Source organism: Adiantum capillus-veneris, chromosome 16 (genome assembly GCF_014529385.1).
Source record: "Adiantum capillus-veneris isolate H3 chromosome 16, ASM1452938v2, whole genome shotgun sequence".
In the NCBI taxonomy this organism is placed as follows: domain Eukaryota; kingdom Viridiplantae; phylum Streptophyta; class Polypodiopsida; order Polypodiales; family Pteridaceae; genus Adiantum; species Adiantum capillus-veneris.
This window is the reverse complement of record NC_140946.1, coordinates 105402603-105474691: the sequence shown is the minus strand read 5'-3', so window position 1 is coordinate 105474691 and position 72089 is coordinate 105402603. Positions and strand designations below refer to the sequence as shown.

The 72089-nt window shown below is 42.8% G+C and overlaps 1 protein-coding gene across 5 annotated transcripts; it reads left to right on the top strand.

The window, feature by feature from the left end:
- The first annotated feature begins 24861 nt into the window (after positions 1–24861).
- On the top strand, positions 24862–61032 carry LOC147439585 (calcineurin B-like protein 3). 5 transcript variants are annotated; one of them, XM_086485405.1, is made up of 9 exons: positions 24862–25160; positions 26442–26593; positions 26692–26774; positions 28067–28126; positions 28731–28839; positions 56446–56498; positions 56590–56670; positions 60207–60319; positions 60444–61032. In XM_086485405.1, the coding sequence occupies exons 2-9, from the start codon at positions 26470–26472 to the stop codon at positions 60499–60501; spliced, it is 681 nt and encodes a 226-aa protein (XP_086341531.1). In that variant the 5' UTR covers positions 24862–25160; positions 26442–26469; the 3' UTR covers positions 60502–61032. The 5 variants fall into 5 exon arrangements, with proteins under 5 accessions (XP_086341531.1, XP_086341534.1, XP_086341533.1 ...); XM_086485408.1 differs by lacking the exon at positions 24862–25160 and adding an exon at positions 25306–25531; XM_086485407.1 differs by lacking the exon at positions 24862–25160 and adding an exon at positions 25306–25588.
- The last annotated feature ends 11057 nt before the right edge of the window (positions 61033–72089 follow it).

The window sequence follows — 72089 nt, the reverse complement described above, 5'->3', positions numbered from 1 at the left end:
GATGGAGTGGTGGTATTGGTGGTGCTCCTAGCCCTGGCATGGCTTGATATCCACTTTGTTCGTGTATTGTTCTGGTGTTGGATATTGTTCCAGCCATGCTTGAAATGATATCGATGTGGCGTGTTGGTCTTGAGGGTTGGGCAGTGGCTGTCTATTCATATGCAAAATGGTGTTGTAATCATCTGTTGAGAAGGATTTGTGGATTTGTTAGGGGTATGTGTGGGCTTTTGTTTCTCTTTAGAAGCTTGTGCTAACAATTTTGGTGTTATTACTCTTCCTACATCCCCTAGGTGGATTGGCTCATATTCTCGTCCGTACTTATCGACAAAAATGATATAGGTTCATGTTGTAGAGTCATATGAAAACAAGTACAAGACTTTGCCTTTGCTTAATTCATTCTCATGGGTTCCATGCAGCGATAGTGAGAGATGACTCTTCCATCCCCATGCTTGTAAATCCCAATATTTTCATGAATTGTAGCCACTCTTGCCACTCTCTTGTCATGAATGTAAAAGGCTCCAGGAAGGTTAAGTTTAGGATGTAGTTCTTGGGTCTCCATAAACATCTTCCCTTTTGCTACGTTATGTCCATACCGATCGTAGTTTTCTGGGTCTTTGACAATGAGGTAGTGGTCGCCCTCTTCATCACGGAATCTATCACCATCGTGGTTTACTAGGATTACTTCTAATCCTCATCCCTCTATGTATCCAAGGAAGCTTTCTCGTGAGAGAGAATGAGAGAACAACAGAAAGAGAGTCCCTCCACGCTTCACGCTACATCTGTCCTTCCTCCATGATTGTCCCTGAGCTCTGATACCAATTTGAGAGACTAGGGAGACTAGCACATGCAACTCACCACCCCATCATGCCCTTGGCCTACTAAATATAGGCCCCTTGTACAACATGTGTGCCTTGGCCCTAGGCCCTAGCGCGCCTTACCCTAGGTCTAACACCAAAATTCAAAAAGTCTAAAAACTAGGCCAACACCATTATCTCCGAGATATTGTGGGCCTTCTAAGATACTCAAAGTGAGTCAAAGATATGGCTTACACTATCTTTACTTGTGCACTCTCATATTCATCTTGTTTTTCATGTAAGTCATTTATGTAATGCTTGCATAGGGACAATAATTTTATTGACCAATAGATTTTGGTTGATTTCATTAAACCTCCAACCTAGCCGCATGAATCCGAGTGCATTTAGATTATCATGATTTACATATTCATCATCATGTGTGTTGTCAAGCATTAGTCAAGTGGAAAGATCAACTTGAAGAAGATGCCACTTGGGAAAATATTACCGTTCTTAAGAATAATTTTTTCACTTTTGTTTTTGGGAACAAAAACGCTTCTCTAAGGGCGGAGTAATGTAAAGCCAAGAGCCAACATGAAACCGGGCTCAATGGTTGCCTATAAAAGAGGCATAAGGTCAGGTGGAAAGCAAGGTTTCATAGCCCTAAGCCTTAGAATGACATTCACATATAAAACAAGTAAATAAAAAGAGACAACCCATGGAATTAAAGAGGGAGATTTTGTGATGCTACACATTAAAAAGAGACATCTTCACAACATAGAGACTAGTCATGTTGTCAAGCTAGCACCACAATATTATGGTCCTTTTAAATCACTAAATGTATTGGTGCTAATTCCTTTTGATTAAGTCTCCGTGAATCTTGAAAATTTACAACTCATTTCACCTAAGTCTTCTTCATCGTTTCAAAGGTTCTCTACCATCATTCGTGATCATTGATGATCCGCCCCTTTTAGAAGAAGATTTTAAACTCCTTGTACCTAAGACCATCATAGACTATCAAGACACTTTGACACGCAATGGTGTGTTGAATCGCAAGTATTTGCTTCAGTAGAATCGTGGCCTTGAAAGTGCTAAGTGGATTCCAGAGAGGTTTTTTAGCTCTCATCCTAATCTCTTGGAAACATATCTAACTTCTAGAAGCTAAAATTTTTATTCTTTACCTAAGTTTTGCCTTTTTCCAATTCATTTAGTGATAATTTGATGCTAAGGTTTTCTCTTGGATTTTTAGTCTGTAGTATTTCATACATGAGGTTCATCCTTTGACAGTTATTCAATGCATCATTGACTGAGCTTTTACCCTTTTAACAAACTATTCTCCTACTCTTCTTGTCTTTGTTATTTTGATATGTGGATTGCACTTACCTTTTTGGTTTCCTCTTTTTAAGATATTACAATGAGAAGTGAAAACCTCCCTTAGAGTACTATACTTGATTCAATATTACCGTGTGGAGATCTACCTCGTCTCCCCACAAATTTTGAAGATTCTTAGTTTTCTCTTCTTTTTTTTGCAATTAAGGGCAGTTGCTTCCCTATCGAGGAGGAATGTTATCACTATTACTAATTTTGGACATTTTATCAAATTTTCTTATGTTTTCTCTCAAAAATGATTCAAAAAGAAGCAAAAAGAGAATTCCCTATGGGGGAGGGTTGTTATCACTATTACTACTTTTGGACATTTTATCATTTTACTTATGTTTTATTCTCAAAAACCATTCAAAAGAAGCAATTCAAATAGAACTCTCCTTTACCTACCGTTCTAAGATTTTAATTGAAAAGAAACCACTTCTATTTTGGGTGCATGCCTACAAATGATAAAGAGGAAAAGAGAATCTTGAAATCGAGTCATCGTACGCACCACCCTTATTCAGCAAGAATCATCTTCTTAGCCCTCCATGAAAAAGACAAGTGCTTTGGGAGTGTCCGATTTAGCGTTTCAAAGCCAACCAAGCTATCAAAATATCCCTTAGAGCCAAGCTACAGGAGGTACATTTTTCTTGAAATTAGGGTTGCAGAGAAACGCACACAGCTTGGAGAAGACGAAGGAAGCTCAAGGCACACAATAGAGAGTTTGTTACTTAGTATGCAATGGAAAGATAGATAGCCCTAGAGTGATGGGCGTATATACAATGCTCAAGGGAAAAAACCTCCTAAATAGGGAAAAAATGCCCCGACGGTCCTAGTGTATTCACACACATCCCTACCACATGTATATGGTAACAAGTCCCCCCTGGAGTGATGCGGTAAACGAGAGCTAGCACATGAATAAAGGGAAGTGCCATGCCCTGAGGACATGATCAGTCCACAAAGGGGAGTAATCCCAAAGCTTTGCGGAAAGCTTCAAGCTTCTCACGAGACAATGCCTTTGTGAAAAGATCTGCAAGGTTGTCCTGTGTTGGCACATAAGCCAAGCTTATCTCTCCTACTGAGAGCCTTTCCCTGACATAGTGGTAATGCACCTCAATGTGCTTTGTGCGAGCATGAAAAACTGGGTTCCTCGCAACTGCCAATGCGCTCTGGCTGTCAGTGTAGATAGTGTTGGCAGTGTCCTGTCCAACACCCAAATCAGCCCCATAAGGCGTCTGAGCCATACACACTCAACCGTAGGTGTGAAGACTGCCCTGTACTCAGCCTCACAACTCAAATGGCCACAGTAGGTTGCTTCTTGCTCAACCATGATATACATGAATTGCCAAGCATGAAACAAAAACCACTTGTGCACACTCGCGTGTCAAAACAACTAGCCCAATCTGAGTCCGAAAAAGCATTGTAAGTCTGGCGGGAATGATCCCCCTTGGGATAAAACAAGCCAAGATGTAAAGTGCCACTAAGGTAGCGGAAAATCCTCTTGACAACGTGCCAATGCTTAGACCCTGGTCTATGCATAAATCTGCTGACCTGTGAGAGTGCAAACTGAATATCTGACCTCGTGTTGCATACATAAATGAGGCAGCCAACAACAGTTTGGTAAAGAGTGACATCAACAGGATCGCCAGCATCATGTAGACTCAATTTCAAACCTGTTTCCATGGGAGTGGCAATAGGTTTGCAATCCTCAAGTCCAAACTTACATAGCAATGTCTCTATGTAACTTTTCTGATACAAGGCAATACCACCATCACACTGCTTAAACTGTATACCCAACTAATGATGCAACAACCCCAAATCTTTCATCTTGAAAGTGGCATTCAAATCAGCCTTAAATTCAGCAATATGTCTCTTATTTGGTCCAGTGATCAGCAAATCATTGACATAAAGAACCACAATGAGAAGTACATCACCCTCACGCTTTACATACAATGTGCTTTCTGTTGGACTGTTACGAAAGCCTCGTTTAACCAAATGAGTGTCAGCTTTCTCATACCAAGCACGAGGAGATTGCTTCAACCCATACAAATCCTTCTTACATCTGCACGCTTTGTCCTCTTGTCCTTTTATGACAAAACCGTGAGGATGCGTTACACAAACTTCCTCAAATCTGTCACCATTCAAGAAAGCAATAACAATGTTTGATTGATGTACATCCCAACCAAAATGAGCTGCCAATGCACATAGAAACCTATGCCCTTTTGTTGTGCATAACCCTTTGCAACAAGTTCAGCCTTATGGCGATCGATCTCACCATCCGGCTTGCGTTTCAACTTGAAAACCCACTTCGTACCAATGGCCTTTTTGCCATGAGGCAAATCACATAAAGTCCATGTGTCATGTTCTATAAGTGCATCATATTCTGATTGCATGGCAGCCATCCAATTTTTTGAATTCTGTGCTTCATCAAAAGACAGAGGCTCCTCAACATAATGTAAGCTAGACACAGCCAAAGCATAACAATCTGATGTATAAGATGCATGGCGAGAGCCTGAACGAGTACGACTAGACAAAGGTGCATCCAATTTACTGTCACGCAAAGTGTGCACCAGCCATTTTGGCATACCTCTAGCCTACTCATTTTCAGCCCTTTCCTCATCAAGTACATCATGTACATCTGCATCAGTAATAGGCTGATCTAAAACATTTTTAGAAACCCCCATAGGTTGTACATTTGCCTCATTGGAACTTACATTCGTATTTCCACCAATGAAAAGAGGCAACAAAGTGCCATAAATGTCCTGTGAGCTTAAATTACTGTCTCTAGTACATGTTAGCAAGGCTGAATAGAATCTTCCACACAACACTACATCCCGTGAAACCACAATACGTTTTGTTTGCGGATGATACAACCTGTAACCTTTGCTTTCAGCACTATAACCAACAAAAATACATTTGACAGCCTTATCATCCAATTTCCTGCGTTGTGTTTGTGGCACCAAAGCATATGCCAAACAGCCAAAAACACGCATGTACTCAATAGAAGGCTTTCTATCATGCCATGCTGCATATGGAGTAATAGACTACCAAGCTTTCGTAGGACACCTGTTTAGTACATAAGTGGCACACATGATGGCCTCAAGCCAAAAACAATGTGGCAAAGCTTGACTTTTGACCATACATCGTGCCATTTCCGTTAGTGACCTATTTTTCCTCTCAGCAACACCATTTTGTTGATGTGTATAAGGCACTGTACATTGGTGTTTTATCCCACGACTAGCCAGAAATGCATTGAATTCATGAGACATATACTCCCCCCCTTGATCGGAACGGAGGGTGCCTATAGTACATTTCGAGACATTTTCAGCCATAGCCAGAAATTGTTTGAAGCACATAAAAACTTCGAACTCCTCTTTGAGCGGAAATACCCATGCATGCCTGGAGTAATCATCAATGAAAGTCACGAAGTAAAGGTAATTGGCGGACGGAGTTTGCATGGGCCCACAAACATCACTATGCACAAGCTGCAACTTGCATGTGGCCCGAACTGAACCATCCCTTTGGAAACTTAGAACGCTGCATCTTACCCACTATACAGCCTTCACAAACATGTTTGACAGGTGCTTCAAGAGGCAGCAAAGAAGCAACCATATTAGATTTCTGCAAACGCAGCAAACTGACAAAATTCAAATGACCAAAACGTGCATGCCAAAGTTTTGCATGAAATAGCCGTTGAATCTACAACAGCATTTGTAAAATTTTGTCCACACTTGTCATACAAAGTGAGCTTATACAACCCACGACACAAAAGGCCAGATGCAACAATTTCATCACCAAAACTAAGATCATGAACTGTACATATGTCATCCACAAATTTGACTACAAGTCCAAGTCTAGCAAGTGCGGATACAGACAAGAGATTCTTCTTGATCCCAGGTACATAAAGTGCATCAACAAGTGTGAAGGAACTACCATTAGCAGCAGTAAGCACAATCTTTCCAACTCCCTAAACTGGATAAGAGGCATTGTTGGCACAAGTGACAGAATTCCCATAAGGGACAGATTCGAGAGAGGTGAACAATTCGCGATGTGAGGTAATGTGCTTTGTAGCACCACTATCGAAATACCATACATGTGAATCTGCAGCAACTGACAAGCATGCACCATGGACTGCAGGATTGTAAGTGCACTCTGCGCAAAAAGCCCATTCTGCAATGACATCAGCATCATGGTCTCCTTTCATAGAAGACTCAACAATGGCTGCATTTGTAGTGGAACCAGCATTTGCAGTGGAACCACCCTCTTTCTTCTTAGCCTCTCTGGCCTTCAGCTTAGGACACGACTTGATCAAGTGATCATTAGCTTTACAATAATGGCAACGCATCTTCTTTTTGTCCTTATCACCACAATTTCCAGACGAATTGCTGCCAGCAGAAGCATTAGGAACAGAAGTTTTCCCACTCGCAGCAGAACCATAAGAAGTGGCCGCATTGCTGTTACCACCCTTTCTTTGAGAAGCAATAAAAGCCTGTTCAATTGCATGCTACCTAGTTCTGTTTTTTCTGGAAAGTGGCTCTTGCAACAGCAATGTGCATAATGCATCAAACTTGACAACTTCAGGGTTTCCTTGGGTCATCAATCTCCAAGTACTAGCAAAAGTCTGGTAGGAATCTGGTAAGGCATCAAGAACAATCTGCACAAGGGAACTGTCTGAAATGACTTCACCTGCAGAAATAAGTTGCTCATTGATATCCTTGACACTAGCAAGGAAAGTTTCCATATCATCTTCCTCATGCATAATCTTTGACTCCAACTCTTTACGTAGCAAAGGAATTTTAGCCTCATTGCGACTTGCATAAAGACCAGCCAAAATATCCCAAGCCTGTTTTGCAGATTTTGCTGAACGAATGTGAGGAACAATGGTGCGCTTCACAGACAACGCAATCAATGCATGAGCCTGCGCATCCTTTACATCCCAACGAGCTTGTTCTATCGTAGGCAAAACAACTCTAATAGCAGCAATCCTTGCAGCAAGACCTGCAACATCCTCAACATAGCCTACATCCTCAGAACCAGGACGTACATCAATGCCCTGCACAATGTTCTAGACGCCCTTTGACACAAGAACATGTTGCATCATATAAGCCCACATAGGGTAATTGTCCCCATCCAACCTGTCCTTAGCAGCAAACATCTTAAACACATCTGTGTTGTTGTTGTCAGCCATGGTAAATGTTGCACCTGATGTGAAAACTGCCCAAAAATAGGAGAAACGGAGCGGGAACAACACGTGCTATATAGCACAAACCGTAGAAGACTATAAGGCACCTGTTATGCAGAAAATGGCACTGACAAAAATTCTGCACAAAATGACGAAATAGCCTGTGCAGTATTGCCTGTTGTGGAAACGGAGGCCGAAATGAGCCCGAATCAAAAATTTGAGCAAACTAAACTCTACGAGCCCACTCGAAATTTTTGTTGACCTACAAACGCTTGCCAAAGCTCACTGAAATCGGAGAAAGTGAGCAGGCGTGTGCTAGAGTAGCTAGCGACTAAGCCCGGGAGGACGCAACCTCCTCTAATACCAATTGTTGGACTTAGGGTTGCAGAGAAACGCACACATCTTGGAGAAGACGAAGGAAGATCAAGGCACACAATAGAGAGTTTGTTACTTAGTATGCAATGGAAAGATAGATAGCCCGAGAGTGATGGGCGTATATACAATGCTCGGGGGGAAAAACCTCCTAAAGAGGGAAAAAATGCCCCGGCGGTCCTAGTGTGTTCACACACATCACTACCACATGTATATGGTAACAATTTTTGTCCTCTTTTATGCTAATTTTTTCTCTTAATCATGGCATACACTCTATTGATTACAAAGCTCGTGCTCTCGTTGGTACCTAGTATGGTGTCTTGTATTTTGATTCTTGTTTATATTATTCTCTTTAAATGTTGTGATTATTCAATCAATTGTTTTGATAAATTTATTTTGATTTAATGAATTGAAGTTGTGTTGAAAGTATTGGGAAAATATTACAAAGCCAACAGTGGTATTAGAGCTTTGAAAGTGCTCCAATGTGTAGAAGCAAAGAAGAGTGATTCCTGTGGCAAATCAAATAAATTTGGGCATGGATACTCCCAAGAAGATCGATTCTGGAAGACAACAAGATGAGTGAAATAAAGGTAAGACTTGTCAGTGTCTTTAGCTAGTCCAAAATGGAGCCTTACAACCAATCATCATAGAGTTGGAGGGTTTACAGTCAACTGTAAGTTGCAGAGAGAAGGTGAGAACTCTCCACCAAGATAATTGTATGAGAAGGACAAGGACTTTAACCTGAGGAAAGGCAAAGGGTACTCCAAGATGCTTATAAGAGTTGTGAATAGATTAAAGTCAAGCATGAGAATCATTAAAGAGGAGCAATCTAGGAAGTTGGCAATGTCCCACTTAGTCAATTGGAGAAAAGGATGAGCTTACCCAAGTATGAAAACTTACCACACAAATCTAGAAAAGTTCATGTAAATGAATTTTGATTTTGGGGTGCTCATCCTCCTTTACGTGCATGCCATTGACCTACTTTTTGGGGGGACATTATCTCATGAATGGATATGAAGGGCTACTTGATCTGCACTTGAAAATGCATGCATGAGGGTGTAGTGCTAAGGGTGCATCTGCTGAGCATGTAGGTATTGGGTTCAGAGATACTCCCATCAAGCCTATTCTTGTTTAGTTTAGTGTACAATTGGCTATGGAGGTTGGTATCCCATCTCTTACGTGGTTTTTAAAAAGTGCTCGAATTTGCAAGCTAGTTTGCTTGCTCCTATAGATTGTCAGAGGGATTGTGCCTTGATCAAGACTTGTTGGAGAGTTGTAACAGGATTAGATCAAAAAGAAAGGAGATCTTGGTATGGATTGAACACAAGAGTTAATTTTGAAGGAGGGCCAATGTCATAATAACTAATTTCTAATTCTCCTAAATGATTTTCTCATGTTAAACTAATCATTTAATATGGGGAAGTACTAGGGGAGAAAAAGCTAGAATATTGGTTAGTTAGGCTGGCAGACTGGTCACAGTACGGATCCAAAGGGGGGCCATCTGCAAAAGAGCAATGTGCATTAATGGGCTTCAAAGACCCTAAGGTTCAATCCATTAAGACTTCCAAATTGGTAAGGTTCCAAAATTAAATAAAATCTTCAATGGTCAAACCTTAGGGAAAATTGGATGCTTGTGGGAAGACTCAAAAGTCTTCCCACATCCCTATCCAGGAGGGGACGAGCCATTTTTGTAGGGGATGAGAGAGAAACACAAACACACTCTTTCAAGCTCCCTTTACACAAAGGGCATAGTGGACACATGTCAGCTTCCTAGCCCAGTTGCCCCCAAGGTGCATTCAAATCCTATTGGATGGTCATAGAGGTGGACCAATGAGAAGTAGGCTAGAGTAAATTTAGTTTAATTCATTTAAAAAAACACTTGATAAAAGAACCAATAGAAATTAAGCTCTCTAGAACGCTATTGGACAGTCTCCCAAGGGGTCCAATGAGCATTCATCAGCCCAATGGATTGCCCGATTCCTATTGGCCAGAAGACTAAGAGGTCCAATGAGAGTTTAATTGCATTATTTAAATAAAGCTCTCAAAAAAAGGGGAAAGGGAGACACATGTCACAAGGCTATCACTTATGCTTCTTAATTGTCATTGGCTAAGCTTTGTAGGGACCAATAGGATGCCAGCATGAGCAAATAGCAAGAGGGGTCGACCAAGAGAGAGGGGAGGCTGATTTTTGCAAGGATTATCACACAGCACACTCACACAAGCTCATGTGTAAAATAAAGAAGACTATGTCCTTCTCAAGCTTTAATGGAAAGCTCATCATCTACTCCAAGCTTGTGAGAAGGGAGGCCTACATCAACAACTCTTGGCTTTGTGATGCAAATCCAACCAAGAGCCAAGCTCCAATGCATGCTCATCTCCTCTACCATGCTAACTACTAAGCTATGCTAAGCTATTAAGAGCGATTATGTGAGGAGATATACTTCTTTCTCAGAATAATACTCCTTCTTCCTCTCAATCTACTCTCATACACCGCTAGCTCTCACCATCTTCAAAGGTGTGTGAGGTCTTGGTTTTGAGACCGTGAGGGAATTGATGTTGTGTTTTCAAGTGTAAGCTTGGTGCTTGGAGCTTCCATCTTCATTGCACCAGCAAATTAATGAAGGAACACAAAGTATTGTATTGTAAAATGTCTCCCTTGATGGGGGAAACCTATAATACAAAGCCTTTTGGAGGGGGGGCCGGATCCATGTAAATCCGGTCCTCAATTGTTGTCAAAAGCTTAATTTCTCTCTCTTTTTGAAGTATTGTTCATGCCTATCTAACTAGGTATTATGCTTTTGTTGCTCTCTCTCCATCCAAGCACTCTTGCTATGCTCATTAGGAATCTATCCTTAATGAAATGCTCACTATGTCTATGTTATTTTCCGCTACACACAAGTTACTAGACCGTTAAATGTTACATTGGTATCAGAACACAAGGTTTCTCTTTTCTTGCTCAAGAAGAGAGGTCCTCAAGCTGAGCAGATAACGGGGCATCACCTTCGAGAGCTATGGTCTTAATAGTGGAGTCCTATGGGGCTTGCCTACGGCTTAACCACTATTGAGCTATTAGAAGCTTGACCGGAGCCAGTACTGTTTTGGTGGTGAAAGACCCTCTCTTCTATTCCTTGCAATTAATGATATTCGAGCCACGGGTACAGGAGCTTGAGTGCTTTTCTAAAGGGGTTAAGAGGAGTAGCAACTAGGGCTTGAGGTGCCAAAGTACACTTAGACATTTTACACCTAAAAGTTGTTAGAATGGCTGACAATAGTAAAGAGAGTGAAATTAATGTTGATAGCTTTGATTTTGTTAATGAACAGGCTACTAATGATGCCCCTATGCTTGTTAATTACCTTGTTACTAGGCTTCAACAAGCCATGGGCAATCCATCCCTCCAAAGTGAAGTGCAACGACAACTACGTGCTCATTGGATTCTCCAAACTCCCCACCAAGAAGAGAGAGTACCTAGGAAGCCTCCTTGTGAGACTTCCAAAAGAGGCCTCTCTCCGATACGGGAAGAAAAAGGGGATCCGTATGAAGGGCTCAAAAATCTACTACTTGACGACGCATCTCCTTCCCAAAGGAGAACTCAAGTTTCAATGGTAGAGCCCCCACCAAAAGAACAAGAAAGAAGTGAGTCTCCTGCCATCTCGACGGAGATGGCTCCACGAAGACGGCGGGCAAAACGCTTTCCAACACCCCTAAACGAAGAAGACCATCACACACTTCTCTACACCATAATTCAAAGAGGGATGACAAAAAAACAAGAGAAGAAAAAGGCGAGAAAGAGGTCACCCTCTTCTCCATCTTCTTCATCATCTTCCTCTTATGAAGAAAGTGATGGTGCAGACAAGGAGGAACAAGGGAAGAAAAGGCGAGAAAGAGGTCACCCTCTTCTCCATCCTCCTCATACTCTTCCTCTTCTGAAGAAAGTGATGGTGCAGCTTTTGAACCACCTAAAAGAAGAGGCCATAGGAAATCCTATGCCACATGGAAGAGGTCGTCCAAGCTCAAAAAGTTCAAAGAGGGAGGAAAGAACATCTCTTTCCTTACCTACGATGGCACCTCTGGTGCTACAGACAAAGTCTTGGCCTTCATCCAACAATTCGATGCGGCGTTTGGAGATGAGGGCTTCACGGAGTCCTCTAAGCTACACCATGTAGCTATGCATTTTCAAAAGTCCGTCAAGCAATGGTGGTCTAGCCTACGAGCAAACGGTGAAGCTCCACGAACATGGAAAGCTTTAAGAGCTTCCATCATGAAGCAGTTTTTGGCTATCGATGCCAAAGACAAAGTACTTATCGAATGGCGAAGCTTGAAGCTCTCTCCCTACGAATCTATTCACAAATATGTAGACAAGTTTTGGGATTTATATCTCAAAGCCACTGTCTTCAAAAAGATGGATTTTGGGGAGAAAAAACAACAATTTTGTGCGGAGTATTTCAAATCCCAAAGGCCACGCACCATATTTGCAGTCATACACCATACCACGGTGGCTTCACGAATCAATTTCCAACAAGGGGCTAAGAGAAATCCTAAGTCCACGGAAAACAAGGACCATAATGAGCCTAAGGGGAAGGACAATGTCCAAAAGTCTCCTAAAGGCAACGCCAACAACAACAAAGCTAAGGACAAGGGAGTTTATAAAGGCAAAAAAATAAACTCTCTCTGAAGAGCTAGACCGTTATCGTAAAGATAACCGTTGTTTCAAGTGCGGGGAGCAAGGGCATGCCTATCGTGCATGTCCCCACAAGAATACATGAAATGAGCCTCCTAGAGCTACCTTGGTCGAAATCCAAGAAGAGGAAGCTCACCACAAAAGGATCTCCTCTATGCCATGCTTGGGGAAAGGTAAGAGAACATGATGCTTTCATTCTCTTTGACCCTGGTTCTACTCACAATTTCATTCCACAGAATTGGCCACCAAGCTAGGCATCCAAGCCTATGAGATGGGAGATGTCCTACCCGCCAATGGTGCTTTCAAGGGGCAAAAAGCCTCAGTCACTCCCTTAATTGGGAAATTGAGGCTCCATATCCAAAGCTATGTGGACAAGGAGGACTTCTTTATCTCTCCTCTCAAGCACGAGGATGTAATCCCAGGGGCACCATGGTTTGATCGCATGGCTGCCAATGTTAAATTCCCTAAAAGGCAAATCTACTTTAGGTTCAAGGAAAAATATATGTATATGGATGGTAAGGAGTTGGGTAACACCATACACATTGTACATACGCAAGCTTTCAATAAGTCAATAAAGAGCTCTATTTTCGTGTACATGATTTTTGTTAAAGATTCTCAAAATGAACCTAATGCTTTAGCAAAAGAAAATATAAATAATCACAAGGAATTAGAGTTATCCAATTTTCTCAAGGGTTTTCAAATGTTTTTATTGACGACATCCCTTGTGAACTACCTCCTAAATGAGGCAATCATGACCATGCAATTGAACTTCTTCCAGGAAGTTCACCGCCTGATAAACCTCCTTATAGAGTTTCCCAAGCTCAACAAGAGGAGATTATGCGGCAAGTGCACGAGTTAGTTGAGAAGGGCATGGTTAGGCCTAGCTCATCTCCATTTTGTTCACCCGTGTTATTAGTGCAAAAGAAAGACGGCACATATCGTATGTGTTTCGACTATAAAGCACTAAATAGGATCACTATCAAGAATAGGTTTCTCGTTCCACGGGTAGAAGACCTATTTGATAAACTACAAGGGTCGACCTAAATCAGTAGGATTGACCTAAACAGTGGCTACCAGCAAATAAGGATAGTTGATGAAGACTTTGTAAAGACCGCGTTTCGCACTACGTTTGGTCTTTACGAATACATTGTCATGCCTTTTGGCTTGATCAATGCACCGGCCACATTTAACCGCTTGATGGAGAAGCTATTTAGGCCTCACCGAACCTTTACTAGAGTGTTCTTTGATGATGTAATCATCTACTCTAATTCACTAGACAAACACAAGCAACACCTCCAGGTAATATTTCAAGTCTTACGAGAGAATAAACTTTTTATCAATCGAAAGAAAATTGAGTTTTTCTTACAAGAGATTCAGTATTTAGGTCACATTATCTCTCAAGATGGCATCCAAATGGATCCATCAAAGCTAGAGGTAACAAAAGGATGGCCTAATCCAAGGAATCTACATGAACTAAGAAGCTTTATAGGTATGTGTGCATACTATAGACGCTTCATAGAAAAGTTCTCACAAATCGTGGGACCATTACATGACCTAACAAAGAAAAACATAAGGTATACATAGTCTGCCAAGGAGAACAATGCTTTTGAAAAGCTTACAAAAAAGCTTATCTCTCAGCCTGTGCTTACACTACCGGATCTCTCTAAGCCATTTGAGGTCCAATGCGACGCTTGTGGTGATTGCCTTGGAGTTGTTTTACTCCAAGAAGGGCACGTCATAGCCTACAAAAGTCGAAGGCTCGACCCTGTTGAGCAAGCTCTAGGCATATATGAAAAGGAACTCCTCGCAGTTCTACATGCCTTAGACTCGTGGAAGCACTATTTATTGGGGACTCCTTTCATTCTGCAGACAGATCACCAAAGCCTTAAGTACTTCATGACGTGGACCAAGCTCTCTGACAAACAAATGAGGCGGGCAAATTTCCTTTCGTAATTTCATTTTCACATTGCTGGCAAGCATAATCAAGTAGCCGATGCACTCTCAAGACGGCCAAAAGTGAATGCGGTTTCCATAGTAACTCACAATGATCTATCTTCTATGATAGATGAGTACGCTATTGATCCCGATTTTAGAGATGTGATTTCAGCCCTTGCACTAGGGAAGAAAGATGAACCATTTACTTTACAAAATGGTTATCTTCTCAATGGCAATAGACTATGCATTACTAACTCACTACGTGAGAAAGTAATGTATGAATCTCATGCTCCTCCTTATGGGGGGCATAGAGGGATTCAGTCTACCCTAAAAGGGATAGAAACATATTTCTATTGGCCTGCCATGAAAGCAAACATGCAAGAGTATGTTTATAAATGTGTGGTATGCCAAAAGATGAAGTTTGATAGAGGGAAGCAACCTAGATTGCTTCAACCTTTTCCAATCCCTAATTCACCATGGGAGAGCATATACATGGATTTTATCTTTGGATTGCCTAAGTCTATCCATGGGAATACGAGTATATGGACGATAGTAGACAGGTTCACCAAACAAGCTCATTTTATATCTGTCAAAAATACTATCAAAGCCCATCAAATGGCAACCCTCTTCATATCACACATCTATAAGTACCATGGCTTGCCAATGTCTATAGTGTCGGATAGAGATCCTAGAATGACCATTAATTTCTGGAAGGGTCTCTTTGAGAATTTAGGGACAAGGCTAAACTTCTCTTCGGCCTATCACCTGCAACGGATGGCCAAAGTGAAATAGCTAACCTAACAATCCTTGATCTACTAAAGCCTATGTAACGGAAGTAGATCAAAGGTCCCAATGGGAGAAGTACTTACCGTTAGTGGAGTATGCCTACAATAACACTATACATACCTCCACCAAAAAAGCACCTTTTGAGGTAATCGAGGGAAGACCTAAAAGTCCCCTGCTACTTAAAGTACACGGGAAGATCTTCACTGCAGATGAGTATACCCGAGACCTACAAGAATTTCTCCAAAAGATTAAAGATTCTATCTCTATCGAACAACAAAGGCAAAAGACTGTTGCTGATAAGCACAGAAGAGCTCAAGCCTTTAAACGAAATAATTGGGTAAATTTCCCAAGGCTCGATTAAGCCACACAACAGGCAACAATCCTACGGGACACCAAAAGTACTATGTTAAATTAGCAAAAAGGTACTATGGTCCCTTCCCGTTCTTAGACCAATCAATGAGATGGCCTATCAACTCAAGTTGCCCAGTCATTGTCTCATACACAATGCTTTCCATGTGAGCCTACTAAAGCCTTACAAAGGAGAGCCACCTCAAGAACCAACTACTGAAGACCCACTGGAGATCGAGGACTAAGAAGACGTGTTGCAGATCAAGTCCATTCTCCGACATGAAGACAAGGTATTGAGAGGCGCTAAGATTATCCGATGGTATCTTATTAAGTTTAAGAACTATCCTTTTGAAGATGCTAGATGGATGCAAGGCATACAATTAAAGGATAACCTAAACCTTGTCAATGCTTACAATGCTTCCCTAAAGTAAGCAAATGTAAAAATGTTTAAATGAACAAAGTTTTTGTCTTATAAGACTCTCTTTTTCTTTATTGTGCACAAATGTTAAGAAGTATGCATGCTTAGGATCATGTTTGCAGAGATGACGTCTCCCAAACACCAAGTAGAGCTTGTCACTCTACTATGGAAGATTGATACGGACTAATGTATAGACATACTTGTAGCAGCTAACGCTCTCAAGCACCAAATAGACTAGTCATCCATTCTAGGACGATGTCGTAGGGTAAAATAGAGATCCTCTACCCGATAGCATATGGACTAATGACTAGGCTTTATCTTCTCTACCTCATAGTCGGGGACGACTATGATTTCAAAAGCGAGGTAATGTCATGATAACTAATATCTAATTCTCCTAAATGATTTTCTCATGTTAAACTGATCATTTGATATGGGGAAGTACCAGGGGAGAAAAAGCTAGAATATTGGTTAGGCTGATAGACCAGTCACAATAGGGATCCAAAGGAGGGAAAATAGGGATCCAAAGGGGGGCCATCTGCAAAAGAGCAATGTGCATAAATGGGCTTCAAAGACCCTAAGGTTCAGTCCATTAAGACTTCCAAAATGCTAAGGTTCCAAAATTAAATGAAATCTTCACTGGTCAAACCTTAGGGAAAATTGGATGCTTGTGGGAAGACTCAAAAGTCTTCCCACATCCCTATCCAGGAGGGGGGGAATAGTGAACACATGTTAGCTTCCTAGCCTAGTTGTCCCCAAGGTGCATTCAAATCCTATTGGATGGCCATAGAGGTAATGAGAATTAGTCTAGAGTAAATTTAGTTTAATTCATTTAAAAACACTTGATAAAAGAACGAATAGAAATTAAGCTCTCTAGAAGACTATTGGACAGTCTCTGAAGGGGTCCAATGAGCATTCAAAACAGCCCAATGGCTTGCCTAATTCCTATTGGCCAGAGGTCCAATGAGAGTTTAATTGCATTATTTTAAATACCTAAAGCTCTCAAAAAAAGGGAAAAGGGGGACACATGTCACAAGGCTATCACTTATGCTTCTTAATTGTCATTGGCTAAGCTTTGCAGGGGCCAATAGGATGCTAGCATGAGCAAATAGCAAGAGGGGTCGACCACGAGAGAGAGAGGGGGGGCTGATTTTGGCAAGGATTTCACACACACGCACACGCACACGCACGCACACACACACTCACTCAAGCTCATGTGTGAAGTAAAGAAGACTATCTCCTTCTCAAGCTTTAATGGAAAGCTCATCATCTACCCCAAGCTTGTGAAAAGGGAGGCCTACACCAACAACTCTTGGCTTTGTGATCCAAATCCAACCAAGAGCCAAGCTCCAATGCATGCTCATCTCCTATACCATGCTAAACACTAAGCTATGCTAAGCTATTGAGAGTGATTATGTGAGGAGACATACTTCTTTCTCAGGATAATATTCCTTCTTCCTCTCGATCTACTCTCATACCCCGCTAGCTCTCACCATCTTCAAAGGTGTGTGAGATCTTGGGTTTGAGACCGCGAGGGAATTGATGTTGTGTTTTCAAGTGTAAGCTTGGTGCTTGAAGCTTCCATCTTCATTGCACCAGCAAGTTATTTAAGGAACACAAAGTATTGTATTGTAAAATGTCTCCCTTGATGGGGGAAACCTATAATACAAAGCCTTTTGAAGGAGGGACCGGCTCCATGTAAATCCGGTTCTCAACTGTTGTCAATAACTTAATTTCTCTCTCTTTTTGAAGTATTGGTCATGCCTATCTAACTAGGTGTTATGCTTTTGTTGCTCTCTCCATCCAAGCGCTCTTGCTATGCTCATTAGGAATCTATCCTCAATGAAATGCTCACTATGTGTTATTTTTCGCTACACACAAGTTACTAGACCATTAAATGTTACAGCCAAAACTTCTAGGGCTTGAAGGTTGCCAATCTTGTGGGATGGATCCAGACAGCATGTTGCCACTCAAATCGATGTCTAGCATTGTTGAGAATTTGTCCATGTAAGAGGGGATGGGCCTAAGAGATTGTTGTTGAATAAAAGCAATGGATTGTCTAAATTGTTGCCAAGCTTAGGTGGTGAATTGCTAGTGAGGTGGTAATTCAATATGGTAAAAAAGAAGAGCTGTCCAAGTTGGGATGAGATAGGGCCAGAGAGGAGGACCTAGAGTTGGTCAATTAAGTTCAATCTATGATACAATACCAATTCAACAACTAGGAAATTGAGAGTACATCAAAGCAAAGGTGGAAGAGACCAAGAAAGGCAAGGAGCGCAAGGGAGGTGAGATGTAGCCTTGAAGTTGCAGCTTGAAAACTTCAAGGAGATTACTTTAGTCACTTGATTACAAGCCATATGGGTCCATAAGCAGTGTACAATGGTGCTCGTGTTGCTCCAAGACGAGATATCCCCAAAGAGATTTTGTAGAATGGTTTCCTTGAAAGTGAGGAGAGCCCAAGCCTATGGTGCTCATGAAACATCCAAAGCTACTGAGAACTCCATTGTATGAGATGCATCATCAATTTTAAGGAGGGTGGCATCGATTACTCTATGGAGCATAGTAACAATGGAAGCAAGTAGCTCCTTATTTAGAAATGCATGGAGCTTGGTGATGCTATAATTGCATAAGTAGTGATGACAACTAAGATTTGAGACCGAGTTGGCCTAGAGGATTTCTATAATGCTTTGGCTCAATAGACATGGTGCTCCTTACTCAAGTTTGTCAATGTGAGATGCCTAAGAGATGGAGTTCACACATGTGTTGTTCTTTCTACATCCGTGAGCTCCACAAATGCCCTCACCGACTGCCTGCATGCGATGCGTGGATTATGTTTGTTAATGGGAAGCTTGTGCAGACATCTTATTGAACAAGCTTGGTGCAAGTTGACTAGAAAAGTAGGATCCTCCACATCCCCTACAAGCAATTTTTGCATGGTGTCTCTATGTTTGTGCTCTTTCGTTAGTTAATGGTCCCCGTGATCACGCAATGTTGCACCTCTGCACATCCCCCCGGTTACTTTTAAACTTAGTCCATTTTGCTTGGCTAGTTTTGCTACTAATGTGATGACCAGGCCTCACAAATCCTGTGCACTAAACATTCAACACTAGAAATCAACCAAACAGGGAGCCAATTTTTACTTCCTTGTGTCCACCTTGTGTTCTTGGAAATGTTTTGGTAAAGCCATTTCTTTGGTATTTGAAACCACATATGACCCCTATTGTTATAGTATCCAACCAAAGGTTTCTTGATTAGCAATTTACATAGGCTCGAGTGGTACATATCTTCTATGTTAACAAATATCTATAATTTAGGTTTACACTTTCTCTATCCACATGAGCTACATAGTAAAAATCAAATTCGCAATTTAACAATTAAGTTCACAAGGTGATCGCTATTGGTATCGTCTTTAGCAATACCAAAGAAATAGCTACCAATAGCTAATGAATAGGGATATTTAAGAAGATTTGATACCAAAAACTTGTCAACACTACTCAAAAAGGTGGAAACTCGAAGGCTTTACAATATATGTATGCTGAAACACGAATCAATAATAAGTCACTGCTATACATCGACACCTCCATCTCGACACCTCCATCTCAAGTTGTCATTTCTCTAAGTCAAGCTTGGCATAGGCATAGTATGGAAACAATAACATGTTGGAAACCAAGAATTTAGCTTTCTCAACTTGTGAAACGTTGCTAATGATATATATTCAACATCCCCAAATGAGGACATCTTGACAAAGGTTATGATCCACTTTAATAAGAATAACCATTAATGATTAAACTGAAATCAAAATATTGCTTGAATTTCTTCATGGTGGACTAATCAAGACTTGAGACTTGAAACATCTTACAGGCAAATCAAACTATCCATAAAGGTCAACAATATTTCTCAAATTTGTATGAAACTCCAGTAATCTAAATTAAATACTCTCGCTCAATGCGGCACCATTTATAAAAAAAACATAATTATATTGCATTTATAGAGGAATCCAACCTCATGAAAATAATTACAAATGGAGACAATGCTGTTGATGTTAGGCTTCTCTTACAAGTATTTGTCTTCCTCATTTAGAGATTCATATACACTTGAGTATTTGTGTGTCTATGACACTAGGGAAGATAGTAGTACTTTATGGATGGCTTTTCTAAGAGCTCCTAGAGAGTACCTATTGGTTCAAGATTCTACACAAATCTTATCAAAATCTTTTAACATGGTAGTGAAAGGTTCCTCACGGACCATCTCTGCACATGGTTGCTTGCTCATGTCCTCTCAAAACAAGTTGACTCTGTAAGTAAACAACAGCTTTTGTGAGCACAAAGTTATAAAGTACAAAATGATATCATTCTAATAATCTAGTGACAACTATGCAAAGAAGAAATTAGAAGGAAAATCTTTGATGACTCTCCATAGATAACACAACTTACTTGCAATGTGAGACTCAATCACATGCTACACTCTTTTTTCTTAAAGGATAGCACTCGACATGCATATACATACAGTTGCTCATGCATGAGCGTACTTTTTTGTGCACTCAGAGAGCGCTTCATAGCCATATGTACTTTAACTTGATGTATGCACACATGGATTGAGAGACCAAGTCTCTAGTTTGTACATAGCCATAGATTGACTTTGTTGATTGCTTCTACAAGTTCACATATACTGCTAGATATAGGTTTATAGCTTTATGGATTGACTATAAGTACTTTTGCAATTTTCAGAGTTTGCACATCTTTTGTGGGAGGCTTATGCACACTTTATACACTTGCTGAGCTCTTTTGAGAACAATTTATTCCGCAGGGATTTGGTTTATGCTTGCATCTCTATTGGTCCTTGTTTATGCGTAGATTGTGCTTTCTACATCAATGATTACTCCGTTGTATGCACATTGAGCTGCATATATTGTCATTGTACGTTGTTTGTGGAGCTTCATTGACATTCATGGCCATCCTGATCATTTTTTCTACTTGATCAGTAGATGCTCATTCTCAAGTGGTCATTGCTAAGCGTGATTGTAGCCTTGAGCCTTTGTTGAGTCTTTGAAGGGTTGTGGTGAGGTTTTATTGAGTTGGGGAATTCTTGAATGTTGAGATCCTTTCGATGAAACAAGTTGTTGGAGTACCCTTAAAACGAGGCCTCACCATAGGATACATATAGAGAGGACTAGGTGCTTTTGACGCTATCTTGGCAGTCTTTTGAATCATTTATGATCAGTGTTTGATGCACCTACACTCAGTTTACACTCTTCATGCATTTGTTTATCCTTTTGACATCAATTTTCATGTTGAGATTTTGCTCATTTTATTGAGGTTACTCTGCTAAAATTTTCCCAAATCCTCAAAATAAAATTGACAGTCAACAATTTCGAGAAGGACATTTATAACAAAAATTTGATGGCACAAACTTCAATATCCAAAAGAAGTAGATTCGTAATGTTTTGATCCAAAAGGCCAATTGGAACCATTGTTTGAATTCCAAGAGAGTGATGGTTACACACATGCCTAGTGGAAATCATTTGATGCAAAAGCTAGATCCAATATTAGCTTACATCTTGCAGAGATAGTGTATTTCACTATTGTTGGTGAAGCTACCTCTTGTGCCTTATGGCAGAAGTTATGTAGCACATATGTGAGTAAGAGTGCAAGGAATAAAGTCTACTTGACCTTCATATGAAAAAAAGGTAGCACTATTTTTGGACACTTCATTGAGTTGAGCATTGTCTAAGACTGGGTTTAGACAAGCCATTCGACACAACGTGAGCTTTCTAGTTCCTTCACGCTCCCCAATCATAGGGTCCATAGGCAACTTTGCAAATGCGATTCTCGACAACAAAAAGCATATTAGATGTGGTATTAGCATGTTGCATGAAACATAACCCCATGAAGCATTATCCCACTACCATCACATCAGTTCATTGTTCTATACTCAACGACATATTGAAGAGTGGTATTGGAATTCAAACATTTATATGTGAGGTCACAAGTGGCAATAGATGCCATTTTAATAGCGAGATGAAACAACCTTCGGGGAGAGATGTATGTGTTCTGAATGTTTTAGCTTTAGAGCTCTCAATCTTAAAGCCATTGAAGCGTAATAATATGCCGAAAACTCTATCAAATAAGCATCATGTCTCATGGAGCTGACATTTAAAAATACATGACAATGCGATTGAAACTTATGCAAACTAACATAACTAGCATGAATTATAGCCTAAGAAGCATAATAGGCTCTCTCCTAGGGGCGTCACATTATTCACTATCTGCCTTTACCCAAGTACTCAAAGATGTCACTGGGAATTTGATATTCAAGCCTAGAGTTAATGGGGTGTCATTTTAATGTTGTAGGCATATACATCTTCTCCACAGAGCAATGATGATGCACCCAATATGTAAGAAAGACGCTGTGAATCTCCAAGGATTTGAGAGAGAGAGAGAGAGAGAGAGAGAGAGAGAGAGAGAGAGAGAGAGAGAGAGAGGAAGGAACCATCATCACATTTGTTGCAACTCACTCTAAACTAATGGTTCCCTTAATCCCTTTATTAGTGAGATTCTTGTCCCCACCTAAAGTCCCCGACCTAAAGCTTAAGCTTTCCCTGCTTGCAATGGCCATCGTCACTCTCACAACGTTCAACTATAGCCCTCAACTACCCATGAAGAGCCCTTCAACCATACAATGAGTAGGGCATAGCCTTCTTCGACAAGAGGCGATCAAGCATTGTAGGCAAGACAAAGAGACATATACCCCAACCCGTATATATATATATATATATATATATATATATATATATATATATATATATATATATAGAGAGAGAGAGAGAGAGAGAGAGAGAGAGAGAGAGAGAGAGAGAGAGAGAGAGAGAGACGCCCTTTCTCTCGCCTAACGCAGCAGAGAGAGACCCTTGCAGAGTTGTAGATGTAGCGCATGAGAGAGAGAGAGAGAGAGAGAGAGAGAGAGAGAGAGAGAGAGAGAGAGAGAGAGAGAGAGAGAGAGAGAGAGAGAGAGAGAGCTATGCCCTTTGTCTCACCTAACGCAGCAGAGAGAGACTGCAAGAGTCGTAGACGTTGTAGCGCATGTGTGTGTGTGTGTGTGTGTGAGAGAGAGAGAGAGAGAGAGAGAGAGAGAGAGAGAGAGAGAGAGAGAGAGAGAGAGAAGCGCTAGCTTTGGGTTGACCCTATCTCCCTAGCTCCAAATCAAAAGAGAGAAAGAGATAGAGAGAGAGGATCTGTCTAAGATCCTCTTCATTTTATTAAAAAAACCCATCGATACCCCCTACTTATTGCTTCGAAGGTTGCAAGTCGGTCGGTAAAAGTTCAGTGTCACCTTTGTCCTCCACTCTCCTTGTTCATAGTTGTCAAAGGCAACTTCGTGGAGGTGATTCTTTATGACCAACATAAACGGTCAAAATGCAAAGTGCATCAGTGTGGTACAAGTCACCTTATCTGCAAGTCACGATGCAAAAGCAAGTGGCACTTGGGAGGGGGGGGGGGTGTTGCTTAAGTTTTGGTGGGTCTAGAAGGCAAGCTTTCTCTGCTTTGCCAATAGGTGCATACCCTAATGGCTATATTTGTACCTACTCTAGCTCTACTAACGAATAATAACAATAATTTGCTCAAAGATTCCTTTCTTATTAATAGCTCTTATTGCGTCGCCTCTATATGAGCAAGACCTTCAATCTCAATTGCGACCTTGCATGAGTGTGAGGCTACATGACCTTCAATCGTGACCCCATGTGCGTTGAGTTTTGAGCGAATTTACTTATTTTTAAAATTTTCTATTAATAACAAAGAACTTCAAATTTAGTAATGATTTAATTTAAATATGTGATCAAGATATTTTATCACGGCTCTTTAGAAAAGTGTTCTAATTTTAAGAATAATCGTATGGTTTTTTGAGTTAATTTATTACATTTTTTAATCAAAATTTTTGAGCATAGTAATTGGCTAAATTAAACATTTGATCAAGATATTTTTATCCAAGTTTTTTTATAGTGTGTTCAACTCTAAGAAGTATCACAATTTTTTTTGATTATTAATATTTTTAAAATATTCTATTAAGAACATAAAATTTTAAGCATAATAATTAAGTAAATCAAATATTTGATCAAAGGATGTTTATCCAAATTATTTAACAATATATTTAAACTCTAAAAATTATCACATATTTTGTAAAATTAATTTACTAATTTTTCCCTTTAATTTTTTGTCGAAATAGCTGAAGCTTCACGTGAACGATCGATGAGCCCCCTCTTGAGCTCCCCACTAGGGCCTTTGTCTCTATAGAAATGGTTATGGTTCTTCCGCCACAATTAGCTTCCCCTTCCCCTCAGGACTATATGACACGGGCATGGGGGCATGGGATCTACGGTGAGAGCATCGAGTGTACCCGAGATTACTTTTTGCGATGTCGACTCACATTTGGTATAAGAGTAATCTCGGTCCCATACCATCAACAAAAACACGCCAGTGCTCGTGGATAAGGCATGGGAGTTTCAACGGTGAGGTCAAGGGTTCGAGGCGTGGGTGCGAAATAATCTCGGATACAAAGTAATCTCGAGTACCCGAGATTACTTTGCCACGATCTACGATTTTCCTTTATCCCACCATAGATCCCACCCACTCAATGCCCGTGTCACTTAGTCCGGTGGCTTTCCCTCCGGGGTGCGTAGACATTGGCAACCCTTGGATATAATGCCTCATGACCTTCTCCATTCCTTCTGGTTTAAGCCTATTGCCTGTTAATAAAAGAGAATATTTGTCTTTAAGAACAACCCGCCTTTTCATTCCACCTTCCCAACAGGTGGTGATAGGAAAATCGAGTGATTTTTCACATGGCTTGCACCATGCATCGCCTGAAATTTCAATCATTCGTCGCCACGTGATCACGGATTGCACTGTAGTCTGTTGCACATTCCATCCTTGATACCCAGCCTGTAGGCCTACCTACAGCTCTCATTGTGCAAAAAGTTGTTGGGGTAAAATTTTAATCGCAGCCGAGTCGAAGCTCTGCTTGGGCTCCACATACTTTTCTACGCAGCGCAGCGAGACAAGAGGACGGGCCGCGGGCGTAGGGAGGGCGAGCGCCCGTCGCTCATCCTCTTGGGTTTTGTCTTTGTCAGCGGATCTGATTCGCAAAGCTGAGGACGAGCTGGCCGGCACTTCTAGCTGCCTGGCTGCCTCTTCTGCCCGGCTCGCTCGTCTCTTGAACGGTCCCTCCCTTCCGGCGCCTTCTTCAGCCTGCTCCTCTTTTAGGATCCATGCGATGGATTCCATCAAATAAAGGTCTCTCTCTCTCTCTCTCTCTCTCTCTCTCTCTCTCTCTCTCTCTGACATGCGTGCGCAAACATACACAGTAAACACCCCCCCCCCCCCCCCCCCCCCCCCCCCCCCCCCCCCCCCCAAAAAAAAAAAAAAAGCCCCCCCGGAAACAGACACACACACACACACACACATCTTCCTCGCGCACAAACTCTTTTACAGGCGGGGAAGTGTGTGTGGCATTGCATCTCAAAACCGTCTTTCTGTTCTCCCTCGATAAAGAAGCATTGGTCAAGCTCAACGTGCATTAAGGCACTGCGCATCTCTTCAATATGTTTTCATCTCTCCGCTACAAAAATCAATGCAGCATAGTGTCATGGAGTACTGCGGAGAAGGTGTGGATCTTAGCGTGCGGTATATGAGAGAGAGAAGAAGAAGAGAATTTTAACGTCGTAGGTAACTATCCAGAGAGAGAGAGAGAGAGAGAGAGAGAGAGAGAGAGAGAGAGAGAGAGAGAGAGAGAGAGAGAGAGAGAGAGAATCTTTGGAGGTGTGGAGTGCTTCCCATGAAGCTAGATGGCTATCTTGACAGACCCATTTCATCAGATAAGCTTTGACAAGTCAATTTGGAGAGGTCGGCAAGCCTTGCGAATCTGTGGCCATTAGAATTGGGATGGGCACTTGCTAGCTGAAGTGCCTTGCAAGTGTTTGTGCATTTAAGAACTGGATGAGGACTCCTCAGGGCAGGACAAACACAGTTATATCAATGCTCATTACGGACATGTGAATGTGTGGAGAAGATGCAGCACAAGCTTCTCAGGTTTCAAAAGATTCATTCTACAACCAATGATCTAGTTTCAGGGACCTCATAGGAAAGTTAGATGTGTTGGGGCTCCTCTCTCTAGCTGCAATAACAGATGATAGTGCTATCAGGTTAGTCTGGTCACAACAGGTGATTATGAAGGAGAAGGTGTTTTGCAGAGAATACCTGCCAAATCTCTGTGTTAGAAGGAAAGTTGGATGTTTTGGGACATTCATCGGATACTTAGCTTGGCTTGTGTGTGTAGATCCAACCTGCCTAGCCATAGGTTGGGGTATGAAACAGCCATTCTTATCATATCTTGTCTACAAATTAATATGAGGGTCGTGCTTAAGCTGCTGCATATTGTGTTTATACTTAACAGCAGTGATTTGAAAATTCTTTTGTCAAATTTTATGGATGGTTGCTAAGCTTATTAATTCTCTTTGCTTTTGTTGGTGTGTTCGTCACACTGATAGTCAGCTTACTGGGTGGGAATTGCTGCAGGTATGGAGCTTAATGAGGGTGTAATAACATGTTGCAGTGCCTAGAAGGAATTAAAGCTGCACTATATATACTTCTAAGCTGTTGTGATACCAAAGGTAGCAAAGGCTATTACCGGGTGGAAAATCCGGAAGTTATTGCCAGTGAGACTGTTTGTGAGTTTTATTCCTTGCCACATGACTATTTTCTTTCCCAATTAACTTTCGTATGCCATTCTCTTTGCCAGTTGACTATATATATTTTATTTGTGCAGTTAGTGTCAGTGAAGTGGAGGCCCTCTATGAACTCTTCAAGAAGATCAGCAGTGCAGTGATAGATGATGGGCTGATCAATAAGGTTGCCAATTTTTTGAAGTACTCTGTGCTGGATTTAGTGCTGTACTTTCTAATATACTTTTTCACTTTCCAACTCCTTCCAAACTTTGGTCTCTGGCTATTGAAGCTTTATGCCTTTACAAATTTGGTTGCATGGTGTTTTTTCACATTTGTGAACAGAATCAAGGCATATATTTCCAGCATGTAGGATCTGTAAGATATGGTAGTTTGATTCGTTTTCTCATTGCATGTTTCGAGCTTTACGAAGTAGGCTGCAAGGTGAGAGGATTTTCGTGTATGCTCTGAAGCCCTCTGTCCTTGTGCACTTAATGCCTGTGTGAATCTTGAGAAAATGAACAGTACACGTTGTAAAAATCCTTAATATATCCTATGATGCCCTCATCGATCTCTTGAGCTCTATAGTCAATGCTAGCTGACCAAACTGGTCAAGTTGGTGGAAGGAATATGATGAGGAACTGCTGAAAACATTTTTGATGGGTTTCCTTTTTTGGTGCAAATCGTCTGCTTGGATTTACCGTGGAAATGTGGCTACTATAGCTTTGCTAATGTATTTGTGAATAAGCGTTGAATGCTGAAAGAGGCTTACTGAAACTGCTGTTTTTCTCTGTGCCATGTACTGATCTCACACAAAACCCGTAGGATCACAACGTTTTTTCCAAAAAAATCAAGTGGTTCTGTCCACCTTGCTGCTGGTATTTAAAAGAGTTTGATATTTAATGTGAAAGTAGAATTACTGGGCTGTTGCGAGATCCATAAAGCCATCCCTCATAGATGCGTGACATGATTGAACGTTTCTACAATTTTGAACTTTAGACTTCTACATATTGGATCAAAGTTGGTAAAATTTCAATCATAATATTCAGTGAGTACCGAAAATGAAATTGAACAGGCCTAGATTTTTGGGAACTTCTCTTTTTTTAAAAGTATTTAAGGGCTGTTTTGAAAAATACGTGACATGTTTGGAACGACATTCTCATCAATAAAATTGGTTGCTGTTCTTCCTCGATAATGTGTCATTGTGACGTCTTCAATCGTTAAATGTGAATATTCATCAGAGATATGACAATTCTCCTCTATAATGTTTTGTGCTGTTTTTCTGAATTACTTTTCAAATGTAATGTCTTGATCCGGTTATGCAATTGTTGATATAAACTACTGTATATGTAAGTAGATTGCTCTTTTTGATTGTTTTCATCTTAGTGGATATAATATCATCCTTCTAGCCTTAATGCTTATTGCAATATGTCAATACCAATGATTGCCTGGTGATTTTCTGCATGTTGCAACTCCCAGGAAGAGTTTCAGCTAGCATTGTTCAAGACAAACAAGAAGGAAAGCTTATTTGCTGATCGGGTGAGTCTCTTGTATCTACACTCACAAACGCAATGCTGCACATCACATTAATTCTTTTCTTGCCATTTACCCAAAAGGTAATCCGAAGCAGTGGTTTCTCCTTGTACGGGTGCTGCACAACATTAAATTGAATGCTTTCCTTGCCACATACTGCAAAAGCAATTTGAATCAGTGTTTTCTCCTTGTGCAGATCTTGTTTTGAGTTTTCAGGCCTCTTAATTATTTTCATTGATCTTAGAAGTTAGAAGCCCTTTTTCATTTCTGCTTCTGGTCTAATAAGAATATGCCTTGAGCAGTGTGGCATTTGTTGATGTAAACGCAAATCTGAGATCTAGGATGCAACTTTTGCTTTGAGGTTTGTTTATTGAGATCTTTAGAATCTGTCATCTACGTTATTTACATGCTGAAATGCAAACCAGCCATGTGAAACAAGAGTTGTTGGAAGACTTCATCTATGTTTGTTTGTGAGCTTGATTGATGACTTTGATTTCTAAATTTTTAAGCAGCAAGGGGTATTGAAGGAGGTGCCTTCTTATACTCCAAGGTTAATATCTGGCTATGGCTGATGTGAACTCATGTTTGTTTTTTCCTTTTACTCTTCCAGGTTTTCAACTTATTTGATACAAAACATAATGGTGTGCTAGATTTTGGTGAATTTGCGAGAGCACTTTCTGTGTTTCATCCAAATGCTCCTCTTGATGAGAAGATTGATTGTAAGTGGCTCATATTAATCATATCAGCAATTTTGTGTGCATGTCTCTAAGTGATTGCTATCCTTTCCTTTCAAAGCATTATTCTGAGTATGTGGGCTTGGCTGGTAGAAAAGGAGGTCTATACATGCATTTGAGATAATTAAAAGTTGGGAGATTGAAAATCCACTTACTGTTTAATGTAATAATGTGGTATTTTGTTATTTAGCTCTCTTTAGTGCATTTAGTATGTTTGCTCTTACTGGTCAAGCAGAGCTTGATGGATCTATCCATGCATGTAGGTGTTGGAAATAGGTTTGTGAAGACTTTCACTCTCAGACCTAGAATTGTGAACTTTCTAATAGACGCGGCCGTTGATGAGACACCCCTTGAATAGGTACAACCCCTCATGGTAACCCTTGACAGCAATTTAGGAAAATAATAAGCCAAAATATCAGGAAATATCTAAAAAATAGCCCCTCACGAGAATCATGTCATTCCCTTTGGTGTAAAATAAAGCCGTCAACTAAAGAATAGCATGGCGTTTGCTGAAGAAATCTCAAAGAAACTACTGGATAATTTTGCAAATCTTCCAAATGAGATTTTGGATGTTCACCAAAAGGGAACTTGAAACAGATTACTACAGAATAACTGGTAAAATGGAAGGATTTGGATAACTTAGATTCAACTTGGCAATCTGATGAGAATTTACACTTCCACACTTCTTTGTTCTTTTCTTGCGTTTATGGATGTAACTGTATGTTATTGATGGTTCTTTTTAGGGGAGAGAAGAGAGACACACACACACACACACACACACACCCCAAAGGGGTCCCAATCAACCCTCTCAAGGGCCCATTACACTGGTACTGATGTAGTATTTGCTTTAGATTGCGTAAATGGAACGTACACGATGCAATACCTCAATGCAAGACGTGACTTGGCAAGCGCCTCGAGGGTTGATTTGATGCACCTTCTTGATCCGGCTCGATATGGGTTGCAGATGGCCACCACGGAGTAGATGTAGGTTGATTCGCACACCCGATGTGAGAGGATACAAGGGCTAAATGTTGGTTGGAAGAACGCTGCTGAAAACGCAGTAGATCTATTGCGGGAACCTGGTTGAAAACGCAGCACATGATGGAGCAGCAGGTGAGGCCGATATCTAGGCTGTGGGTGTTACAAACTGTTGACATGTCAAGCCAATGAAGACTTGAGCCAACTTGTAGATCCAGGCCTAAGGCCTAAACCCTAGAGGCTACAGAAGGAGTTTCCACCAACTTACAGAATCTTGTCTACCCTTTTTATAGAGTCTTTACCAACTTAAGGGACTCTGTCTGATGGGGCCCTAGTGACACAAGACGATTAAATAAAGCAGGACCAATACACACACACACACACATACACACACAACAACAACTTCTTTGCGTAAAAACGTGATGATGTGGTAGTTGTATGGATGCCCGCGATTTGCGTCGATGACGTGGCAGGTTGTATGGACTTCCGCGAAATGCGTTGGCAGTTGATGACGTTGCAAAAAGTACGAACAACCTTATTTGCGCTAGCTTTTGGGAGACGATGATTTTGGAGCTGTGACAGCTCCCGAATGGACCTGATAACAAATGAATCACGACCATTTCAATGGAATGAATGACTGGACCACTCTGTTTAGTATGAACTTAGTGATGGATTGGGATCCCCGGAAACGATTCTCGCACACGACAATGCTTGAGGCGAATGACTACTTGCACATGCCAGTGCTTGAGTTGAAAATCTCTATAGACATGATCGCAGTTAACCCGACATCAATGAGGTCCGAAATGGATCTAGATGTGGTTACTAAATACGTTGTTGGCAATCATCGTCTAAGATTTAGAATGAATTTTTATGTGATTGATATGTTATGTGATGTCGTATGATGTCCTGTGATATGATTGTCGTCTTTGTACAAGTGCTAGATGTGTCGTGTCTAGTGCGTCGTTACTTAGAGTCAGTGTCTACTAAATTGGTTTATGGCCTCCGTCTGTTTTGTAGGCGTAGTTGAGGGCGATTACAATTGGGGGTATGTCACAAATTGATGATGTGGCAGTTCTGCCCGGACACACATACACACACACACACACACACACACAGAAACTGTACGGACCATGTTGACGTGGCAGAATCCTGAAAAGTGCACTGACATGTTGACGTCGCAGCCTGTACGGCCTTCCGCAATTTGCGTTGATTGGCTGATGACGTGGCAGTTGTACGGAATTCCGCTTTTTTGCGCTGCTGACTTTTTTATAGTAGTTTTTGACCAATTGCTTTTTGAACAGTTTGCTTTTGAGTTTAATTGCTTTTGGGGCTCTGCTTTTTGGGCATCTTTTGTAAGAATAAAAGAGCCCTAAGGGCCTCACTCTTCAGAGCATCTGGACGCAGAGTTTGAGAGCGGAGGACCCTGCGGGAGTTGTAACTTTGATTAAGCATTAATATAAAAGAAATACCGAAAGGGGCGCCAGTCTTTGGGGCCAATGCCTTTGGGCACGGAACTACGCCAAGCCGTGTCGTCTCGAATTGAACTGTGATTTTAAAGATGTGAAGTATTCTAAGTAATTCTCTTTGGTGTCGCGACAGATTCTAGACTTGGGGTGTGAAGTTTGTTACACAAACCCTGTGTAAGGTGCAGCGGAAGTGAAGGTTGAACTTTGCTCAAGATGAGTGCCCCGAACTATGCTCAAGGGTTCCTTTTACTTACGGAAGGGAGAGCCTTCCGTTCCTTTAGTGAGAGAGTGCAATGGACACAAACAAAGTGGTAAACACTATGAATGAAGGTGCATGAGATTGAGAGATAGAGAGGGAAGAATACGATACCAGAATGTTGTCAAACCCTCCTCCGAAGGCCCCACTCTCTCTGGCGAGAGTGGTCTACTATTGATTGCACAAATCTCTACAGTGCTTGGACTTGCCGACGATGTCGACGATGTCGACGATGATGAGGACGACGATGAGACGGACTGAAATCTGAAAACGCTAATAGCTGAAATCTACAAATCTTTATCTGCTGAATTCTGACTCTATTTAAGGGACGATGTCGATGACGACGATACGACGACGACGCGCTAAAAACACAGATGCTGAAATCTGTGTTTTTCGGGCTGAAACTTTAAACTTTGATGAATCTTTGTAACAGACTTGGACACTCCAAGTCAAGAATCAACCGCGACAGGACCAAATAACCACTTCAAAACAATTCATAGATCACAATAGATTTGCATTGGCCCGGCGGAGTTCCATGCCTAGAGATATTGGCCCCAAAGACTGGCGCCCCTTTCGGTATTTGTTATTGTATTAATCAACTCAAAAGTACAAGGGAGTGACTTGGGGTTCACTCTCAGACTCTGCGTCCAGATGCTCTGAGAAGTGAGGGCCCAAGCCACTTATTTAAAGGTTTACAAGGGATGCCAAAAGCAGAGCCCCAAAAGCTTCAAACCAAAAGCAACTGCTCTCTCTCTCTCTCTCTCACAGAGAGTCAAAACTTGAAAGCAAAAGCATTCTCTCTCTTTCTCATTGCGTAGAGAAAAAGCAAGATTTGCGTCGCTCATCATTATTAAAAAAAAGCCTCTGCGATTTTCAGAAATTAGGGTTTTGGCAAAAATTAGGGTTTGCAATAATTTTAGGGTTTTTGGTAGAAATTAGGGTTTTTGCTGTCCATAGCCACGTCATCACTTTGTGACATACCCCCCTCTTGAAAGCATTGTAATCGATCGCGATTACGCCTGCAAAACCGACAAAAGCCATAAACCGTCTTAGCAGACACTGATTGTTAGTGCCTATGTACTAGGAACACACTTCTAGCACATGTACAAAATCGACAGGACATCACATGATATCACAGCACATCACCAGACATCACAAGACATCACATGACATTCAACATTCATTCGGATCTTGGACTAGGATTTATCGGCAATGTAGCTAGCAATCACATCTAGGTCCAACTGGGACCTCATCGATGTCCGATTGACTACCCCTATTGCAACCATGTCTATTCGAGATCAATCAGACCAAAATGCTGCAGTCATTTCGTCTATCAGTTCCTGCACTCAAAAGAAGTCAAGAACAAATCAGTATCATTATCAGGAATTCCATTTCATAAAGTCATCCAGTAGAGTACTGTCAGCTCTCAGTATCCCTAAAGCTCAAAGAGACATCAATGACCTTAGTATCAAAATCAAGGCATCTGTTGACAAAGGAGCGGAGTAACTCCCCTCTTGTGCATCCCATTGCACCAGATCTTCGGCCAAGCTGAATTTCTGGGTTCCGTTTGGAGTAGTCTATGCTAAACCAAAACATCGAGGTAAAGTTTCACAATCCGAGGAGTATCTGCTAGGTCCTTCTCCTCCATCCACTTCGCATCAAATGCAGGAAAGTTCTTGAACTTAACCAAGAACCGCCTTCGGACTTTACCTTTCTTCGTATCTCTATGTGTCAAAATCTGTTCAGGAACGAGGATCTCCTCGTTTTCTTCCACTTCGGGTTGCTCATCAGGCTCCCCATCATCAGGCACATCACCCTTAACAGGTTTCAAGAGACTCACATGCAATGCATTGTGAATCCTCCAAGTATCTGGCAGTTTCAATCAGAAGGAGACATCATTTATCTTTTTAGTTATCTGGAAAGGTCCGTAGTATCGCATACTAAGCTTTGGAAAAAGCCTCTCCTTTCCCTTTTTCTTTCGTAGGCGTGCCTTCTCAAAACGTAAGAGCACCCAATCGTCCTCCTTCAGTTTCAAGTTGCGACGATGGCGATCCGCTGCCTTTTTTTGTCGTTCTTGAGACTTCTGCAAAGTCTCGTGAACCTTGGCAAAAGCCGTATCCAAATCTCGCGAATATTCATCCGCTTCAAATATCTAATCTTTCGTGCTCAGGAAGGATGGAACCTTCGCAGCACTTTCAACAATCTTAAATGGCGTCTTCCTCGTTGAAGAGTGTATCTTGTTATTGTAGGCAAATTCCACAAAAGGTAAGTTCTTTTCCCATTGAGTCTTCTGATCTGAGATACAAGACTTCAATAAATCTAAAACCACTGAATTGGCAATCTCAGATTGCCCGTCAGTCTGCAAGTGGAACGATGACGAGAACTGCAATTGCGTGCCAATGTTCTCCCAAATTGCCTTCCAAAACAAACTCATAAATCTGGGGTCTCTGTCTGAGACAATCGTCTCAGACGTGCCATGTAATCGGAAAATCATCGTGATCATTCTGTGTTCTCGGGAGATCAAAAATGAAATCCATTTCAATATTTTCCCAGGGGCGGGTGGGTATGGGTAAAGGCTGTAACAATTTCTGTGCCTTATGCCTGTCAAACTTGACCTTCTGGCATACTGCGCACAAACTCTTCCACATCCTTTTTGAGTCTCGGCCAAAAGAAGTATCTCTCTACCCCTTCATGGTGGTAGCAATGCCGCAGTGACCCATAAAAGGTGAACAGTGGCATTCAGTCATAACCTTTGCCTTCAACGGTTGTGTAACGCACAATATAGTCTTTTTCATCAAGTAGCCTTCCCGAAGGGAGTATCCAGCTACTGTCTCCCCATCCCGTATCCGTGTGAAAAATATCTGCAAAATCTGTATCTGTGGCATACTGATCAACCATATCCTCGAAGCTCCTATGATGTATCTCGGAAATAGCCAGAACTAATGGCTTCCGAGACAAAGCATCTGCCACCACATTCTTCTGTCCCTGCACGTGGACAATTTGGAAGTGAAACTGTGACAAGATGTTTGCCCACCGCGTCTGCTTTTCCGAAAGCTGCGTCTGTGACAAGAAGTAGCGCAAACTTTGATGGTCTGTAAAGACAGTAAAATCCGCTCCGAGTAGGTAATGCCGCCATTGAGTAAGAGCATGGATAACCACCAAAAGCTCTTTCTCATAAATCTGTGCTGTCATCTCCGGCCTAGAGAACAATTGGCTCTCGTAAGCAATGACATGGCCTTCTTGCATCAAGACCGCACCCAGACTACGACCAATAGCATCACAATATACTCAAATGACTTCTGCAAGTCCGACAAAGTCAAATCTGGTCGTGTAGTCAATTTCTCTTTCAATGTTTGAAAGGCAGTCACCTTTGTGGATCCCCACGAGAAAAAGACTCCTTTCTGTATCAAGATATGCAAAGGGGAAGCAACCTCTGTAAACTTTCGAATGAACCGTCTGTAGTACGAACACAGTGCCAAGAAGCTTTCAACTTCATGGACATTCTTCCAATCGGGCCAATCACGGATAGTGTCTATCTTGGCCGGATCCATTTGCACTCCTGTTGTTGAGACAAAGTGAAACCGGCCTGTTCAATCCAAAAAGGGCGGTAGACTTTACTTTAAACCTTGATTTAGCTTTCACCCATTATTAGTCGTCTATTTTACCTGTACTTTCAAGACACAACAAAGGGGAGAGGGATACAGGCTGCTAGATTGCACCTGTATGAGTAGACCGACACCAGATTGGCCCCTAACTTAGGCGCCCCTTTCGGTATTTCTTTATTGTTCAAAAGAGGGAATAAACGCTGTGGTTCCCTACAAGCTGCCCCGCACAAACTCGGCTGAATTTCCAGTGTTCCAGCCCGATTTCGGCAGCATAACTGTACTAGAACCCTTCACAGTCAGTATTCCCACGCATTGGCCGACTTTCCTGACGCATACGGGCACTTTGCAAAACCTGGCGAGAATCTGCAGCACGCTGAATTCTCTGTTTTCAGCCCTGAAAATGCGCCAGATCACCTGTACAGCGGTCCCCGAACCTCCTGGGGGTATTAGGGTCCGTTTAGGGCCAAAACCCTAAACCTGCAAAAATACACAGCAGGCTGTAATTCACTGTTTCGGGCTCCGTTTCGCGTGCCGGTCGCATCCGTAGCAAGCCCTCGAGCTCCCGCACTTGTAGGGCTACTTGCCCTTTGAATCGAACGAGATTTCTGGCGTGAAACCTCTCCGAATTCACCTGTACCTGCGGGGGATTAGCTGCTAGCTAATCCAGTACCTGTGCAAGAGGCTCTTGCCTCGGCAATCGCGCATGAACCCACACAACTATACATTGGTCAAATGAAGAGCCCACTAGAGGGGCATAACATACTGCCAAAGGGGGGAGAGAGGGCAGTGCGTAGCGTGCAGGGCATCACTCCTGGCACCGCACTGTGCATAAGAGGGAAAGCAAGCACTCCATAGCTCTTAACCTGTGACAAAATCTGAAAATGAGGCTCTCCCCCTCTTCAAATTCAGCGCCACTTCTTGTTGCATGAGGCAAGTGCACGAGAATGTGCCACTTGGCACATTTACAAGCATTTTCCCGTTTCGGGGTTGCCGCCTAAAAATATCCCAACCGGTTGCCCAGCTGACTTCACGGCAGAGTAAGAAAATCTTCCCTTTGTCATTCCGGAGGTAATGACGCCAACACATTTTCACGTCTTAAAATAGCAGTTCCCTAAATTTTAGGAGATGCTGCCATTGTATCTTTCTAGGTCATCCGACCCTCTTTGTACACTGCGGCCACATCCAGAACTGAAATGTAGCCTCTGTAGCAAAGGATTCCACTTTGGCTAGTCAATGACCCCACTTGGCTAACCATAGTCCTTGTCCAACCTTAGTGCTCTCTTGCCCTCAGGCCTGGATTCTCTCTGGACAGTTCCACACTAGCTATGCAATGCAGGGCAGTTAGATTTCCCGAGGGGTGTTTCCAAAAAGTGAAAGTAAATAGATAATAAGAAAGAAATCAACAAAAAGGATAGATAGTAGTCACACGCTGGTGACATACCCCCCTCTTGAAATCTCAAACGTCCTCGTTTGCATCTATGTCGTACATGCTTACTGTCAACACTGATGTATTCAACACCTGTCGACACATATACGACACATACATGCTCATTGTCAACCCTCGTGTATTCAACACCTCGTCGACTCATGTATTGCCTGCGTGTGAACCCTGTCCCAATGACATAGTGGTAGCTGCGCACTCTGCCATTGCTTTGAGTCACTAACTTTCCAATGACAAAATGGTAGCTGCACATTTTGCCACTGTCTTATAGTACACGCTGGATCCCGTAACACTTTCGAGCATACCCAAACCGACAGTTTAAGAATGCAGTTACACATGTACTCTTCAATAGAAGCAATCACTGTACCCTTGACAAACTGACAAGAAATACTCACTTCTATAGCACTAACCAAACTTTTGGACATTCCATAAGAGCAATTGCCAAACTGACAATCTGTACAGCTCTAACATTCATGTAACAGGAATTTCATTTGAGCTCACTTTAAATACCATGTACATCATTTGTTTCAGAAGCCATTGTCACACTGACAATCCATTTAGCTTTGAAACTCAAGGGGTCAAGGTAGGTTGCAAATCGAAGGCTTCCAGGTAAAGTGATAACACAGTTGGTGACTCTGCCAGTTCACCTTCTTCTATCCACTTAGCATCCATTGGTGGATAGTTTCTGAACTTTACCAAGTAACGCCTAGCAACCTTGCCTTTCACTTTCCTTTCTTTGTGTCCCAAAATCTGTTCAGGGACCAAGATCTTGTCAAGTTCTTCGACTTCCGGCTGATCTTCAGCTGGCATATCTTCTGGCACATCACCCACATAGGATCTGAGAAGACTCACATGAAACGCATTGTGAATCTTCCAACTGTCAAGCAATTTCAGCCTATATGCAACATCACTGATTATGTCGCATACTTGAAAAGGCCCATAGTAACGCATGCTGAGCTTTGGAAACAGTCTTTCCTTGCCCTTCATCTTCTTTAATCTTGCCTTTTCAAAGCGTAAAAGCACCCAATCACCAAGTGAATATACCACTTCACGACGGTGACGATCAGCTGCTTTCTTTTGCTTTGCCTGAGTCCTTTCTAAGGCCACTTTGACCTTCTTGTACATTTCATCCATGTCTAGAACATACTTATCTGCTTCAATATCTTGTCCTTTGTATGTAGTATGGGAGGAACTTTCTTGCCACCTTCAACTATCTCAAAGGGTGCCTTGCCAGTTGATGAATGCACTGTATTATTATATGCATACTCCACCAATGGCAAATACTGCTCCCACTTTCCTTTATGCTCTGACAGATAGCACTTCAGCAGATCTAGGACAGTAGAATTTGCCTCTTCTGACTGCCCATCTGTTTGAGGATGAAATGACGAAGAGAATTTGAGCGTGGTGCCCATATTCTCAAACAAACCTCTCCAGAACAAACTTGTCATGCGTGGATCACGGTCGCTAACAATCGACTGTGGCATGCCATGATACTTGAAAATATTGCTCATAAACAAGCGTGCCATCTGATCTGGCTTTATCTTCTTCCTGACAGGAATAAAATGAGCCTGTTTGCTAAATTTGCAAATAATGGTCCAAATACCATCGTTTCCTGTCTGCGTTCTCGGAAGATCAAAGATAAAATCCATAACAATACTTTCCCATGGTTTATCTGGAATAGGTAGTGGTTGCAATAACCCTGGTGCCTTTTGCCTGTCAAACTTGACCTTTTGGCAAATTAGGCATTCTCGCACAAAGGCATCCACATCCCTTCTCAATGTAGGCCAATAGAAGAATGTCTCAACCGCTTTAACTGTAGCATCAATACCACGATGCCCTGCATACGGTGGGACATGACTCTCTTCCATAACTTTGCGTCGCAATGGCTTTGTGACACACAATCTGCCATGCATCATCATGAACCCGTCTTTAAGAAGATAGTGTTCATGACGTTGTCCATCCATTAGTTGCTCGAAGACCCTTGCAAAATCTTCATCATTTGCATACTGTTCTCCTATATCATCAAGTTCATGATGATAAGGAATCGACACAGCTGAAATTTGTGGCTTCCTTGACAAGGCATCAGCCACAACATTCTTCTTTCCTTCTACATGCACAATCTGAAAATGGAACATGGACAAGATATTTGCCCATCGCATATGCTTCTCAGATAACTTTGTCTGTGTCAAGAAGTATCGCAAGGTCTGATGGTCCGTTTGGACAACGAAATCTGCACCTAGCAGGTAGTGTTTCCAACTTAAGAGCGCATGAATCACAGCCAGTAACTCTTTCTCATAGACCTGCATGGTCATCTCTGGCCCTTGCAAAATTCTGCTCTCATAGGCTACTACCCTGCCATCTTGCATTAGCACTGCACCAATGCTACTACCGCAGGCATCATACTGGACCACAAATGACTTCCTAAGATCTGGCAACACAATGACTGGATTTGAAGTCATCTTTTCCTTTAAGAGATTAAAAGCTGAAATCTCTTTTTGTGTCCATCTAAAGGTGACTACCTTCTTTTGAAGAGCATGTAAAGGTGAAGCAATCTCAGCGAAAGTTCGAATAAACCTTCTGTAATAGGAGCATAGTCCCAAAAAGCTTCGGACATCATGCACCGTCTTCAAATTTGGCCATGACTTGATCGCTTCAACTTTTGCAGGATCCATTCTGACACCATCCTTTGAGACAATGTGTCCCAGAAAGTGAATCTCTTCCAGAAAAAACTCACTTTTCTTTGCATTGATGAGCAACCTATGACTGCGTAGCTGTTTGAACACAATGGCCAAGTGATGCCTATGCTCCTCTTCATTCTTTGAGTAGACTATCATGTCATCAAAGAATGTACCAACAAACTGCTGGTGTGGACGGAAAATTCTGTCCATCATCCTATTGAACATAGCAGTAGCATTTGTGAGACCAAAGGGCATCACTAAAAATTCGTAAAGGCCAAACGTTGTTCTAAAAGTAGTCTTGTGCACATCCTCTGATCTAATGCGGATCTGATGGTACCCACTCTTTAGATCTATCCTGCTAAACATAGCTGCTCCTTCTAATTTGTCCATAATATCATCAATTCTAGGTATAGGGAACCTATTCTTGATGGTATTCTTGTTCAGTGCACGGTAGTCGATGCACATACGCCATGAGCCATCCTTTTTCTGCACCAACAACACTGGAGAACAGAATGGAGATGAACTGGGCTGAATCAGCCCCTTTTCTAACAACTCCTGTACTTGGCCCATTATCTCTTTCTGCTGAGCCGCACTAACCCTGTACGGAGGCTTATTTGGTGGGCTACTGCCTAGCACCAAATCTATCGCATGGTCCTCGGGTCTCTCTGGTGGTAATTGAGATGGTAATGAATCGGAAAAACAGTCACTATACTGTTGTAAAAACATTGACCTTTCTTTATCTAGCATAGATAAATTTGATTCATCACAATCTGACACTTCACGTGCAAAAACCAAGTACGCAGAAAGATGCTTTTTCATTACAGAAGTAATAGCAGAAGCTGATACAGTAGGAATAGACTCCCCTTTAAGCTTTACATCCAGAATGTGAGTCTTTCCCCTGCTCTGTACAGTGATCTTTTTGTTGTAGGCATCCATGATTCCCTGTACACGAAACAACCAAGGAATACCTAACAACACATCACATCCGTCTAGTGGCATGATGTAAAATTCTTCAGCATCTACATAGGACTGGATATGTAGACGCAACTTTCCAATGATGGGCGTCACAGCCTCTGTATGGCCAGGACATGCCAAACCTGCCTCTGCTGTATACCCCATCTCTTCAACTCTGATTCCCAACTTTGAAGCCAATTCTGGGGAAATGAAGTTGGCTTTGGCACCTGGATCAAAGAAGATAAGCACTGTTTGATCCCTGACCTTTCCCCATGCTCTGCAAAGCTCACTTGCATCTGAATTTGGCTTGTCGCCCACCATATCTGGCACTAGACCAGCCATGGGCTTCTTTCCTTTCTTGTCTTCCTTGTCATCAGAATCAGCTGGCCTTTTCTTTGTAGGACAATTGTAAGCAATGTGGCCAGGATGCTCACATATAAAGCATTTGTTCTCTGTCCTCAGGACCTTCTTTTGCTCTTCTAACTTGCGACGAAAACGTCTTTTCCATTTCTTTGCTGGTCCTTTTTCTGATTCAGCCGTAGCTTTATCTTTCCCTGCGTTGGTTGACTCCTGAGTCCCTTTAGGAGCCTCATTGGGAACGTGCTTCTTGGCTGAATTTTTCTTGCGTGATCCTGCCTTGACGCCAGTGTTAAATTCACAATCTTCTCCCTTGAGCAAACCATTGCCAGTGTTTGCTACCTCGATGAGCTGCGTCAAAGTAGTGACTTTTGTCTTCGTGCAGTATTTTCTCAATCCTTTAGGTAGGCCACAACAGTATTTTTCAATCTGTTCTGTCAATGGCACAAACCTATAGGAAGTTACTGGAAGTAGAGCTTTCCAAAACTTCCGATTGTAATCATCCAGATTTCTGCAAGTGGCAGCATTTAGCTGGTGCCATTCTGTCATGACATCTGCTTCGAAATCATCAGATAACCATGCTGCTGCAAAAATCTGCTTAAAGTAAATCCATGTGGACGGAGCTTGCCCTTGAAGCAATAAAGTTGTCCACCATTGTCCCGCATTCCCTGTCAAGAAAGTGGCTGCCTTGCGGACCTTTGAAGCCTCTGTAAAGTTCCCCCCTGCATAGGCCTTGTCAAACTGCTGGAGGAATGAAAGAGCCTTCTTCCTGTCATCAAACCCTGTAAAGGTCGTGAATGACACACCTTTGCCACCTTCTTTGTACGGAGTTGGCCTCTCCAACGGCGTTAAATTGTCATATGGAAGTGACTGAAACATGGGAACACTATTAGGGTTCATCTGTGTTCCTTGGCCGCTATTAACTTGACCTGGAAATGCCATATTTGGCTGCTGATTTGTAATTCCAGCCATACCAAAATTTGCGTGTGGCATCCCAAATTGGCCCTGAGTGCTCTGAAACCTTGGTTGCATACCAATGACACTGTACATGGGGTTAGGCATCATCGTTTGAGCACCCCCAAACACTGTTCCTGGCGTGTAAAACTGATTTCCAGGTGCATGACCAGCCATGCTCTGGAATACGGATCCACCTCCAAAGTAGCCAGGGTGTACTGAAGGTGGTGGGAAGACCTGTTGCATAGCCTGTAAGTTGCTTCCCTGCCCATTAGAACCAGCTATAGGCTGCTGAAAGGTGGCGGGCTGAACTGGTACAGCCTGAAAGACTGGCATCTCAGCCACCTGTTCTTGCACCTTGGGCATAGGTTGTGGAGACTGCATGTTCTCCGTCAAGTGTACAGGTGTTTCCATTGACTGTGCGGTATGAATCACCTGTGCTCGAGCCTTAACAGGCTTTTGAATATGATCCAGTGACCCAACTTGCTGAGACGGAACAGGAGGTTGCAAAAAGGCTAAAAACCTCGGGTTCTGCATTACTTGTGTGAACATAGCCACAACAGTAGCCAACTGGGTCCTGAATATATCATCATCTGTCTGTGGTGGTCTTGAGGACTCACCCACTTCATGTGTCTGTTGACCCTGTGAAGAGGAAACCTCTTCAGTCACATCATCTGGTCTGTCAGCCATAATTCCAATTCCCTGTGTCTGGTCTATGATCCCCTGTGTCTTCAAGCCCAAAACTGACCAAGGCTCACTTCTATGGGAAAAAGTGATTTAATCCCGTCGATGGAACCATGAAACCGGCCTGTTCAATCCAAAAAGGGCGGTAGACTTTACTTTAAACCTTGATTTAGCTTTCACCCATTATTAGTCGTCTATTTTACCTGTACTTTCAAGACACAACAAAGGGGAGAGGGATACAGGCTGCTAGATTGCACCTGTATGAGTAGACCGACACCAGATTGGCCCCTAACTTAGGCGCCCCTTTCGGTATTTCTTTATTGTTCAAAAGAGGGAATAAACGCTGTGGTTCCCTACAAGCTGCCCCGCACAAACTCGGCTGAATTTCCAGTGTTCCAGCCCGATTTCGGCAGGATAACTGTACTAGAACCCTTCACAGTCAGTATTCCCACGCATTGGCCGACTTTCCCGACGCATACGGGCACTTTGCAAAACCTGGCGAGAATCTGCAGCACGCTGAATTCTCTGTTTTCAGCCCTGAAAATGCGCCAGATCACCTGTACAGCGGTCCCCTTGCGTCCCCGAACCTCCTGGGGGTATTAGGGTCCGTTTAGGGCCAAAACCCTATACCTGCAAAAATACACAGCAGGCTGTAATTCACTGTTTCGGGCTCCGTTTCGCGTGCCGGTCGCATCCGTAGCAAGCCCTCGAGCTCCCGCACTTGTAGGGCTACTTGCCCTTTGAATCGAACGAGATTTCTGGCGTGAAACCTCTCCGAATTCACCTGTACCTGCGGGGGATTAGCTGCTAGCTAATCCAGTACCTGTGCAAGAGGCTCTTGCCTCGGCAATCGCGCATGAACCCACACAACTGTACATTGGTCAAATGAAGAGCCCACTAGAGGGGCATAACATACTGCCTAAGGGGAGAGAGAGGGCAGTGCGTAGCGTGCAGGGCATCACTCCTGGCACCGCACTGTGCATAAGAGGGAAAGCAAGCACTCCATAGCTCTTAACCTGTGACAAAATCTGAAAATGAGGCTCTCCCCTCTTCAAATTCAGCGCCACTTCTTGTTGCATGAGGCAAGTGCAGCAGAATGTGCCACTTGGCACATTTACAAGCATTTTCCCGTTTCGGGTTTGCCGCCTAAAAATATCCCAACCGGTTGCCCAGTTGACTTCACGGCAGAGTAAGAAAATCTTCCCTTTGTCATTCCGGAGGTAATGATGCCAACACATTTTCAGGTCCCAAAATAGCAGTTCCCTAAATTTTAGGAGATGCTGCCATTGTATCTTTCTAGGTCATCCGACCCTCTTTGTACACTGCGGCCACATCCAGAACTGAAATGTAGCCTCTGTAGCAAAGGATTCCACTTTGGCTAGTCAATGACCCCACTTGGCTAACCATAGTCCTTGTCCAACCGTAGTGCTCTCTTGCCCTCAGGCCTGGACTCCCTCTGGACAGTTCCACACTAGCTATGCAATGCAAGGCAGTTAGATTTCCCGAGGGGTGTTTCCAAAAAGTGAAAGTAAATAGATGATAAGAAAGAAATCAACAAAAAGGATAGATAGTAGTCACACGCTGGTGACACAAAGTGTCCCAAAAAAAAGTATCTCTGAAGCATATTATCTTTGTGTTCTGCTTCATTCTTGGAGAAAACAATGATATCATCAAAGAAAGTGCCAACAAATAGCCTGGACTCTTGAAAAATCCTGTCCATCATCCTGTTAAATGTCGCAGGAGCATTGGTTAAGCCAAAAGGCATCACCAAAAACTCAAATAACCCAAAAGTCGTCCGAAAAGCTGTCTTGCAGACGTCTCCGACGCTATCGTATATCCACTCTTCAAGTCAATCCTGCTAAAGCATGAGGATCCCCTGTAACTTGTCGAGTATATCATCGATTCTAGGAATCGGAAATCTGTTCTTGATGATGATTTTGTTGAGAGCTCTATAATCGATGCACATTCTCCAAGATCCGTCTTTCTTCAAATCCAACAACAGTGGAGAGCAATACGGTGAAGTACTACGCTGGACAAGAACCTAGGTCTTTCACTGGGTTCATAATCTCTTCATTCTGTGCTCGGCTCACACGGTAAGGTGGCCGGTTCGGTGGCGTGCTTCCAGGTATCAGATCAATGGTTTGATCTTTAGGCCCTCTAAAATGCAATCGGCATGAGTGTGGAGAAAAATCTTGGCGTTCTTTTGTTCATGTCAAAACATATTCAACCTTTATCCATCGTTCAGTTCTCTCCCAAAAGGCTCAGTAAAGAAACTGAAGTTCATCAAGTACAATTCTTTGTGCCCTTCATTTATCAAAGTCGCTTTCTCGGCCCGGTAGTCAACAACGGCGTAGTTCTTGTGGTACCAAGGGATCCTGAGTAGAACGTCACTCGCGTGCCCTGAACACCCCTGTCATTGCAAATGAAGTTTGCCAATGCTCGGTGTAATGGCAACATCCCATCCGGGTGCCAGTCGAACTACCTCTGCCTGTGGCATTAGTCTGTCGGGCGTAATTTCCAAATCGAGCCGCCAATTCCAAGTGAAAAGAAGTTGGCCTTGGCTCCTTCAAAAGAGCTTCCTAATCCTTCACTTTGCCCCAAAAGCGGCAAAGTTTGTACTTTCATTCATTAGATTCGGTGCAGGTCCCACGCCATGTGGTACCAGTTCTGCTTTTCTATTTGCCTTTTCTGCCACGTTCCTTAGTTGCTCTCGAACTCTCAGGCCTGTCGTCGTCTTTATCATTCTGTTCTTTCTGTGCCTTTTTAGGGCACTTCGCGGAGATATGTCCATGTTCCCCACATCCAAAGCACTTTCCCTCTTTGATGAAGCGAGCTCTCTCCTTAGGAGTAAGCTTGGGTCGTGCATCCTTTTTCTCGGGGTTGCTCTTTTTCTTTCTACTTTCATTCCCAGAAGTCTGTTCGGTTCGTTGTGTCATGGCCTCATTCTGTGGGGTAGGTCAAGACTGCCAGAGTGAATGGCAAAGCCCCGCTTCGCATGACTCATCAACTCCTGAATAGAAGCTTGACTTCTGTTCCAAGCAGTAATCTCGGATCTCTGTAGGTAGACCCAAGGTGAACCGCTCAATCTGTTCTCTGAACGAGATCTTCTTGAATGAAGAGAAGAGCTCCAGAATCTTTCACAATAAGCATTGGTTGTATGTTTCTTGGTCATCCGAAGATGGTTCCAAGCAGCTCGTATATCTCGTTCATATTCTTGCGTCAACCAAGAAGAAATAAAAAGCTATTTGAATTTCAGCCATTTAACTGGCCTAGTCTTGTTTAAAAGAAGTGTGGACCACCAAGTACGAGCATTCCCCTTAAGGTAAGAGGTAGCTCTCCGAATCTTGGAGTGCTCTGAATAGCGTCCTCCCGCGAAAGCAATGTCAAACTGCTGTATAAAAGACAGCCTTCGAAGCATCTGAGTATCTTGAAAAGTATCAAACTTGATCGAGTGGCCACCTTCCTTAAACTCTCGGACTTTCTTGCTTTTATCTTCGAGAAAGTTATACTGGTTGGCTTTGTAAAAATTCTTCTTGTTCGCATAGAAGTTTCCATCATCAGAATCTGAGCTGTCTGCAGACGAGTCCTTAGTAGAACTGTCAGTCTCTGGGCGAGATTTAGTCTTCTTTGCCTTTTCTTGCCCTTTCTGAAGCTTTGTTTCTTGCTTCGCTTTTTACCTTTTCTGTCTTCTTCGCTCGAATCTGAAGAGCTAGAAGAAGTGTCAGAAGAAGAAGAAGAAGAACTGGGTACTCCTTCAAATCGAACACGCTTCTTCTGTTTCTTTGCCTTATCAAAAGTTGACTGACGACCCAAATATATCGGGAAGTCAATGCTTTTCTTTTGCTTTTTGCCGTGCTTTTTGGCTTTCTTTTGCGCGTCAAAAAGCAGGGCTATCCGTGCATCAACCACCTCTTCTAATTCCTTCTCTGAATATTTCTTGTGAGCAGAAGGTTTCTTGAGAGTGGGTGTAGTGGTTTTCTGCCACTGCTCATGCACTTCCTGAAAAGAAATCTCGCTCATATATTTTGCAAATTTTGGGTCCTTCGCAAAATTGAGCATCATCTTGGTTGCATCGCCGATCAACTAGCGACTCTCCATCTCTCGCCGCTCCGCCTGAGTAGGCCGAGGTGGGCCATACTCTTTGCCGGAATCTTCGTTGTGATCCCTGCCCGCATCTCCAGATGCAGAGCGAGTTGACTGATCCTTGCGTGAAGCCATAGGTGCCGTGGAAAAAAAATTGGGGATCGGATTTCCCGTAGAAGAGAAATCGGCCGTGCTCTGATACCACTGTAACAGACTTGGACACTCCAAGTCAAGAATCAACCGCGACAACACCAAATAACCACTTCAAAACAATTCACAGATCACAATAGATTTGCACTGGCCCAGCGGAGTTTTGTGCCTAGAGATATTGGCCCTAACTTCTAAGGACTGGTGCCCCTTTCGGTATTTCTTTTTGTATTAATCAGCTCAAAGTACAAGGGAGTGACTCGAGGTTCACTCTCAGACTCTGCGTCCAGATGCTCTGAGAAGTGAGGGCCCAAGCCACTTATTTAAAGGTTTACAAGGGATGCCAAAAGTAGAGCCCCAAAAGCTTCAAATCAAGAGCAACTGCTCTCTCTCTCACAGAGAGTCAAAACTTGAGAGCAAAAAAAAGCATTATCTCTCTCTTTCTCATTCTGTAGAGAAAAAGCAAGATTTGCGTCGCTCATCATTATTAAAAAAATAAAAAAATAAAAAAAGCCTCCGCGAATTTCGAAAATTAGGGTTTTTGGCAAAAATTAGGGTTTGTAGGAATTTTAGGGTTTTTGGCAGAAATTAGGGTTTTTGTTGTTCGAAGCCACGTCATCACTTTGTGACAATCTCACCGTGCGGCGAGGATGTGTTGTGGAAAGGTGAGATCTACGAGGTTTGGGGTTCTACTGCGATGCTTGACTGCTGAAAACTGAAAACATTGATCTACTTGTTGATCTTGTCGCGATGGAACTGCAAAACGCTAAGGGCTAAACTGCAATCCAAAAACGCTAGGGCTGAATGTCTTCCTGCGGTGGAAATCTGCTAACGCTGGGCTGATCCGCTATGTGGCTGTGGACTCTGCTATCTTCTGTTGTAGACGGGGCTGATCTGCTGTACAAAATGCGAGGGCTGATCTGTCTTGCAAAAACGCTAGCTTCTTAGATGGGCTGAAATCGCTAGGTCTGTTGCGAGGGTTGGTCTTGCTGAGAAGTTACCTGTTGAGCAAGTGTTCCTGCAGCCTCTTCTGCCAAGAAGTGCTAGCGCTAGGTTTCTACTTATACAAACTTAGTATATTTGCCCTACCTACTTTCCAACAAAAGTCACTGAAAAATAATAAGAAAAATGTCAAAAATAGGGAAAATAGGTCTATGCAATGTTTGTTAGGTGCAGCGGAATGAATGTTTGCGCTTTGCTCAAGATGAGTGCTCCGAACTGTGCTCAAGGGTTCCTTTAGTTCTTCTGGAAGGGAGAGCCTTCCGTTCTTAGTGGAAAATTCTAATCACGAACAAAATGAATGGACACTGTGCGTGCAAGTGAATGAGACTGAGAGATAGAGAGAGAAGAGAGATACGACACTAGAGACGTAAAACCCTCCTCTGAAGGCCCCACTCTCGTCTTCGAGAGTGGTCTACTTATGACTGCACAAAGTGGTACAATGACGATGCAATGGACTGATGCAATCTGGGACTATGCCGATGACGACGACGGTGATGACGACGATGACTTTAGGGCTGAAATCTGTGGTCTTCTATCTGCTGAATTTCTGCAAATCTTTGGGCTGTTTTGGGTGGCTGAAAATGACTATTTTGGCTGCGTTTTTATGGCTGAAAATGGGGGTTCTTTTGCGTCCAACTAGGGATGAACTGTCTGCAACCTCCTATGCATGCTGAAAACGCTGAGTCTTCTGCTGCAAAACAGGCTGAAAATGAAAACACTGGGCTAGTCTGCTATAGATTGGCTGCAACCCAAAAACCCTGGCTCTTCTGATGCATCAAATGCTGAAAATAAAAAACGCTGATCTGACTCTCTACTAGCGTTAGTGAAATTTGCTGGCTATCTAGGGAAGCTGGAGATCATGGCTGAAAACGCCAGGGTGCTGAAGTTGTTGGCAATGACTGTAAGGGAAAGCGCCAAGAAATCATGGGGTCTTGATGGTGATGGGAACTGGAAACGCTAGGCTTGGGGAGGGAGGTCGCCAAGGCCTTGCGGGTGCTGAGGGTACTGCGGGTTCTGTTGAGAAGTTGCGTGTTGAGCGGGAAGCTCTTGCTGCCTCTTTTGCCATTTAGTGCTAACTTGGGTTTGCTTGTATACAAACTTAGCAAAATTGCCCTACCTACTTTTGTTGGAAAGTCACTTAAATTAATAAGTGAAAAATATACCAAAATAGGGAAAATAGGCTAAATGCACTGGAAAATTCCCTTGATTGAATCTGATGGATTCTGAAGGGAATACTGATGATCATGCTGTGTGCAACCAGAGGATATGCATCTATGCTAAGTGATTGGGCATGCACGGTCTACGAATAGACTCACAAAAAGTGCCGGATCACTTCTAATCTAGACTTGATTGGACTGACTGAACCCTGATCATGCTGTAGCTTGTCCATGGACACATAGGGTTGGATGTGTCACGTGACATCCCCTCCTTTTCAAAGTGAGGTACTGGTACCGAATTGTATGGCGACGAGGGAGATCGCCAATAGCATCCGGAATCCTGGAAGGGACTCTTCGCCGGCCCACTCGGATGTGTGGGTCGTACGATACTTGAACTTCATAAAGGTCTGCAACGCTTGCTTCTTTGGGCCGCGCCGAAAGCGACTCAAAGTCTTCTGTGGTTCCTTCGATGCTTCAACTTCGTTGAGTGTCATGCTTCTTTCTTCTTCAAGAATCTCCATGGCTGAAAATTCTTGAAACCACTTCCAACACAAAACATGAACATGTCCATTCCATGTAAAGTGAATGGAAAAAATCTTGTCTTCTCTAAAGACCGAGTATGCAATGTAGATGAACATAGAGACGGAGTGACAACCCGTTCAAACACATGCAAACAATGAAATCGAATCTTTTCTTTTTGATCGAAATCAATCAACTGTGGCAAATCACAATGGAAATGCCCATGCTTGGTGCTCATACTATCATGTGCTCGTTCGGACACTGTGTCATGCCAAGGAAGAGACATGGAATGTGACTTCCTTACATACATACTTTTCAGCTTTTCATGAAAAATCCGCATACATTCGTGCTCATCCATGAGAGAAACGTGCTCAACATACAATATGTCATGCCTAAGAAAAGGGATCACATAACGATGCTGACTAAAATACAGGAAACGATCACGAATGAAACATTCGAACAATGCGTGCGTATCAATCATGTGAACACATAATACTTCCTGTAAGGGTTCTTTGGACCTAGGCTCTTCCTGAATGATCGAATCGTCCTGTGGGGGTTCTTTGGACCTCGACTCGAAAGCAAAGATCGGTTCTTCGTGATTGATCGAATCTACAACGAGGTTAGCTTTGCTAGAAAAAGCATCCACTAACACTTCATCCTTGTGAACAATCACATCTTCTGCATGTAAATCATCATGCTTGTGAGAAATCACATCTTGATCGTGCAAATCATCATGCTTATCATTATCATCCAAATCATCATGCTTAGCAATATCATTCAAATCATCATGCTTATCTTTGTCATCCAAATCATCATGCTTGTCATTCAAATCATCATGCAAGTCATTGTCAATCAAATCATCATCATGCTTCACACAATCATGCAAATCCTGTGTGTCATTCTTTGGAGAAGAAGAGAGTGAGAGGGATTCCTTTTCCTGATTCGGTGCAAAGTACGCCTGCACGAGAGAAAAAAGTTGCCACAACTCTTTCATGTGTTGGTCGCCGTTCTCTTGTCTTGCTGTTAGGTGCAGCGGAATGAATGTTGTATTTTCTCAAGATTAGTGATCTTTACTGCTCAAGGTTCCTTTTAGTTCTTAGGGAAAGAGAGAGCTTTCCGTCTTGTAGAGTGCTGTGGTCACGAACAAAGTGAGTGGATATTGTGCGTGCAAATGAATGAGACTGAGAGAAGGAGAGAGAAGAGATACGACACCAAGGGGTTGTAAAACCCTCCTCCGAAGGCCCCACTCTCGTCGGCGAGAGTGGTCTACTTGATTGCACGAAAGATGTACAATGCGAATACAAAGGACTGATGTTGTTGGACTATGCCGATGACGATGATTGCGATGACTTAGGTGCTGAAACCTGTGAACTTTGGGGTTGTTTCCCTATGGCTGGAAAACGCAGATGCTGCTGTGGTTTTAGGGCTAAATTCTGTACCAAAGTTGCTGTGGACTGACAGACCTAGGCTGCGTTTTTAAAGGCTGCTACTGGCTGAAGAAAACGCTGATGATGATGCTATTTCTCCAAGGCATGGAACTGATGCAAAACGCTGAAATTCCCTGCAGTTGAAGGCTGATGTAGGCTGCGTTTTTGGTATTGTTGAAACGCTGCTGAAGACCATCCATAAACTCCAAGTTGCTGATCTGATGGCGATGTTGGCTGCTGATGGGAAACGCCAGATGGGGTGTGTGGCAGGCTGTGAACAAACGCTGGCTGATGGTTACTTGGAGAGGAAAACGCCAAGCCATGCAAGAAGATGGAGGCTAATTTGACTCTCTACTAGCGTAAGTGAAATTTGTTGGCTATCTGGGGAAGTTGGCGATCATGGCTGAAAACGCCAGGGTGCTGAAGTTGTTGGCGATGACTGCAAGGGAAAGCGGCAAGAAATCGTCGGGTCTTGATGGTGATGGGAACTGGAAACGCTAGGCTTGGGGAGGGAGGTTGCCAAGGCCTTGCGGGTGTTGAGGGTACTGCGGGTTCTGGTGAGAAGTTGCGTGTTGAGCGGGAAGCTCTTGCTGCCTCTTCTGCCATTTAGTGCTAACTTGGGTTTGCTTATATACAAACTTAGCAAAATTGCCCTACCTACTTTTGTTGGAAAGTCACTTAAATTAATAAGTGAAAAATACCAAAATAGGGAAAATAGGCTAAATGCACTGGAAAATTCCCTTGATTGAATCTGATGGATTTTGAAGGGAATATTGATGATCATGCTGTGTGTAACTAGAGGATATGCATCTATGCTAAGTGACTGGGCATGCACGGTCTACGAATAGACTCTCAAAAAGTGCCAGATCACTTCTAATCTAGACTTGACTGGATTGATTGAACCCTGATCATGCTGTAGCTTGTCCACGGACACATAGGGTTGGATGTGTCACGTGACATTCCCTCCTTTTCAAACTGAGGTATTGGTACCGAACTGTATGGTGTCGAGGGAGATTGCCAACAGCATCTGGAAGAATCCTGGGAAGGACTCTTCGTCGGCCCACTCTGATGTGTGGGTCGTGCGATACTTGAACTTCATAAAGTTCTGTAACGCTTGCTTCTTTGGGCTGCGCTGAAAGCGACACAGTCATCTGTGGCTCCTTCAATGCTTCAACTTCGTCTAGAGTCATTCTTCTTCCTTCTTCAAGAATCTCCATGGCTGAAAATTCCTGAAACCACTCCCAATACAAAAACATGAACATACCCATTCCATGTAAAGTGAATGGAAAAAATCTCGTCCTCCTCAAAGTCTGTGCATGCAATGTAGATGAACAAATAGGTGGAGTGCCAAACCATTCATCCAAGACATGCAAACAATGAGATCGAATCTTTTCTTTCTGATCTAAATCAATTAATTGTGGCAATTCACAACAGAAATGCCCATGCTTGGTGCTCATACTTTCTTGTGCTCTTTCCACAACTATGTCGTGCCAAGGAAGAGTCATGGAATGTGACTTCCTTGAATGCATACTTTTTAGCTTTTCATGAATAATCCGCATACATCCGTGCTCATTCATGAGTGAAACGTGCTCAACGTACAATATGTAATGCCTAGGAAAAGGGATCACATAAAGACCCTGACTAAAATACAGGAAATGATCATGAATGAAACACTCGAGCAATGCCTGCATGACTAATCATGCGAACACATAGTACTTCTTGTGGGGGTTCTTTGGACCTAGGCTCGAGAGCCAAGATCGGTTCTTCCTGAGGGGGGTTCTTTTTGAGGGGGTTCTTCTTGAGGGGGTCTATGGACCTCGACTTGAGAGCCAGATCGGTTCTTCGTGATTGATCGAATCTGCAATGAGGTTAGCTTCACTAGAACCAGTATCAACTAACTCATCATTCTTGTGAACAATCACATCGTGGTCATATAAATCATCATGCTTGTGAGAAATCACATCTTGATCATGCAAATCATCATGCTCGTGAGAAATCACATCTTGATCATGCAAATCATCATGCTTATTATTATGCAAATCCTGTGTGACATGCTTTGGAGAAGAAGAGATGGAGAGAGTCTCCTTCTCCTGATTTTGTTCAAACTGCGCCTGCACAATAGAAAAGAGTCGCAAGAACTCTTTCATGTGATGGTCGCTCTTTTCTTTTCTTGCTTTGTTCTCACGATCAAATTCTGCTTGTCTTGCTTTGTTCTCGCGATCAAATTTGGCTTGTCTTTCTATGGCTTCCAAGTCGTACTTACGCTCTATGGCTGCCACTCTTTCTTCGTAGTCACGATCTATGGTTGCCCTTCTTTCTTCGTGTTCTCACTTCCTGTCTATAAACAACTGCGTCAACTCCTTCATAGGAGTTAGTGCAATCCTTGGCGTAGATGGGGAAGGGGGAGGGTCAGAAAAACCTCATGGGGGAAAATTCTTCTTCGCCTCTCTCATGCTCATCACCTCCAAGCGAAGTATCCATTCTGCTTCGAGTGATGACCATCCACTGAAGTCGTGGGTTCTTGTGGTCTTGGGTTCTTAAGTTTACGAGGAACTTGGGTTCTTGGGGGTCTTGGTTCCTGAGTCCTTGAGGTTCTTGCGGGGCTTGAGGTTCTTCTTTCGCTTGCAATCTGTGTTGGAGAAGGATCTTCTCTTCACCCGAGTTCTGCTCTTTTCCGCGGGCGCACCCCTTAGCAGTCTTGCGCTCGCACCAAGGTTGCTTTTTCCTACCTCACGTCGGTTGGCCGGCCGCTAAGTGCACGGTTCGCTCTCAATGAGTGAAAAGAGGCACAAGGGGAGGCTGGTCAAGCCCTTCTTTCTTGGGTTTCTTGTCACTCTTCAAAAAAACACGATTAGGAATCGACACGTCCAAGAGGACTTGGGTTACGTGCGACCTCAACAAGCAAATAATTTTTCTGTGGTTCTTCCCTTGAGTGATACAGAACACTGCCAAAGCTCTGATACCAATGTAAGGTGCAACGGAAGTGAATGTTGAATTTTGCTCAAGATGAGTGCTCCGAACTATGCTCAAGGGTTCCTTTTACTTACGGAAGGGAGAGCCTTCCGTTCCTTTAGTGAGAGAGTGCAATGGACACAAACAAAGTGGTGAACACTGTGAATGAAGGTGCATGAGACTGAGAGATAGAGAGAGAAGAATACGACACTTGAATGTTGTCAAACCCTCCTCCGAAGGCCCCACTCTCTATGGCGAGAGTGGTCTACTATTGATTGCACAAATCTCTACAATGCTTGGACTTGCCGACGATGTCGACGACGATGAGACGGGCTGAAATCTGCAAATCTTTATCTGCTGAATTTTGACTCTATGTCAGGGACGATGTCAATGACGACGATGCGACGACGACGCGCTGAAAACGCAGATGCTGAAATCTGCGTTTTCCGGGCTGAAACTGTAAACCTTTATGAATCTCACCGTGTGGCGAGGATCTGTTGCGGAAAGGTGAGATTTGCGAGGCTCGAGGGTTCTACTACGACGCTTGACTGCTGAAAACTGAAAACGCTAGTCTACTTGTTGATCTTGTCGCGATGGAACTGCAAAACGCTAAGGGCTGAAGTGCAATCCAAAAACGCTAGGGTTGAATGTCTTCCTGCGGTGGAAATCTGCTAACGTTGGGCTGATCTGATTTGTGGCTGTGGAATCTGCTATCTTCTGTTGTCGTCGGGGTTGATCTGCTGTACAAAACGCTAGGGCTGATCTGGCTTGCAAAAACGCTAGCTTCTCAGATGGGCTGAAATCGCTAGGTCTGTTGCTGGGGTTGGTCTTACTGAGAAGTTACCTGTTGAGCTAGTGCTCCTATTGCCTCTTCTGCCAGAAAGTGCTGGTGCTAGGTTTCTACTTATACAAACTTAGTGTATTTGTCCTACCTACTTTCCAACAAAAGTCACTTAAAAATAATAAGTGAAAAATGTCAAAAATATGGAAAATAGGTCTATGCACTGTAAAAATGCTCCTGATGGGTTCTGATTGTAATCTGTTGATCATGTTGTGTGCAACCAGAGGATATGCATCTACTCTTAAGTGTTTGGACATGCACGGTCTGTGAACAGGCTCACAAAAGTGCGAGATCACTTCCTATTCTAGACTGACTTGACTGAACTGAACCCTGGTCATGGTGTAGATTGTGCACGGACACAAGGTTGGATGTGTCACGTGACACCCCGGCGCTCCGTTCTGTATTTCTTTATGTTGTTTCAACACTTTATAGAGTCAGTAGCTTTGTTCTGCTTCGATGAAACGAACACGCGGAGAGGATCTCTTGGCTACACAGACCGCTTATGAACCACCTAATCGTAGCACCATCCGCTAGCACCGCACCCCCATGCTAGGACCAGGTCCGAGGACGTAGGCGTGCGCTCGTAAGACCGAGAGTACCATACCATCCGGCCTCACCTCCTTGAGCTGACCTCGTGCAATCCTAGCCTCTCGTGCAATCCTAGCCTCACCTCCTTGAGCCGACCTCGTGCAATCCTAGCCTCATGGGCTAACCATTGGCACTCTGTCAGTGGGGGTCGATAATTGCAAATGAGGCCTTGGCCTCCCTCTTATAGAAATGGCCGGTCACATTGGCCCAGTTCACACTGCGTCCACCTGGACACCTGACACCCATCCCGACGGTGTCTTAGACTGGATCCCCTCTCTTGTGAGCAGGACATAACATACTTCCCCCCTTAAGAACCATTGATGTCCTCATCAATTTTCACGTGCACATCTAACCCTATGTGTACGTGGACAAGCTGGTCCTACCTCTAGGGTTTAGGAAGCCTAGGAAGTGTTATGGCACCTTTGTGAGCCTGTTTGCGGGCCGTGCATGTCCAGGCACTTAGAGTAGCTGCATACCCAACCTTGGTTGCAGATCTTGGCCAGGCTTCACCATCTCCACAGTTCAGATAGTGATCAGTTTTCAGCTCACACTGCACAGCACTATCTGCATTTTCAGTTTTCAGCAGTCCTAGACCTAACGTTTTGCATCCGTCCTAGATCAGCCCGCTCTTCCTCATCAGCGTTTTTAGATTCAGCAGCAACACCTAGCGTTTTTGCACCAGCCCGCAGATCAGCCATCGATCTCCTGTCCCTTGCCTCGCACCGGCACGGCGATAGCAGATCATTCCGACACCGTTACAATAGCAGATTCAAGACAGTAGTTCTCAGATTTTAGCATTCAGTTTCAGCCTCGTTGTCGTCCTAGTCGTCGACATAGTCATCATCATAGCATCAAGACTATTGTACCAGATTTTTTGTGCAATCTAAAGCAAATACTCTAGCAATAGAAGGGGGGGGGGGGGCTTAGAGGGGGGTTTAGGACCCCATCTGGTGTCGTATCTTCTCTCTCTCTCTCTCTCTCTCTCTTTAGCACTCTCATTCACTTGCACTCTCGGTGTTCACCCACTTAGTTTGGTCATTGCATGGCCACTCTCTCTCTCTAAACACGGAAGGCTCTCCCTTCTGCTAAGTAGAAGGAACCTTGAGCACTTACTGTTCACCCATTTTGAGCCATACACAATCATTCACTTCCTCTGCACAATACATCAATGAAGTGGGGATACTAAGCTTTCAAAGCTGTAACTGACTCCCAAGTAGCAAACCTTTCAGATTGACCCTTCCATTCAATTAAGTACTCATCATAAGCTTTTTGGCGCGAATCGCGGGTACGATGATCTAGGACGGCCTCTATAGATCTCGAGGAATATACTAAGTTTGCATATCTTGCATCTTCATTTGCAAAAATTGTGTTAGTGACACTCTAATATGTCATTAGTTAGTGGTCTTGATACTTGCCTTGCTTCTTTTGTTATGAATGCTCATAAGTTTTGCAATCAAATAAAGTATTTGTGGATGATGCTTTTGTTTTTTTTCTGCCTGTAGTCTCCTTCCGGTTGTATGATCTGAAACAGCAGGGATTTATTGAACGCCAAGAGGTGCATTTCCTCATCGTTTCCATACTTTACAAGAGCTCTGTTTATTGTAAACCTTGTGCCAAGAAATTTAACAGCTTGGTTTTGGGTGTAGGTGAAACGGATGGTGGTGGCCACACTTGCAGAGTCTGGAATGAACTTGTCTGATGAGGTTATTGAAAACATAATTGACAAGGTTTTGTTACCCCCCTGAGTTTCTTTCAGTTGTAGTTGATGTGTTGCTGAGAATTGTTCTTGTGTGGATAGGAAATAAGTAAGGGTGTAGTAGCAATCCATTGGAAGGATGCACATTAAAAACTCTCTTAACTTGACTACAATTCTATATGCTTGCAAGTATACTCCGCTTGGGTCAGTGTGGAACCACTGATTCCTGATTTTCTTGGACTTGTCGTCTAAGGTGACTACCAAGGGGACATGCAAGAGTTTGCGTCACTTTGGCTTTGACCCTGTTAAAGATGTTGGCCAGGAGCATCTATCCAATCTGGCCTTTCTGGCAAGCTGACCAGATGAGTAGTTTTGCCAGGAGAATTGATCCTGTTCTCCTGCGTCCCACAGATCAGGGTGGTCCTTTAGATCCTCCCAGGTGAATTTCTCTGTGCCTTCCACTATTTTTCCTTGCTGCTTGTATTTGTCGGAGAGAGACTCAACTATGTTAAAGTCGCCCACTATGATGAACTCTCCTTGTATCCCTTTAAGAGTACTCCAGAAGAGGGTTCTATCAGCTACTGACCCCCCTGCGTAGACTGTGACCATTGTACAGTTGAAGGGGTGTGCTAAGGGGGCTGCAATCCATGGTCCTGACCCGAAGGGCCGAAGGGAGATTGTGAATGACAAGGGAATGCCCAAATCTCTTCCTTCAGGCAAATCCAAGTATGAGCTTTTGAGATTGTGTTGAGTCTCTGTGCAAGTTCAGGGCCAGATGTTTTGACCTCCTGCAGGGCCATGATCTCTGCTTCATTGTATGCAAGCCAGCTTGTGATCTCTTTAGCTCTGAGGGGGTCAGAGAGACCGTTGATATTCCAAGAAAGGACCCTCATTTAGGAACTCTTTTGTCTTTTTTTGGCCTGGCCAGGGTTAGCCTTGACAGGGGTATTAGTGACCGTGGGATCGCTTGTTGTCCTTTTGGACATCCATGGGGAGGGCTTGGGGGGAGAGAGGGGGATGTTCTCCTTGTTTCTGCTCCAATGGAGCCCCACTGCGTTCTGATCCAGGCTCTGAGAATGTTTGCTGGGGGTCAGGGGCCAGCTAGGAGACCTGTCAATGTTCTGGACTCTAGGTCGTGCTGGACTTTACGGATTTGAGCAGAAGGAAGACTGACAGAGGGCTTACCTTCTCCAGCTGGTGTAGCGCTCTTTCCAGTTGGCCCTTCGCCTTCTCCGCTGAAAAGGTTCTGGGGCAGGCTCGCCATTGAGGTCTTCAAAGTTAAAATGGAAGGGCAGCTTTCAGCTTCTGCATTATGTCTGCGGGAAGGGCGTCAACTACCTCTTTGTAGAGGGCAGAGGGAAGCAGGGAAGTCCGGCATGCACTGGGGAAAGTAGATTGCTTCGTACAAGGGATGGATGGGGAAGGGGGTTGAGGTGAGAGACACGAGGGGAGTGAGGGGAAGTGACATTGTCGCCTACCCCTGCTGACTAGGGTTTACAGAGCAGGCGCCATAGCCTGACAGCTCCTGTGTGTGTGTGTGTGTGTAGTACACAGATGCATATACCTATCTTGGGGTAGTCTTCGGTGGACCTGTGTTTTCACTAAGGAGAGCATCCGAGACTAGACTGACGAGAGCATATGCAGCTTTGGGAGGACTGGAGAGGATGTGTTCGCAGGTTCAGTTTCAGGAACCGCGAACAAAGCTTTGGCTTTTTGACACTCTAGTGAATCCAGCTATGCTCTATGGAGTTCAGGTATGGGGACCGTCAATAGACCACCATGGGAGATCACACGATGTATGAGTATGGCCTTTGGTCATGATCGTCAATGATTGGGCTAACAGTCACATGAGATGAGCAGTTGGAGGGCTGGCCATTGGAGAGTCGATCCTCTATGATTCTCGCTCGATGCTTCGCAAGGCCTCTACATATTATCCCCCCCCCCCCCCCCCCCCCCCCCCCCCCCCCCCCCCCCCCCCCCCCCCCCCCCCCCCCCCCCCCCCCCCCCCCCCCCCTCGTGGTGGAGGCATTGACGAGATCAGTTTCCTTTATGCACGGTCTATGGGATCTCCCCAGGGACAGATACGCGCGGCTTGCCTGGAGTCATCTCGACAACTACCTCTACAACGCGATACAGCATGTTGGTATGGATAGATGAGATCATGGTTTCAGTCGCATGGTCTCAACATGGATATATTACCTCCGCTTCAATACTCCCTGGATGCACCCTCCCTGTCTCTCACACGGACAAAGATCACCAGACTCATAGAGCACATGGATACAGCCGACACAGGAGTTGGGCATGAAGATGTCCTTCTACAGAGAGCATCTTCTCCAACTCACGGAGGACGGCTTTGTGACTAGGTCTGCATACACGGATACACATTTATCTCATGGGATAAGATGCGCTATTGGACAGATACGCACATCCTCACATCAGCTCCAGATCGAGACTGGTCGATTTAGAGGAGTGCTGGCAGGAGCCAGGATATGTCACCTATGTAACTTAGAGCGAGAGACAGAGCTGCACTACACATGTCACTACCCGGCATACTATGAGATATGCGGCCACTTCCATTGTCTATTCAGAGAAGGGTTCGGACCTTTTTCTAGGGTCATGAGATAGAAGGATCGGAGGTGTCTCGGATTGTTCCTGCTAGAGCTGCGCAGACTTAGGGAGAGCTTGCTGAGGATATCAGGAGAAAGACAGTCTCAGAGACGAATCACAGATTTCTTTACGTCTGATAGAGGAGAGCCAACGGAGCAGTCATTACAGCAGATCTCAGAGCCTACTCATACTAGAGGTACACTGCTTGACCGAGCCACTGAACTTGGCAGATCCAGACGTCCACGACCTCGGGGGGGTCTCCCACTACCGACGAAGGCTGCAACAGAAGATACAGATCACTCTAGCTCGACATGCAAGACACCCAACCAGAGTTCTGACCATGGAGGAGGTCGATGAGATCCGACAGCGACCGATGAGAGATTTCATATGAACCCACAACAAACCCCCCACCCCCCCCCCCCCCCCCCCCCCCCCCCCCCCTTCCAATTTTCTTTCTCCTTAGTGTTTTAGTGTTAGTTCTCTGTAACTTTGTAATTTCCGTACTCAGACATGGTATCAGATTCACCAATTGTAACTTTTTGGTCTCATAGGTCATTTTGGCCTTTTTGAAGACGTTAATATAACATTTCATTTCATTTCATCTCTCTCTCTCTCTCTCTCTCTCTCTCTCTCTCTCTCATTCCCACATTTTGTGTGCAAATCTTTTGTGGGAATTGCATTCCGGGTTCTTGCGTTTTCAGTGGTTTCCACAACATTTTCTTGATTGCCATTGTTTTTTTTTTTATCTTGCTGCAACATCTGCAACTTGCACTCTGTATTAACAGTAAAGAATATGATAGCATCATGAGAAACGATTTTATTTGTCTTTGTTTGCTTTTATTTTGGAACTGCTCCTTGCAAGTTCTTATTGAAGTACTTGCCCAAGTTGTTGCAGCAGCCCTTCTAATGTGGACTAATTTTCTAAATTTCTCCCATGCTTGCACGAATGTGCAAATGTAGACATTTGAGGAGGCAGACACAAAACATGATGGCAAAATAGACGGAGATGAATGGAAGAGCTTGGTGTTGCAGCACCCTTCGCTATTGAAGAACATGACACTTCAATATCTGAAGTAAGCTATGAAGTCCTCTCTTTAGGCGAACACCGACCGTGTAGTGTATTGTAATACTTCGTTTTGCAGCATTTTATAATACTTATGCAGCGTTTTATAATACTTTGTTTGCATTGTTTTGCAGGGATATTACCACCACATTTCCTAGTTTTGTTTTTTACTCTCAAGTGGAGGACACATGAGACAGGGGAAGACAGCAAATTATACTGGTTGGACCAACACTTTCTGTTAAGAAAATGCGTTGTAGTGAATGTATTGTGTGGTGTCATATGGCTATCTGGAGTCTGTGCAGCTGGGAAAGTTTGCACTTGTAAATTTTGTAGCATAGCTCTGAATTGCTGGCAGATTTTTGAAGGGAAAACAAAGGGGTACAAATGCAGGCATTCAGAATGCTGGTCTCTACTGTCTATGAAATGATTACAATTCATTGATTTGGCTGTACAATGCCATACCACAATTTGTTCTCATCTGTTGTTCTCTTTTGAATGAGAGACGTTTCAATAAGAGGATTTTCAGAGCATATATAATGACACTCGAAATGACCACAGAATTGTGCCAAGCTCTATAACCATTGTAAGATCTTTCTGACGTACGTTTTTGAACACTTTTGTGCAGGAAGCTTCAGTGTGCTGCACACCAATTTCAGCTGTAGTCAGGTCTAGAGTGTCCAGCTCTTTTAATTTAGCAGTCTATACTGAGTATTATGATGCCAAGTTGCGGTGTACATATCAGCACCTATTTTCAAGTCTGATTATTGTCATGGTATGTTTTTCTTTTGAAGTATCGAGAAGCTGACTGCCTCACCTGCATTGCCCCCTAGGTGTGATGGTGCCTCAGGCCTGTGTCACACTAGGAAACCCGCCCGACCTTGTTTGATGGGTGGCCAGCCCAGGTTGCTGTCACACTAGGATAAGTACCAATATGCACAGAGTGAGTTCAACGAATCACCTTCAGCAGATGGTGAGGCGTCTGGGTCTGACGTTGGAGCGCCTGAGCTCAAAGTGTATGAGTTGCATTTGCGTGCTGCTTTTTGAAGATGGTTGTACACATGAGAATTTGCCCGGGGTGTTGAGGCTGGCCATCTAACAGCCAGCAATCACCTTTTTGTGGATGAAGACATCTCAGCGTGGCCGCCTCCTGCCTGCCCCAGTGTGACACATGCAAAGAGGGCCTTTTGCAGTACTGAGATTGTAACTTGGAACATGTCAATATGTTGTGCTGCTATGGATGTAGCCATGACCCTAGTATCTAAAAGGAGGAAATGAAAAAGATGGATATGATTAAGGTGGCAACTGAACATAGCTATGCCCATCAACCCTTTTGCTTTATGGTTTTCTAAATTTATAGTGCTGGTTCCACTCATTTGATTGAGGCTCAAATCTGATTCTGTCGGTCCAAGGCCCTTAAAGGTATACCATAGGGAATAAATTTCCTGAACAAAATGGCTCTAGTTCATTGCGAGGCATAAAATGTCCAGTATATGGTGACACTGGAGGTCATTGTGTTTGCAGGTGTTATTATGTCATATGGCGATGTATTATATATTTGTTGATCAACCATCAGCATGTATTTGCTTTTCTGTAAGCCATATTACTCATTGCGAGGTCATATGGCTTGTGGATAAGATGTTTGTAAGCCGTTGTGCTTATTAGTAAGTAGTATATGTTGGGGAGAGACGTTGACCTGGAGATTCAGACAATACCTGTACAAAACAATAGTAACATATTTCAATAATAGATAGTCAGTATGCGGGCCTGTGGTACGATTTGATGGGTTGGCTATATGGAATGGTTTCCACCTCAAACAGTCTCAGAAATCTACGTGGAAGTAATGAAGAGTCCATAATTGTACACCCATACTTATAAGCATTATATTGTGCCTAAACTTTCCTTTCTAATAGCTTCACTCCACTCCACCAGTCTGCAGCCACTTTGTTATGTTTTGTGGTCCTTTGGAGGCTCAGTAATGTGAGATCTACTCCCCTCCTTCGTTGAATTCTTTGAACCACGGCCACCAGGCTCTCTTTGCCCTAGTGATCCCTATCTAAAGGTAATTTTCCATATCTGACAGGCATGAGCCTCGGCATTTTTGTTGGGTGCCTAAAGTTTTTGCAACTCATTCATAGATTCACCATCTATAAGCCGAAAGCAAAAGCTCTTCAAGGAATATTCCACCAAGGAAAATTCCATCTGCAGTTTTGGACCTCTTCTACAGAGACTGTCTAGGGCTCCTCTACTTCTAGATTCGACGTGCTCTGTTTTGTTACCTTGTCTTGTACACTTTAAGTAATATGTCAACTTCAACGGAGCGTTCTCCACACAAGTGGCACCCCTTCTCTTCTCTCTATATATACTTAATGACAATGAGCCACCAAAAAACGGTTGGGAGCTCACTATTTGCCATGTGTCCTCTCGCCCCCTTGCAAAGGGTAGGTCACGCACTCATTCATGCTTTGAATGACGCCATATCAGATGTGTAGATTTGATATGTATGGTTAGAGCCCTGTCCCACTCAACGCATGCAGTGGTCGGGCTCAAGGTGTTGTAGCCACCAGGAGCAGTCTCGCACAAGGCTTGGAGCTCTTACATGGGCATGACCAAGCCACTCTAACACCTGCAAAGAGCAGCCTGAGAACGGATTTTTAGAGTGCATAGAGATGGCAATGAGCTGTTGTAGGTTGACCAAGCGCAGTGATGATTTGGACTAGGATTTGATGATCTTTTATCTTGATCAAAGAAAATCTTGTCGAAAGTCAGTACTACTGGATGCACACCTGCCCTACAACCTCTAGAGAATTGTGTTTTAGGAGTGATAGGATTGATATTCACCGTCAAGGTTCAGGGTCGGAGGGTAGACGATCTCAGCCGTCAAATCTACTTGTCATTATACATCGTAATCAGAGCTGCAGCCGATGGATGCTAGCCATGTCAACTGTCGGAATGTAGTTGATGGCTGCAACTTACACCCAACATCAAGAATATTTTGCACTATGCGCACTGTCACCACTCTGCATCACTACGGTGATTGATGTGATTGCCCCCCCCTCTTGGACGCTGGACGATCGGGAATGGTCTATTGGTGACCATTCCTTTGTAATGCATGCTTCCGCACGGCTCTCGGCCTCCGTTGGTTTCCATGCAGTCGTGTGCATTACAGGGAATAGTCATAGACACACCATTCCCTAGACCATAAGAGGCAGTGAATTGTATTAGAAAGGAGAGATGTACAACCCTCGTAACTATCTCACGGTGTCAACCATGGGGGATCTAGGGCCCAAATTTGAGGGTAGAGCACGGCTTTGATCTCAGCCGTCTGATCGCCCGATGAACTAAGGGTGAACTAGGGACAAAAACGGCGCTCCGAGTTTACCTCGTAGTTCACCCCTAGTTCACTCGCCTGCGTAGGGTGTGGGTCAAACCCAAGATCTCCCGATTGCCACACAAAAGCCCTACCATCACGCTAACGTGCGTTGTTGCCCATTTTGGCACGTGAGATGATCACACCTCTAATTTTGAAAATGATAAAGAGTTCTTCGAGACAAAGTGCCATTGAAAAAAATCTTGATATCTTGACTTTTTTTATAGAAAGGTTTTTCTTTGAGCTTGCTTCAGAAGACGTACCTCTGAATCCCTTTGTTTAATATTGAGCTCAAGAAAAATCTACCACTTATGGGCTATATCCTCTTTTCTTATACACATATATCTTCCAGGATACAAATTGGTCTTTTTTTGAAATTTGGAAGGGCCCATTGTTTTGTGCTTATTCTCATTTCTAAAAATCAAGATATGTGCAACTTGACTTTCGTTTTATGTCGATATCACGACTGCTTTGAGTGAGCACACAAAAATTAGCATTCTACTAAGGAGTCTTTAGTAACCTCTTCTAAGAAGGTTGCAACCGTCTCACCAACCGCCGCCTCTAGCCTTTTTGTGCAACCTTTGAAATACTATGCCTCCACTCTCAGTGCCTACAACTAGAACCACCCTCTCAAGGTTGCGGTGGGACTGTACTTTCCTTGGGATTTGGTGTTGCAATAGTGACCACTTGAAGCCTTGCTAGTTTAAGACTCGATAAATTTTCACTCGATACATTTTCCCCCCTTTGGAATAGGCGGGGCAAGATGTGTCTATTTCACAAGCTTCTTCACTGTCTTTGTGTGTTCCTGTGTCTTTGTGTGTTCCGCACCATCATGATCGCAAAACCATAGCCATTGTGTTATGTTTTTGTCTTTGTAAGATCTTTGAAACCAAAAGCATGGTGCAATGAGACCTATTGCACGGCTTTAAAGAGTACCATTACATTTTTTTTGCTCACTATAACAAAGCACTTCCTCACACAATGGGTAGGCATCCTTTGCAAGGCCCAATGCTCTTGAGGAGCATCAACTTCATCTCCATCTACAGATTTCTCTGCATTATCTGCCAAAGATTCATTTTCCATGTGGGGCCTCTCTAGTCCTGGACATCCTCGTACTTTGACTACCTTGATTCCATTACATATTCTGATCGATGAGAACTGACAACATTGGAGGGTCACTGCACGCGCAGTTAGTCGGGACTCGGGAGCCGTGCTCCTCGGCTTTGATACCACTTGATGGTGTAGTCGAAGAACTCCCAGTGTCTGGGTATCATCCACCAGTCCTTGAACCACATTGGAAACATGAGTCCAACTTGGAGTTTGGTGCCTATCCACCCTTGTCTGCATAGACTACAAAGTGGGCCTAGAGCCTATGACTTGATTTGTCAAGAATCTCAAATGCTTTGCACATTGAATTTATGAGTTCAAAACATCAGTGACATATGCGTCATATGAGGAGATCTTTCTTTTTTTCCCTTCACCTACCAATCAACTAGCATGGACACTCTCAAACAAATTAATGCATGAGAGTTGTGCCCGCTTGCATGGAGATTTGTTGGCCTACCTAGTGTTAGACAAATGATAGACAATTTAGGTTATAGCTAAATCACAAACTACATTGATGTCTCACAATTAAAGTTAAAATAACATCTTTGTTGATGCTTCTCCAATGTTTGTTGCTCCCACCATTTAAACTACCTTTAGAGCACTTGAATGTTTGGCAGCATTGACCATCCACCAATCTTTGATGGACCTTGCGTGAACTGTAGGGTCACTTGAAGTTCACGCTTCACAAATTTCAATATGTTCTCTTTGTTTTTTACGGGTACTAATTTTTTCGCTTACTTTTGCAAGCTTTGTTTCCAACGAAAAAGGTAAGAACACTTTGTGGCCTCCATAACGTTGCGTGGACCTCCATTATACATTGTCTTTATTTTCAACCAATTTTCCCGCACCTCATCCTACATGAACCCAAACAAATCTTTAGGTTCATGTCCACATTGCTCCATGACAACTAGCATTGAGACTCTTCAAAACAAGATTCGAGACTGCTCATCCTTCTCCTTTGTCTCACATTGTGCAATTACCTACATGGCTGACATGCTATCCAAACACAAGACAACCAAAGAATACTTAGTTTCAATGGAATACTTAACACATTCAATGGTATGGTATGAAGACATACTTTGTGGGTTGTACACGGGGCAAGACATTGTTTCTTACACATCTATCTGATGCGTGGGATTAAAGTGCTCCTACACATTTTGTAGACCTCGTTTATGTTTGCCTCATGCGATTCACCATGTCCACTCTCGATGCTGTCCATTTTGTGGACATATTAAACAAGTAGCACTTCTCTCTAATGCAACCTTGACATGGGAATCAATAGCAATGGAAAAAAGGAAACGTACAACACGATTGTATGTGCAAAACGTTGTCATATCCATCGTGCATTAGAGTCACTTGTTTAGCCTTTTCTCTAGAAACTATTTCTTTATCCAGTTCCCATGGAACATGTATCATTGAATCCTTACTTGTTGATGTAAAAAGAACAAGTGATTCACTGGCATTGTAGGTTACCAAGATAGTAAACTTAATCGTACAAGGTATTTCCATATTTGACTACGGTAGCCATGTCGAGAGACGACTATCAAACTATTGCTCCATTCCTTCCATTTGCGTTTTCTTTCCAAAATTTGTAGGAAACTCAAAACACAAATTATCATTGTAATTTAAAGGAATATCATTTACCTACATGGGAGTGTTGCACATTTCTAAAAGCTTATTTGGTTTTGCAGGCCGTGGACCATTTGAACAATGTATTTGGAATGTTTGTGATCAATGTTCCCACTTTGGCTATCCACCAACAATACCACTTCTTTTATGTCTTTGTCTTTGTCATTTTCCTTGTTGAGGGAAACAAGCATCGATTTGTTGTCACTAGACAATTTTTTGCTATAAACATTGTTGTGGTATTCTTCTTTGCTATTGATGTTAGAGACATAAATGTAATGTTAAGGATACATAGCCATATACGTGGTGAAAAATGAGGAACACTATTTTTAGGGCAAGCATTTCCTAGTGAGAACTTTTATGCCACCACGCAAGATTTTTCTTAAAATTATTTGAAGTAGTGTGGAGAGAGAGAGAGAGAGAGAGAGAGAGAGAGAGAGAGAGAGAGAGAGAGAGAGCATCATTACAAACACTATTTGTTTTGTGAAAACAAACTAGTAATATAACCTGAGTATTGTCACGCTCCACATATTGCCTACTTGTACCTCTACACCAATTACTTCTATCTATCTACTCATCCGTGTCAAGGATGTCTTGCGAAGTCCTTCCCAAAGATTCTATTTAGTGGGGCTCTACATATCCCATGTCATCCCAAAGATCAAACCATGAGGCTGCAATCATTACAAATTCCTCTATGTTTGAAACTCTTCTTTTGATCCATGCCATCTTGACCTTCAACTCACAACTCTTCTTTTGATCACTTAACAAATTTGCATTGTGCATGTTCCTAGCTTGTTGTTGCATGTAATGTAGCTATCACTTTGTCTCCGCAAACAACAATTGTTGACGAGGTGCGGCAAATAGGAGGTGTCTTATGGAGAGAATTATGTTGGAGATTTCTCACGCCCACCACCAAGGGATCTGCACAATTAGAAATTGTGGCGTGTTAGGATGTGAGTCAAGGATCCTTACCTCAAAAGTTAAACTCTAGAATACTAACAAAGAGAACACATATTGCTCTAGTCAATGTATTAGGTGGTGTGGAGTTTATATAACTTTCTTAGTACATGGTTTAGGACCGATGGCTTTCACAAAACCACTATTTTGAGACCATTTTCAAGACAAAACATACATTCAAATACTTGCTAAAAATAGTTCACCAAAAGAATATCATGACACAAAAAAATGCTATTGTGAACATGTCAAATCTTCTATCAAACCGTTGGCATTCATAAAACCACTATTTCAAACCAAATGTTATGCAATATATAAAAATGAAAGCTAGTAAGACGGAGGGGTTGTGAAGGGAAGATTATCTATGTAGCTGATTGCTAAAGAGGAATCTCAAGAGGGACAAAGTAAGAAGTGGATGGTATAACATGCAATTGCACTGGGGCTTGACCTCCTTGTGGTGATTGCACTTTTTGCATGATGATCCCAAGATACTTCCTCTTTTCAAGACTGTGGAGCAAGGCCTCTCTTCCCTGCAAGCAAGCTATAAAGTAATCCTCATCATACTCGAGGCTTAGACAATGCCTATGTAATTGATGACAAACTCACCACATCATTCCTATGCCTGCAAACATGTCAAGCACAACATCTCTAGCTTGGGTGAAATTGTAAAGCAAACATATGTCCATATGGCTCTATATTAACATTTAGAAGCTCATCTATTTGGCCACCATATACTAAATACATCAATAAAATAGTGGACAAATGAAGGTTGTTGTTGTGTAAGTCCTCTAATGGTGTGCCCATTACTTTCATGCACAACCACCAATCCATGTGCTCATACAGGGCATTCACAATGTGTGTGCTCTCTCGATTGTACTACACACCATTGGTTGCTACATTCCCAACATGTTTCAGGCACCCTACTCTATGCCTTAAAGCATAGCTAAGAACAGCAACAAGAAGTACCTCAATCTGTGATAAACATGAAAATTAGTGATATGATGTCATCAATATTACAAAAGCAAAGAGGGCATACTCATCAAAACTCCAAAATTTCCTAACAATATCTAAGCACAAAATGCACCTAAGGAGAAAAACTGCATCTGTGAAGATGTTCACCACTCCCGAGTGATCCTCACTTGCAGGGTGGCTATCGGGGTACCATTCTCAAGCAAATACTCCTACGCAAGAGTCTAAGCTATCCCAATGAAATCAAATCTCAATTATTTCCATGCAGGCATAAGAGGACTTGTGTGTAATATAACAACCCATGTAAAAAATGAGCCGATATCAAGTGTGTTTCGCTCAAAACCATATTGAGATATGTCCTTAAACCTATTTAGTCGGCCAAAGAAGTACCAAATCTACAACAAATTCCTGACAAAATGAACACAATGTTGGTGGAAAATAATTTGAGCATAAAGGTTTTGATGGTTTGTTAGCTCACAGATTTGAGTATTATACGACTCATTCAGAATATCTCCAACATCACACATCAATGATAAGTGGATGGGTTGAATGGTGACATTTATGCTTAGAGACCACAAACCATAAGGAGACCATCAATGATCTGGTTAGGTTTTTCCATAACAACAACAAACCTGTATTGAAGGTGCTCAAAATCTCTCGCTTTTGCATGCACCTACTCCTCTCAATCAATTACTGTGTGTGTGTTTTGATGGCTGCATGTTTGTGTGATGTTGCTTCCTCAACACTGATGGTCATGGAAAGAGTCCGCTTGGCTATCCTCCCTCTTCTTCATCAATTTCTTTGCTCTCCACTTGATTTCTTCATTTCTTGGATGGGGGCTTTTCAACATTCTTAAGATGAGAGGCATGCACTCTTGACTTACCCTTACCCTTCTTCATCATAGGGCTGAGGACCTCCGCCTACACTCCTTTTTCCTTCACTTTCAACCTTTGCAACTCAGACGAGTCATAGTTATAGTCACCTCTACAAAAAACTATTGATTTTTCCTACCATTGATCATATTTATATGCATAATACTTGTGGTGCTGTGCATTAGGTGAACTAGCTTTCATTATTGGCCACCAAAGCCTGAATGCATCTTTGAAATGCTTACTGTGCATTTGTGCAAGATACTTATCCAACTTATACCCTTCATCTTTACATATTTTTTCATGGAATTGAGTCCAAATGGGTTGCTGTTCTCGATGGGTTTCTTCATTAATTTCACCTCATGAAGCACCTCGGCCTTTCTAATCACCATGAGACTATGAGAACATTAAATACAATACTTATCTAAGTCAATGTAACAAATTTTTTTAAGGGGTGGAGCTTGGCTACTTGTTGATTGCTCGTAGCATTACCAACAGGTTTGCTATTTTTGAAGGCTCAAACTTTGTGAGTTGGCAATGAACGTAAGGGTTCTTATTTTCTTTTGTGTAAGCATTGTTAAACAAATCCATCCAATATCTTACTTGATGATTTCCATCCAATTACCACAAAGTAGTTATCTGACACGTGTGACCACTTTTTGGGTGAGAGCGAAGCTCCTCATTGTACTTGATGCTGACCTCTTTTAGTGCCGACATGCAATGTCAATAAATTTTTTTCAAAAGGTGGTTGTCCACTTAAAGTCTCCCATTCTATAAATTCTCCCAAGCTTGGTTGATAGCCATAGCTATGGATAAAGCTCTCTTGGAGAAGGTCAATTTGATTGTCTGAATCATAATTATGACATTCACTTTAAGTTTGCAGATTGGAACAAGGGGAACACTTGCATCCGTGTCTTTGCAATGTCAATAAATTTTCTCAAAAGGTGATTATCCACATAAGGTCTCCCATTTTATAAATTCTCCCAAGTTTGGTTGATAGCCATAGCTATGGATAAAGCTCTCTTGGATTAGGTCAATCAGATCGTCGTGAGTCCGAATCATGACATTCACTTTAAGTTTGCAGACTGGAACAGGGGGAATGCTTGCATCTTGTCTATGCAATGATCTTCAAGGAAATTGCAAGAAAATTGCTATTCTATAACTGAACCAACCTCTCATGCAAAGTTTGCTCTCCTCCTTGAGTGGATGACTCCAATTGTTTGGTGTCCCTTCTATGAGAAGGCTCTCCCTCATCCTGTGGTTCTTGTGATAACTGAACAGACAATGATAGCCAACTATCTTGTAATGTTGAGATAACATCTAGGATTTGTTCAGTATGGATCCACCAAAAATATTCATTTTTGCCGAAATATTATGACCGGACGATGGCGTAAAGCGGTCGAAAATTGGCCGGTCGATTAGCCGATTGACTGGTGGCCGATAGTCAATGGCGGTCGACATGAAGCTATATAGAACAACATCGCAACTGGCTAAATTACCCAGCTTCCAGGACCCAAGGACAAAAAAATATTGGATGAAAAGTACATGCTCAACACTCTACATCAAATCGTCAAAATGTATGAAGGGCTTCCCGATCCGTCCTGCCAAATGCTAAGAAAGATTTGCAGAATGATGGTTGCATGCATAACTATGTATCATAAACCCTTGGTTGCAAAAACGCCATGGATGTCCTTCCTGGAAGGTAACAAGGGATTGGTGTATGATCTCGGCCAGCAGCCTGATGAAGGAACCCAACTGATGTTCATACCATCATACTTCATGAATATCTTTGAAGAAGCTTTTTATAGGCCTTTGGAAGCAATTCTATTGTGGATTCTTTTGAGGGGGACTATACACACTTGATTCTCGCTCTTGCTAGCATTTCATAAGTAGCTCAAAAACTGCAATGATTTCAATTTTCATTTCTTCAAGGAGCATTGCTATACTAATCAAGATCCTACTTACAAGTGTCATAGGAATATAGGGAAAGGTTGAACAATTGAGTTCAGGACGGATATCCAAAACTCATGTGTCACCATTTTTTGCTCCATCAAAACACAACTTCGTGATATGTACAAATCTTAAGAGGTTGAATGAAAAGGAGGGAGATTTTGCATGAATATCACACATAGGGTGCACAAGATTTGGATGACCATCCAAACCTCAAGAGTTCGCTTGTGAAATTCTCCTACAATGACTCTCTAGTAATCGAGTTGCTAGGCTACAATTGGTAGAGGATCATGGGGTGACTCACAAGTTTAGGATGCTTAATATCCCTAGAAATATGAAAACCTAAGAGATGAGATTTGGACCATCATCCAGATCTCAAGCCAGAAGGGCATCCATGTTTGAACTTGAGATTTGGATGGTTGTCCAACTCTCATAAATGTGAACAGTGATTTAAGACAACTCTCTAGTTATAGCCCCAAACCAGATGTAGACAACTATCCAAATCTTAAACCCAAGCTTCAAAGACCACCTTAATCATGGGTTTACCAAAATTTGCATTTGTTAACTTTTTTAATGGGTTTTGCATTAATTGTGGTCGATTGTCCATTTCTCAAAGCTTATCTTAAATCCAAAACGCTTTGTTAATTTTGCTAACACTTTAACATCCCTAACAAATACACAAACAAAGGGGATAAAACTTGGACAATTGTCTAGATCTCAATCCCAAACAAGATCCATGTTTGAACATGAGATTTGATTAATTGTCCAAATCTAATAGATTTATAACTCATAGATTTAGGAAATTTCACATCCCTAAAAATACATACATATGGGATGATGAGATTGGCACACTCGACCATATCTCAAACCCAAGCTTCAATGGAAACCTTTCTAGTGGTATTGCTACAACTAGACACAAATTTCTACATTTGTTATTT

Excerpts from the sequence above, each read along its gene's own strand:
- LOC147439585 (XM_086485405.1), top strand. The coding sequence starts at position 26,470 with ATGTTGCAGTGCCTAGAAGGAATTAAAGCTGCACTATATATACTTCTA. Across the intron at positions 26,594-26,691 it reads TATTGCCAGTGAGACTGTTT|TTAGTGTCAGTGAAGTGGAG; the intron begins GTGAGTTTTATT and ends TTATTTGTGCAG. Across the intron at positions 26,775-28,066 it reads ATGATGGGCTGATCAATAAG|GAAGAGTTTCAGCTAGCATT; the intron begins GTTGCCAATTTT and ends TGCAACTCCCAG.